Consider the following 72,089-nt stretch of genomic DNA (forward strand, 5'->3'; position numbering starts at 1 on the left):
GTCCACTGTGCGGTGTAAGGGACCGCTGCTATGGTGGGTGAAGAGTGAGCGGGTTGCTGCTAGCGATCGTCTGGAATGTCACAGACGATCTATGTACACCGGTCTGCCCTAACCCGTGTGGGTTGTATGGCAGGGATCACACGGCTCGGTGTACCTGTTGCACGGGGAAGCACAGAGGTGCCCACGCACGTGTGCCAGTGGAAGTCACGAGAATATGGCACGAGGGTAGCACAGAGGTGCCAACGCACGTGTGCTTTCAATAACCAGGTGAGTCCAGTGGAGACTCGAGGAGCTCACCTGGGACAGGAACACGGCCTGTAGAAGGAGCTACTGCCGGAGCAGCAAGGCAGGGACACGGCCTGCAAACCAGGTGCTGCCTAAGCAGCAAGGGCCAAGCCCACAGAAGAAGATAATGCCTGAGCAGTGGCGTGGCAGCACGCTGCCAGACATCCAAACATAGAAGGACGGTCGCGCGCCGCCATGATGGCAGGAGGAGCTTTTAAGGAGGTGTAGCTCCAGCCAAGGGCGGGCGCGAGGCAGAGATGACGGACTTGACCCAATCAGGATCCACGACATCCCAGCCTGGCCAGTCAGGATTCACCATGTCACCAGCCTTGTCATCAAGCCGTGTGACGTCAGTGGGCGAATCAGGATCCACCAAGCATAGCACATGCTTACCCTCCTGCCTCTGGGAAATAGAGGCGGGATCCTCGGTCTCACAATGTTTAGAGATAACGGGAGTCTCACTGCTTCCCTGAGCAGCAAATCTCTGCACATTGCGCAACCTCACAGACCTTCGAGGCTGCTGAGCAGGAGGAGCTGTGGTAGGCAAGGAATGGGAGACCGCCTCATTTCTTGCAACAGGAGTACCACTAGGTGTCACCCTTGTACTGCCTCTCTGAGGAGGTTTCTCCTGCACTCTGCGCAGTCTGGCAGACCTTCGGCGCTGCGGAGCAGGAGCGCTCGTGGCAGGCAAGGAGACTGTCTCATTCCTTGCCACAGGAGAGCCACGAGGTGTAACAGAGTACTATGGGGTGAATTATAATACGTGGAGAACTATGGGAAACGCATTATAATACATGGAGGACTATGGGGGTGCATTCTATTATATGAAGGGTTATGTGGGACCCTTTATACTATATGGAAGGCTATGTGGGGGCCATTACAGTATTTGGAGAACTATATACGAGGGGGGACAAAGATACAAGCATGGGATGTGAACGTTTTGTGCTGAGGGAAAAAGGCTCTTTCCCTCAGCACCCAGCTTTCTCATGCTCTGCTATATATCTTCTCTCAGCACCCAACTTTCCCATGCTCTGATATGGGAAAGCTGGGTGCTGAGGGAAAGATGTATAGCGAAGCATGGGGAAGCTGGGTGCCGATGACAAGATGCATATCAGAATATAGAAAAGCTGCTGGATGCTGATAGAGGGATTTTAGATCATGGGAAACCTGGGTGTTGAGGGTAAGAGCCAAGTGTCAGCGTCATTATCACGTACCCAGAGTGTCAGTGTCATTATCCCATATCCCAAGTGTAGGTGTATGTGGAGGGGAGGGCTCGGGTCCGAACTTTGCAACATGGCCCATCAAACTCTAGTTACGCCACTGCACTCGTCCATTGATTACAATGGGAGAATCGATTATCCTATTTTTCTTGTATGTTCTCCTCAGCAGATTCACAAGGATAATGAATCCTTTCACAAACTCACCCCAATGAGCAATGAATCAGTGCAAAAAAATCAGATGAACAATTTCCTGCCTGGAGTCTGAACTTTACTTGATACTTACTATTGCTATTTATAATAAATGTAATAAGCTGTCCTGTGTATTTGTAGATTTACTTAAAACGTAGCTGTTTTTAAAAGCTTAATCTGATACTTGGAGGACACAGCAGCTTGTAAAGGGTTAGTTGGAATCTCACTAAATAATGCACTGAAACAACAGCTGCCGAACCACCCAGAGAAGACTCCACTGCTGCTCCTATCCTTCTCCTTCTGTTACTGCTCCATAATATACAGAGATCAGTCATGTATAACTGCGTTCAGGATTTCACTGTGTTGAGTGCTTTTGTTGGCTGCCCGCAGTGTTTTCTCTAGCTGGTCTCCCTGAGTTACATAGTTACATAGTTACTTAGCTTGAAAAAAAGACCTAGGTCCATCTATTTCAACCTTCGTCCATCAGTTCTACATTTGGTGACTAAGTCATTTATAACCAACAATGTTTTGTGTACTGAGGAAATCATCCAGCCCTTTTTTAAAAGCTGTTATAGTATCTGCCATTACTACCACTTGTGGTAGGGCATTCCACAGTCTGACTGCTCTAACTGTAAAGAACCCTTTCCTATTTAGCTGCCGGAATCGCTTTTCTTCCACTCGCAGTGAGTGTCCCCTGGTCCTTAGTATTGTCTTTGGAAGAAATAAGTCATTGCCAGTCCTTTATATTGACCACACATGTATTTATACATATAAATGAGATCTCCTCTGAGACATCTTTTTTCTAAGCTAAACAAATCTAACTTTTTCAACCTGTAATCATATGTGAGGCCTTCCATTCCTTGTCTAGTTGCCTGCCTTTGAACTGACTCTAACTTCTGAATGTCCTTTTTAAAATGTGGAGCCCAAAACTGGATCCCATATTCCAGATGTGGCCTTACAAGTGATTTATAGAGGGGTAACAATACGTTGGGATCACGGGATCTAATCTCTCTTTTTATACACTCTAAAATCTTGTTTGCTTTAGCAGCTGCTGCTTGACATTGAGTGCGGCTGCTCAGCTTATTTGTACTGAGAATACCCAAGTCCTTCTCCTGTTCTGTAGTCCCGAGTTTACTTCCATTTAATGTATATGCAGTTATAGGATTACTCTGTCCTAGGTGCATTACTTTACATTTATCAACATTAAATCTCATTTGCCAAGTATCTGCCCATTCTGACATCTTATCCAGATCTTTTTGCAATATTGGACTATAAAGATCAGTTTTTAATATCTTACATAGTTTGGTGTCATCAGCAAAGACTGACAATTTACTATCAATCCCATCCACAAGGTCATTAATAAAGAGATTAAAAAGAATCGGTCCTAGCACATATCCCTGCGGTACCCCACTGCTGACTATAGCCCATTTAGAGAGTATACCATTTATGACTACTCTTTGTTTCCTATCTTTTAGCCAATTCCTTACCCAGTTGCATATATTTTCCCCTAGTCCTTGCTTATGGAGCTTCAGTATAAGGCTATTATGTGGTACAGTATCAAATGCCTTTGCAAAGTCCAAACAAATCGCATCAGCTGCATTACCAATATCCGGGTTTGCACTTACCCCCTCATAGAACTCCAACAGGTTGGTTAGACCCGACTTATCTTTCATGAATCCATTCTGTTTGTGAGTTACTATATTATTTTCTGCAATATAGTTTTGTATGTCATCACTTAAAATGCCCTCAAAAATGTTGCATACTACTGATGTCAGGCTTACTGGACGGTGGTTCCCTGGATCTACCCTCTTACTTTTCTTAAATATCGGTACCACATCAGCAATCCTCCATTCCTAAGGCACCACCCCTGTTACAAGCGAGTCTAAAAAGATGAGATACAGCAGTCTGTCGATTACGAAGTTCAATTCCCTCAATATTCGTGGATGAATGCCATCTGGCCCTGGGGATTTGTCAATGTTTAATTTACTCAGAAGCAGGCGTACTTCTTCTTAAATTAATTATATCGGGTGATGAACTTTGATTTTTCACTTGTTGAATGATCCCTGGTACAGTCAGTTCCTTGGAGAACACAGATGAGAAATGCCTATTTAATATCTCAGTCTTTTGTTTGTCCTCTATAACTAACATGTTATTATATTTTAAGGGGCTGATACTATCCTTTGTTTTCCTTTTGGCATTAATGTATTTATAAAGATTTTGGAATTTATTTTAATATCATTGGCGATTTTTGTTTCAGTAGCTAGTTTTGCTTGTTTGATTTCTTTTTTACATTTCTTATTGAAATCTTTATACTTCTGAAATGCTATTTCTGGATTCTCAGCCTTGAAAATTTTAAACGCCCTTTGTTTTTGTTTTATGATACTTTGTACAGTATTATTTATCCATAGTGGTTTCTTTTTATTCCTGGACATTTTATTACCAGAGAGTATAAGTTTTTTACAGGACTCTAGCAGTATATCCTTAAACTTACCCCATTTATGTTCAGTTTCCCCAGTTACCATGACTTTGTCCCAATCTACACATTTAAGCCCTTCCCTTAATTTGTTGAAATTAGCTTTCCTCAATTCTTGGTTTTAGCATTTCCTCTTTTAAATGTTCTATTGAATATTACTTTGAAGCTTACCATATTATGATCGCTGGTGCCCAAGTGCTCCCGGACCTGTAGATCTGAAATTGTATCCGGTCTATTTGACAGGTTCATCTATCATCTGAGAGAGGAAATTGTCTTGAATAGTAGATAAGAACTTACAGCTTTTAGCACAACCAGAAGATTCTATGTCCCACTGTATGTCTGGATAGTTGAAATTCCCCATAATAAGAACCCGATTATTATTATTAGCTGCCTTTTCAATGTGTTCCTGCATTTCATCCTCTATTTGTTCAGGTATGTTAGGAGGCTTATAGCAGACTCCAATTAGCATTTTTCCGTTATTTCCCTCCCCATGTACATTTACCCATACTGACTCTACATTGTTGCAGATCCCCCCAATGTCATCATTCAACACAGGTTTTAGGTTAGATTTGATAAATATACACACCCCACCACATTTTTTGTCTTTCCTGTCCTTCCTGAATGTAGTATAACCCTGTATGTTTGTCACCCAGTCATGGCTTTCATCCAGCCAGGTTTCCGAAATGCCCACCACATCATAATCCATGGTTGACACAAGAGTCTCTAATTCATTCATTTTGTTTGCAAGACTTCTTGCATTTGCCAGTAGATATTTAGTACTATTAACACATTTATTACTCCTAGCCTCCCTACCTTCCTTGCATGTCCCATCTCCCCCAATCCTTCATTGACCCCTACCATCTCACTGTCTCTATCTGCTCTATCTATCCCCTTTTTTGCTCCACTACCCTCCCTCCCCCCAGATCCTAGTTTAAAAGCTCCTCCATCTGTCTGGCCATTTTCTCCCCCAGCACAGCTGCACCCTCCCCATTGAGGTGCAGCCCGTCCCTACCGTAGAGCCTGTAGCCAACTGAGAAGTCGGCCCAGTTCTCCATGAACCCGAACACTTCCTTCCTGCATTAATTTCTAAGCCATGTATTTATCTCCCTAAGCTCCCGCTGTCTTTCTAGTGACGCTTGTGGCACCAGTAGTATTTCTGAAAACACCACCTTGGAGGTCCTGGACTTCAGCTTCTCCTTCCTAGTTCCCTGTAATCATTTTTAAGGACCTTCCACCTGCCTCTAACTTTGTCATTAGTACCAATGTGCACCATGACCGCTGGGTCTTCCCCAGCCCCACCCAGCAATCTGTCTATCCGATCCGCAATATGCCGAACCCGAGCACCCGGCAGACAACACACTGTTCGGCATTCCCGGTCTCGGCGACAGGTGACCCTGTCTGTCCGCCTAATTATAGAGTCCCCTACCACCAACATCTGTCTGGGCTTTGCTGCACTCCTATTTCCCTCCTTCCTATAGCAGTCATTTTCCTGGTTGCTAGTAGCAACGTCCTGCTGTAGTGACCCTAGTCCTGGCCCTTCATTCCTAATATCAGCCAAACAGGCATATTTACTAGGTTGTGCCAGGTCAGGACTAGGCTCCCTGACACTTTTCCCCCTACCTCTTCTTCTAACTGTTACCCAGCTACCTACCTCTGGGTCCTGATCCTCCCCACCTCCACCCTCCTCCATAGCACTGGCCCCAGCCAGAGAAAGCTCAGTGAGCTCTAAACTCCTCTCCAGGTTTGCAATGCCCCTGAGTGTTGCAAGCTGCTTATTTAGGTCAGTTATCTTGGCTTCCAAATACGCAACATGCTTGCATCGAGTGCAGACATATTCACCCTCGAACGGCTGCTCAAGTCATGCATACATCTGACAAGATACACACCTGATAGCATTGTCCATGGAGCACCTATTAATGGGGATAAACAGTAAAGTAGAAAAACAAAGAAAAAGAAAACAATGGGACTGTAGAAGGATAAAGTCAAACTATGTTCTTGTGTCAAACTATGAGATTGTGTTTAAACTATGAAGCACTTATCTGCAATCCCAGCACTTTGCTGCAGAACCTCTAACGCACAGAACCTCGCTGTTCTGGCTGGTCTATATAGTTCCACAAGGACTACCAGAAGCTGCCAAAAGCATCTAGCTTCAGTTCAGTGATTGTTTTGTCTTGCTGGTCTACTAGGCATTGCTCCCACCTAGTCAGAATCTTACTCCACACTGATGCGGGGCAATACCCCAAAACAGCTGTCTGTGGATGGATACCTGGCCTTGGTATTTCCATTGTCATATCTTTAAACTTTTTCAAAGAGTTGGATATTGACTAAAAGGGACACTTAATATGGTGGTTTTGGTGGTCTCTTAAAAAAGAGCCACTCCTTGGCTAGCTCCTTCCCGGAGGGATATCTGGCTATTTTCTGTGTCGAGACTCCCAGCAGAAGCTCCACGTACCTTTTTTGATTTGCATACTTCCCAGGCGGCAATGCACCTAGGATATCACTGTGTTGAGTGCCTTTGTTGGCTGCCAGCAGTGTTTTCTCTGGCTGGTCTCCCCGAGATCAGTTATTGTTTTGTCTTGCTTTCAGCATGAAGTAAAAAGACTCTCATCATCATTACAGGCAGGATGGTAGTGGAAGGTAAGATTTCTACAGTGGATATCAAAGGATCCTCCATTCACAATAGAATATTGTCACAAATGACCAGTATCTCATGAATATGGTCAGGATAAAGCTTTATCTACATGGTAGTAAGACAATATCACTGCAACATGATGGTGCATTATAGCCTTTCTTTAGTGTTCCTTCATATTACGGATCAAAGAAGTAAAAACAGCAAGTAGTTGTCGCGGGCGGAGGAGGGCACGCTGTGCTCTCCCACTGCTCGGGTCCGGCTGCTGCTGCTGCTGCTCGGTGGTGGCTCGAGCGGTGGGCCGGATCCCGGGGACTCGAGCGGCGCTCCTCGCCCGTGAGTGAAAAGGGGATTTTGATTGTGGGGATTTGATTATTGTCCGTGACGCCACCCACGGTTGTGGTGATATTGGTGACACCACCGCTGCTCTAGACAGTGATACCGGGAGCGGTGACAGGGAGCAGCCTTGTTGTTAGTTCTCCCCTCCGTGGGTAGGGGGTTGGTTGTCCTGGGGCCCGGTGATGGGGGTAGGGATGGATGACAGGCGGGTTACAAGGCCTGGTGAGGTGCAGGGTCGCGGGGGCAGCGCTGTGCCACACGGCACGGTGGTACTCACTCAGCCAATGATGAGGACACAGTTCTCGGTAAAACACACGGCTGGATGGACGGGTCCCACAGATGGCTGTGGTGTTGTTTCTCCCGGCAGGTTGATGATGACTGCCTTTCCCTGCACCTATGTACGGTAGATGGATCCAATGGGTTCCCACCGGTAACCCGCTCCCCAGCTTGCATATGGGCTGGAGGAGCCCCTTTTGCCCGCAGGCTCTGGCCCTGGGAAACGGTTGCTTTGGCGGTGGCGGTGTCTCCCTCTCTTGGTTGGACTGTTGCCTTCTGTCGGGACTTGGCTGCTGGGAAACCCAGTAGGTTCCCTTCACTAACAAATTCGGCAAATTCACGGCGACTCCTAGCCTTGCCGGGGTCCGTAAGCCCCTGCCAGATGGTGCTGGCTTCTCTTTGCGTACCGGTCCGGTACCGCCGGGCCACCGCCCGTCCATGGTCGTTACGGTAAGCTCTGATAGGCCACTCCTGCAGACAGTCACCACCGTCTGCCAACCTTGCTGCTCCGTCCACACCACACACCCGGACCAACTTTAGTCTGCTCAGCTGCCACTTTCCTTCCTTCCACTTTCACTTCATTGGCTGAACTCCTTACTTTTCCCGCCTCCAGGACTGTGAACTCCTCGGTGGGCGGGACCAACCGCCTGGCCCACCCCCTGGTGTGGACATCAGCCCCTTGAGGAAGGCAACAAGGGTTTTGTGTCTGACATCGGTGTGCCTGACCGGGAGTGTGGGGTGTGTGGGTGTTGTGCTCTGTGGCCCCTGGCTTGTCCAGGGCGCCACATTCCCCCTTAGTTAAACGCAGACCATCCGCGGGCTGCCTGTCCATCACCGGTTTTATTTTCACAAACTGAAAAATAGAAAAACGGTAACACATTACAATTAAAATAACATCTTCCCACATCGGGAGGTACTCTTACTTAAACGCTACGGTTACGGCTTCTGCTCTCTCCCACCCAAGCAACCTGGCCCTGATGCTGCCCCTAAGCAAACAGGCAGCACTCCTTGACCCCAGTCCTGCACAAGTTGCCCGAGCGGGTTCTGTCCTTTTCAGGGGACCCATGTCCATGGGGAACCCCTGAAACCCCCAGAGGATCGCCACCGTACCGGTGGTGGCTGGGCCCCAGCCTGCTCCACTGTGGGCCCTTCCTCCAATCTGCCTTTCCGGAGGCGGTAACGATGGAAGCCACAACAACATTATTATTTACATGCCACAAGTTTGTGGTTGCCCTGCTAGTTCTCGGGCTTGTCCGTAGTAGTTTCTACGCATAAAGGGGGTCCCAACGGGGACCAGTTGCCGGCAACGACCGGTTTTAAGCAGGCTGTAAATCAGGTGACTCTTCAGTAAATCATTCACTTATCATTCATTTAAACGGTACTTTTAACACACACACTTTCTCCCCCTTTTTAAAGAACAGTTTCCCTGTACCTAAGTGGGGGTCTACCTAGGTTGGGACGAGTGGACCTCCGGGGTCCAGTGTCAGTGGGGACAGGCAGTGGGGCAGAGGGAACAATCAGTTCCTCTTCCCTACTATCGTGTGGGGCAGGCGGAGGCATAAGGCAGCTGGGTACAGGTTCATCCCTGGGCACTGGCTCATGGTCGACCACTTCCATCACTTCCTCATCCACGGGTTGTGGGAACAGTATCACTGGAAGAATCACCGCGCCATTCTGTGTAGGCCAGTCCGCTGGGAAGTCACCCATCACGGTGTGGAATATCTCTTTTGCCTCAATGCTGGTGGGCACCTCTTCAGATGGTCCCGGGAAACCGTGGCCAAAGTGCCCCCTTGGTCACGACTGATCTGGTAGGCCTTCCCACCTTCCCATCCTGTGGGTTGTATGACATATGGGGTTTGCTCCCATTGATCATCCAGCTTGTGGGTCCTCCTCTTTCGCTTCAGCACTACATCCCCAGGCTGGAAAGGGCCAGCAGACGCCTTCTGGTTGAAGCGCTGCTCCTGTTGTTCCCGACTCCGACTCAAGTTCTTCTCAACATATTCCTGAATCTGTCGGTACTGCACCCTCCACCAAGTGTCCCATTCAGCTGTCGAAGGGAGTGCTTCTGGGGCTTCCAATCCCATGTCCAGATCCACCGGTAGCCGGCCGGGGCGAGCCTTCATCAGGTATGCTGGGGTGCATTTCGTTGAGCTGGAAGGGATATTGTTGTACATATCGACCAAGTCAGGTAGCTTCTCCGGCCACAGGTTCCGCTCTTCTAGCGGTAACGTCTTGAGGAGGCCCAGGACCAGGTGGTTCATCTTTTCACACATGCCGTTGGTTTGGGCATGGTAAGGCGTGGTCCGGATCTTCTTGCAGCCGGACAGCTGACAAAATTCATGGAACACCTCTGCTTCAAAGGCCGGGCCTTGGTCAGTAAGCACCTTCTCAGGGTATCCATGTGGTTGGCAAAAATAAGCCTGGAACGCTCTAGCGGCGGTACGGCCAGTTAGGTCTTTGACTGGGACAACCACCATAAACCTTGAATAGTGGTCTACAATGGTTAGAGCGTAGGTGTACCCACTTCGGCTGGGGGTGAGCTTTACATGGTCCAGGGCGACCAGCTCCAGCGGTTGATGTGTAACGATCGGGTGTAGGGGCGCCTTCTGGCTGGCCTCATCCTTTCTTCTCAGTGTGCAAGGGCCGCACTCTTGGCACCAGGCCTCTACAGATTCCCGCATTCCACTCCAATAGAACCGCTCTCTCAACAGCATTTCCAGTTTCTTCCATCCGGAGTGTCCAGCACCATCATGGTACGCTTGCAGGACGGTAGGCACGTTAGCTTGGGGAATCACCAACTGGCGGATTTTCTCATGAGTCTTCGGGTTAATCAGCTCACGGTACAACTTCCCCTCGTGTAGATACAGCTGGGTCCATTCTCGCCACAGGCGTTGGGCTTCAGCTGGGGCGGCAGGGTCTATTCTAGCAGCACCTTGTTCCACCAAGATCTTGACTAAGCGAACAGCGGGTGCCTGGTCCTGAGCTTCTTGCCACTCCTGGCTGGGCAGCGGGTCCAGGTTTACCCATTGTTGATAGACATGCACCTTCTCAGTCGGTGGTTGATGAAATGCGGGCAGTTCAATCTCTTCGAGGTCGTCATCCTCAGGCCCTTCTTCCAACAAGTGGGGCATCCGTGAGAGTGCATCGGCATTAACGTTGGCACGGCCGGCCCTGTACTTGATGGTGAAATCGTAGTTGGCTAGCCTAGCCACCCACCGCTGTTCCAACGCGCCCAGCTTGGCGGTATCCAGATGGGTCAGCGGGTTATTATCCGTGAAAGTGGTGAACTTAGCCGCTGCCAGGTAATGGCGGAACCGTGATAGCCCACACCAGTGCCAGGAGTTCAAGCTTGAAAGAGCTGTAGTTCTCGGGGTTCCTCTCAGTCGGTCGAAGCCTTCGGCTAGCATAAGCAATCACTTTTTCTTTTCCGTCCTGGACCTGGGATAGAACCGCCCCTAAGCCTACATTGCTGGCATCGGTGTAAAGGATGGAGGGGTGGTTGTAATCAGGGTATGCTAGGATTTCTTCTCCGGTCAGGGCCGCTCTCAGCTGACGGAAGGATTCCTCATGCCTTTCTTCCCACACCAATGGGGCTTCTAGGGGTCTACCACCTTTGGTCTGTCCCACGAGGAGGTCTTGCATGGGGGCAGCCATCTTCGTGTACCCCTTGATGAAGCGACGGTAATACCCCACCAAGCCAGAAACTGCCTCTCCTCCTTCACCGTGGTCGGCCTCGGCCAGTCCTGAATGGCGGTGATTTTATCAGGGTCAGGGGCGACACCCTCTGCACCGACCACATGCCCTAGGTACTGCACTTTGGGTTTCAGCAGATGACACTTTGAGGGCTTCAACTTCATCCCATATTTGGCAAGGGACGCGAACACCTCGGCTAGGTGCTGCAGGTGGGCTTCATATGTCTGGGAGTACACAATCACATCATCCAGGTACAGCAGGACGGTCTCAAAGTTTAGATGCCCCAGACAGTATTCCATCAGCCGTTGGAAGGTTCCAGGGGCATTGCACAGCCCAAACGGCATGCTATTAAACTCACAGAGTCCCATAGGGGTAGCAAATGCAGTCTTCTCTCGGTCTTCTGGTGCCACAGCCACCTGCCAGTACCCACTGGTGAGGTCAAGGGTGGAAAAGTAATTAGCGGTTCTCAGCGCAGCCAGAGATTCCTCAATGCAGGGCAGAGGGTAAGCGTCCTTATGTGTTATCTGCTTAATTTTTCGGTAATCCACACACATCCGCATGGTGCCATCCTTCTTCTTAACCAGTACCAACGGGGCGGCCCAGGGACTACAGCTGTCCCTAATAACCCCTGCCTCCTTCATGTTCCTCAACATGAACTTGGCACATTGGTAGTGTGCAGGGGGAATAGGCCTGTACCTCTCTTTGATAGGGGGATGCTCACCGGTGGGGATATGGTGTTGGACCCCTTTAATCTGCCCGAAGTCTAGAGGATGTTTGCTAAAAACTCGCTCATACTCCCGTACCACCCGGTATACCCCTTCTTTGTGATGTGTATGGGTATCGTCAGTGCCTACGTGTAATTGTAGACACCACTCGTCTAACTCCCCTTGGGATGGGTGAGTGCTGGCAGTAGGTGGTGAGGTTGGGGGAATGGCTTCGTGGATGGTGTGGGGATCCAGGGGGAACAACTTGGCAAGGGTAGCGTACCGGGGAAGCCTGACTTCTTCTTCCCCGCAGTTCAGCACCCTCACGGGCACTCTCCCCTTCTTTACATCCAACACCCATTACTGTGGGCCAGTGTTCAGAGGGCATGGGCTCTATCATGGCGGGGTAGTCACGCCCCTGGGGCCCTACACCAAATCATCATCTCTTCTCCTGGGAGGCACAATCAAAGGGGCAACATCCATCACTCTCACCCCACAAATCTCTCCTCCTGTCGAGTTCACATGTTGGCAGTACATCAAGGCTCGGATCTCACGCTGCACAGCTCTCTGTCGGCTCCCCGCCGCCGTGGCGGTCAGCTGCTGCAGTAGGGTTAGCACGTCACTCATACAGTGCTTCATCACATTGGTCCCTAGCACTATCTTCGGGTTATGATCACTGGGTTCATTCATTATCACAATCATACCCTGGTGTTGCAGTTCAGCTCGCCCCACAGTCATGGCCACTTGTTTGTATCCCACTTGGGTCAATGGGAGTCCATCAGCAGCAATCAGTGTTATACTGGCATCTGGGGGAGCCAGCTCGTCTTTTCCCCAATACCGTTGATACAGTGTGTATGGTATGGTGGTTACCTGTGATCCAGTGTCCAGGAGAGCCATCACCGGTATGCCATCCACAGCCACGGGGATGATGGGCCGGGCCCCGATGTACCGGTCCCGCCAGTCTGGGGGGCCATGGGGTTCTACTCCTGAGGATTGCCCCGTGGCCCCAGGGGTTGCTTGTTTAACGGACACCATCGGGAGTAGTGGCCAGGTTTGCTGCACCTGTAACAGATCGGGGGTCCATTCCGTGAGTCATTAGCCCTTCTCCGCTGCATCCAGGGGACGTCCTCAGGGCTGTCGGCGAGCTGCATCTTCACCGGGGCCTGGGATCTGGTCGGAGGCTGGAGTGCGGCGAGGATCTTAGCGAGGTCCCCATCCATGCGGCGAACTTGAGCAGCGAGCTCTTCCATCGTTCCACTTGGGGCTGCAGGCACTGGACGTGCTGATGGGGTAGGGGCCACCACGACGGGAGCAGTCTCAACCGGCCACGGGGCTGGCTCAGGAGCTTCAAATGTGGGGGGTTGCAGAGCTTTGATGGCCCTTTCCTTTAATACGGCAAAGTCCACATCAGGATGTTCTAGGGCCCACAGCCGAAGCTGTTTGCGGTCCTCGGAGGACCTCATCCCCTGCACAAACTGCTCACTTAACATTTTGTTACTGTCCACACTGTTGATGGTGTCCACCCGCTTCAGTTTGCGGAGTGCGGTTTGCAGGCACAGGGCATAGTCCCGAATGCTGTCTGCGGGCCGTTGCTGGCATTGATAGAACTGTATCCGCAACTCGGCCTCGGTACAGGTCTCAAATGCAGTCTGCAGCTTTTCAAATATGGTGGCTATGGTCGTTCCAGGTCTCCGCCTCTTGCTCAGCCGCGCCGGTTAGCTGCCCCAGCACTAGCGCTGCACACTGCTTATCAGTCAGGGGGTACAGTTCTAGTAGCGGACTAAGTTTCTTCCGGAAAACCTGCAAGGCATCAGGTTTCCCATCATACTGCGGTAGCCAGGCAGCTCCGGGCACATAAGGCAAAGAGAACGGCATCACCTGAGCGAGAGCTGGGACCGCGGCGCCCCCCGCCAGCGCGGCCGGGACCTGGGCAGGCCCATTCCCATCTACGGGTGCTCCCGCGGCTGCCTCCGCCGCTCTTCCAGCGGCTCCGTCGGGTGCAGACATCTTGTTTCCATCCCCCTTAGTCTCTTTCCGGCTCCTCCTCTACAGGGGCGGTGTTTTGGCCTTCGCACCTCCACTACTCGAGGAGACGCTCGAGCGGGAATTCTTCGCGCCCAAGATGGCGGCTTCACAAATTTTTCGGCCGGACACCTCCGGCGGTCACACAAGGCGCACTTCCACCAGTTAGTAGAATGGTAGGATCCTGTTCATGACGCCAAGTTGTCGCGGGCGGAGGAGGGGATGCTGCGCTCTCCCACTGCTCGTGTCCGGCTGCTGCCGCTGCTCGGTGGTGGCTCGAGCGGTGGGCCGGATCCCGGGGACTCGAGCGGCGCTCCTCGCCCGTGAGTGAAAAGGGGATTGTATTATTGTCCGTGACGCCACCCACGGTTGTGGTGATATTGGTGACACCACCGCTGCTCTAGACGGGGATCCCGGGAGCGGTGACAGGGAGCAGCCTTGTTGTTAGTTCTCCCCTCCGTGGGTAGGGGGTTGGTTGTCCCGAGGCCCAGTGATGGGGGTAGAGATGGATGACAGGCAGGTTACAGGGCCTGGTGAGGTGCAGGGTCGCGGGGGCAGCGCTGTGCCATACGGCACGGTGGTACTCACTCAGCAATGATGAGGACACAGTTCTCGGTAAAACACACGGCTGGATGGACGGGTCCCACAGACGGCTGCGGTGTTGTTTCTCCCGGCAGGTTGATGGTGACTGCCTTTCCTGCACCTATGTACGGTAGATGGTTCCAATGGGTTCCCACCCTTAACCCGCTCCCCAGCTTGGATATGGGCTGGAGGAGCCCCTTTTGCCCGCAGGCTCTGGCCCTGGGAAACGGTTGCCTTGGCGGTGGCGGTGTCTCCCTCTCTTGGTTGGACTGTTGCCTTCTGTTGGGACTTGGCTGCTGGGAAACCCAGGAGGTTCCCTTCACTAACGAATTTGGCAAATTCACGGCGACTCCTAGCCTTGCCGGGGTCTGTAAGCCCCTGCCAGATGGTGCTGGCTTCTCTTTGCGTACCGGTCCGGTACCGCTGGGCCACCGCCCGTCCACGGTCGTTACGGTAAGCTCTGATAGGCCACTCCTGCAGACGGTCACCACCGTCTGCCAACCTTGCTGCTCCGTCCGGACCACACACCCGGACCAACTTTAGTCTGCTCAGCTGCCACTTTCCTTCCTTCCACTTTCACTTCCCTAGCTGAACTCCTTACTTTTCCCGCCTCCAGGACTGTGAACTCCTCGGTGGGCGGGACCAACCGCCTGGCCCACCCCCTGGTGTGGACATCAGCCCCTGGAGGAAGGCAACAAGGGTTTTGTGTCTGACTTCGGTGTGCCTGACCGGGAGTGTGGGGTGTGTGGGTGTTGTGCTCTGTGGCCCCTGGCTTGTCCAGGGCGCCACATAGTCTCTTCCTTGAGCTGTAGGTGGTTAATTTCTCTATATACCCATAGCTGAGTAAAAGCTGTCACCCACTATCTATGCTGACATTGCACCCATGACACCCTGCTAGAATGCTTTATATCAGTGCTTCCCAAAATTCTTCAGGCCAGGGAACCCTAAACCTGCTCAATTCTACTCTGAGGAATGCCAACACAAGATTTGTCACAAAACTGCAAGAAATCCTGATGCCAGCAAAGTCAATGACAATCCTGAAGTTTATTGCACTCATTCAGGATTTTCTCCTTGCAGATTTGATGCAGAAAATAATTTACAGCATGCCATTCTTTTATGCGTTTTTGGCTGGGGTTTTCCCATTCAAAGCAATGAATAAAGGCTTGCCAAAAGTGCATTAAATACTAACAAAAACGCATTGAAAAATGTGGCACAATGCACTTTTTTGCCTTTGCGTTTTTCCTGCCAAGAGATACGGAAGTAGTTTAGAAATTTCTGCAACCGAATCTGCAATGCAGGCACTCTGCGAGGAGTTGTTCATTGTCACCTTCTGCATGAAAAATTGGAAGAAATGTAGTCTTTTTGTAAAGGTAATCATTTGTTGGCATAAATATTTTGGTTTACATATCAGGTTGGGACCCTAAAACCTTTCTTACTTTGAGAGCCATATTAAACTATAAGCGAGGGCTGTGAGCCACATCCAAAGCATCCCCTCATAGTGCCAGTTGCAATCCCCTATTACAATCATAACAGCCAACGTCACCCGAGATCTTGTGCCACCCTTTTTTTATAGCCAGGATACTTACATCCAGGGGTATCAATTTTACCCAAATTCAGTATTCTTGCATCAAGCATATTCATGACAATATTGCATCCAGCATCAAGCATCCGTTTAACTTGCAGTTCTCTCCAATCTCCAGCTTACCATGTATATCCTCTCCCACCGAGTATATGCACATCCAGATCTGTTCTTCTGTTTGGGGCTACACAAAGAAAGTCATCATCTGGAAAACTGCTCTTTATAGCAGTTTGCTAGATCAGGTGCCAATGCACCAAGATGACAGACAGCCTTGAACCGCACATCGAGGACCTGCGAGCCACACATCGAGGACCTGCGAGCCACACATCGTGGACCTGCGAGCCACATATCGTGGACCTGCGAGCCACACATCGTGGACCTGCGAGCCACATATCGTGGACCTGCGAGCCGCACATCGTGGACCTGTGAGCCGCACATCGTGGACCTGAGAGCCGCACATCATGGACCTGCAAGTTGCACATCATGGATCTGTGAATCGCACATCATGGATCTGAGAGCCGCACATCATGGACCTGTGAGCCACACATTAAGGACCTCAGAGCCTCACATCGTGGACTTGAGAGCCTCACATCATGGACCTGCGAGCCGCACATAATAAACCTGTGAGCCCCACATCGTGGACCTGTGAGCCCCACATCATGGACCTGTGAGCCGCACATCGTGGCCCTATGAGCCCAAAATCATGGACCTGTGAGCCGCACATCGTGGACCTGTGAGCCATACTTCTTGGACCTGCAAGTCGCACATCATGGACCTGCGATCTACAGGTTGAGGACCCCAGCTTTAGGAATAACCCTTGTATGGCAAGTGTGACCTAACAGTATCACATATTTTTCTTGAAGAGAACCTGCCACTAGATTCATGTTGCTTAGTATATATGCTGCATCGTTATAAAGAAGACATGTTTGAAGCTCTGGCTAGGAAAATAGAGATCGGCAGGACTAGTCCAGGGTGATCTCGACCCGCTTCTCCCGCTCCAGTTGATTGATAAGTCTCTCCCATGTATGTACATTGGGAGAGAGCTGTCAATCACCTAGATCTGGCTTGGGAGGAGCCACTCAGGGGCCTGTGACCAACTCGAGGGTCCCTGGCTGACTTTTCATTGAGAGGAGTGGATGAGAATCTAGTTGACACGTGACCACATCTATGCCCATTGTAATCATGTAGTCACGTGACTGCACATCACATTGCGAATACAGGAGCATTATAATAGTGTGCACATTGCACACTGTCATGATCCCGTAATGTACAGCCACATAGAGTAATGGCAGAAATGTATCTAGAGCCTGGAATCAGGGCCACAAACATAATTATTGCCAAATTATAACCCACCCCCCACCCCTCGCCAAAAAAAAATAAAAAATGGAAACTGTTTTCTGAGAAGTGTATCACTACTATTTTCATGATACTTTGCTTTAGAAATTAACTTCCTATTATCAGAAAAAGAGGTGAGAAATGTGCTGGGGACGTTAATAAGTAGTTGTAATGAAATGACAGAAGAGACAGTTGTATTACATTTAGTAATTGTATTTCAGTCTATGAATCCATATAATATTGTATCAAAATATTTACAATTAGTGCAAAAACTACAGGTTTATTACATTCCACATGAAAGCAATAGTTCCATTGTATATAAGGAGTAGTGGCGAATTAAATACAGAAACTCCAGGCTATTTAGATAGTATGTAGCAAGAAAGCCGACCTTGCCAATAAATAGATTCTGACCACCGAAGATATGTTTGTAAGACAAGACAGCCTGAACTAACAGAACCGATAGCAAAGTATTCTGAAAAATTGGCATGAACGGCACCTCTGTGGCTGATCAATAAATTTTAAGGGGAATCTATCAGGTGATTTTGTAATACAATACTAATGTTATCTTTAAATAGGCCTTAAGGTCCAGTCACACTAAACAACTTACCAGCGATCCCAACAACGATAGGGATCACTGGTAAGTTGCTAGGAGGTTGCTGGTGAGATGTCACACTGCGACGCTCCAGCGATCCCACCAGCAACCTGACCTGGCAGGGATCGCTGGAGCGTCGCTACACGAGTTGCTGGTGAGCTCACCAGCAACCAGTGACCAGCCCCCAGCGCCGCGTGGAAGATGCTGCGCTTGGTAACTAAGGTAAATATCGGGTAACCAACCCGATATTTATCTTGGTTACCAGCGCACGCAGCTACACGTGCAGAGAGCAGAGAGCATCGCACACTGAGCGCTGGCTCCCTGCTCTCCTAGTTACAGCACACATCGGGTTAATTACCCGATGTGTGCTGCAGCTAAATGTGCACAGAGCAGGGAGCAGCGCACAATGCTTAGCGCTGGCTCCCTGCTCTCCTAGCTACAGCACACATCGGGTTAATTAACCCGATGTGTCCTGCAGCTACATGTGCACAGAGCAGGAGCCGGCACTGACAGTGAGAGCGGAGGAGGCTGGTAACAAAGGTAAATATCGGGTAACCAAGGACAGGGCTTCTTGGTTACCCGATGTTTACATTGGTTACCAGCCTCCGCAGAAGCCGGCTCCTGCTGCCTGCACATTTAGTTGTTGCTGTCTCGCTGTCACACACAGCAATCTGTGCTTCACAGCGGGACAGCAACAACTAAAAAATGGCCCAGGACATTCAGCAACAACCAACGACCTCACAGCAGGAGCCAGGTTGTTGCTGGATGTCACACACAGCGACATCACTAGCAACATCTCTGCTACATCACAAAAGTTGTTCGTTAGCAGCGATGTTGCTAGCGATGTTGCTTAGTGTGACGGGGCCTTAAAGGAGACCTTTCAGGATCAGTAGGTTTTATAGCTCTACCTCATCCTGTTATCTTGTTGTAAGCTCCATACATTTTAAAGCTCTACCTTATCCAGTTATCTTGTTGTAAACTCCATAGAATTCAGTGTCTTGTGCACACTAGTCAAGAATATGTGAATACAATTTGCATATTCACTGCTCCCCCCTACCCACCTCTCAGTGCATTCACTATCACTGCTGACAGGTGAGAGGGAGTATGGGTGGGGACAGCAGTGCAAATTCAGTTCAGATTTACTATCACTGATGCCAGTATTGAGAGGTTGGAGGGGGAACAGTGAATATACAGTTTGTAATAACATATCCTTGACTAGTTACTACATCACACTGAATTCTACAGAGCTGACAGCAAGATAACAGGATAAGGTAGAGCTACAAATATTACTGATCCTGAAAGGTCTCCTTAAGACCTATTTAAAGATAATATTAGTATTGTACCACAAAATCCCCTGAAAGACTTTCTTTAATAAGGATATGACCCTTCTGCTCACAAGTCTATGAAAGTAAAACATTGTATTCTCCATGATATTACACTTCTGGAACGCCTCTTCTAGGCACTCAGAATTGGGCCGTTCCTCTTTTTATCCTCCTGGAAATATATAAAAAGGTGACAACTGGTGGGGGAGGGGGATTACCATTCCTCTTCTCAATAGGGTGTATCCAAACAGTCTGACAAATATGTGCCGACATTGTCACACTGAATGGTGTTTGTGGATTCATACATACATTTTCAGATGGAATAACAGAGGAGCTGCGGGACACAGGTCAAAGGAAAGATGCTATAGAATGATGTGTTATGGTACACAAGTATTTAGTATAGCTGACAAGCCGGGACATTAGACAGATCTTCATTAATTGCAGGGGGTACATATTCAGAAACACAAAGATGATGTTTTTCATTATGGCCTCCCTGGAATAGGCAGTATAATGTGCTAGTTTCTCTACGTTTTCCATCTGAATCGCTGTAAGGTTTCTTTCACGCCCCATCGCCACTTGTTTTTGGCCTCATCAGACTGTACATGATTTTTTTTTAGGAATTTATTCATTTTTATTAACCCTATATGACAATATATTCCTTTAATAAGCATCAATAACCATTTTAATACAAATTTAAATATAAAGATATACTTTATTTTCGCATGATACATTATTATATAGGACATCTTTGTGTGATGATACTTTATTCCATAAGGCATCTTGTGCAAATACAGTATATCCTTAAAAAGCAAGAATACTTTTCTCTGAATGGCTAAATATATCAGGTGTATTACCCACCATCACACATATTCTTGTCTGACCTGGGAAAAGCGATACTTTACACATGGGTAAAATTAACATTCTACATGTTTTCAGATATATAATCACAGGTAATCATTTTTCTTGACTTTGAGGGTAAGAAAGGTTTTTCCCTTTGTACACTCGTCTGATTCATGGGCCTCTGTAGCCCAATACCTTGGAATTCTATTTTCCGGTTAACCAATAAAGATATCAGTTTTATAATACTTTTGGGGTTTTGTACACAAAGATATTTAACATTTAGAAAGGTAAAACAGAAAAAAAAATAAAGTTTAATTGTCAAAATGGATCAACCCCCTTTCTCACAAATACATTGAGCTGTTCTATTGTAGTACCATATTGTTACCACAGGGTGTCCTCAGAGCACAACCTAGCACAAAGATCTGGCCCCTTAGATACAGTATAAACTAGAAATAAATAATAAAAGATGGTACATTATTTGCAGGTCGCACCTCATTTCCAATTTGTGCCAATTTATGATTTTAGTTATGACTTAAAATTTGTAAATGAAAAAAAAAATAACATTTTCAGCAAAATAATGCTTAGAACGGTGATGGATTCCCCACTGCCATTTGTTTCCTTTCAATTGAGTCAGTTATATTCTAAGCAGTGTGACCTTTTGTGAGCTCTTCATCTCTTGGTTGTGATATCATGATGGAGCAGTCCTCATATTGGCAAATTGTGGGATTTTGCTGAAATTACGGTTCACGGGCTGTGGGGTTGGTACAGACCTAAAGGACAATTACTTCTTCCGCAGAACCATATAGAGGATGGCAAGTATAAAGCTCAGGCAGAAGCAGATCCATGTTAAAATGAAGCAATATGCATGGTACCAGCCTGTGGTGTGTCCAAATCTGGCCGTGTAGATGGAAATCCCAATAAGAATACAAATGACTGCAAAGAAAAAAAAGAAAGATGGCTGTCAGATGACTCTAGTTATATTGCACGTCAACATTTTATTTGTAAGATGTTTAAAAGATGCAAGTAGAATAGTTATTTCTAGCTCAGAACAATAATGATTACCAAAGATATGTCACATAACAGGGGAAACACAATGTCTGGTGGTGACAATGCACAAACACTCCCCTGGATATAATGAATGGATAGGCTGTAGCCAAAACCATATAAACCTATAAAAATACAGCCAATACACGAATAATCATAATAAAATTCAGGTTTTATTAATGAATAAAAATATTAAAAGTGCAAAAGCACAAGGACAGCACGACAGAGGACAAGAAATTAGAAACATAGGCATATATGAGTATAAATATAAATATCTCCACAGAATATATAATAAATGGTAAAAAATTTTTTAGAGGAGCCCAAGATCAAAATTTCTGTATATACCAAGTGGCAAAAAGTAGCACAATTTTTTGTACAAAAGTTGATGTTCATGATATGGAAAAATATATATTATAAAAAAATATATTATATAAAAGTGTATAAAGGGTATAAATATGTAGAAAAAAGAAGCTGTCGCACAGCGAATAAAGTGCATGGCAAGTGCAAAAAACATGTGAAAATTACACTTATCAGGGGAATATATAAATAGTGAATCCAAGTGGAATTTCCATAATCAAACGCTTGCACAGGTGCTAAGATATGGGGCTACCATAGACATTAATGTCCAATCATTAATACATACCAAATATAGTGGAGGTAGAGAGCCGGATACATCGGCACATAAAGTCAAATGACAAAAGGAGATGGTAAGGAGGGGTTACCTGCGGTCATGTCCTGCTGCCGTGCCGACGCCAGACACACCTCCCTGACGAAGGCCACGTGCCGAAACACGTGTTGGTCTGGCGTCGGCACGGCAGCAGGACATGACCGCAGGTAACCCCTCCTTACCATCTCCTTTTGTCATTTGACTTTATGTGCCGATATATCCGGCTCTCTACCTCCACTATATTTGGTATGTATTAATGATTGGACATTAATGTCTATGGTAGCCCCATATCTTAGCACCTGTGCAAGCGTTTGATTATAGAAATTCCACTTGGATTCACTATTTATATATTCCACTGATAAGTGTAATTTTCACATTTTTATTGCACTTGCCTTGCACTTTATTCGCTGTGCGATAGCTTCTTTTTTCTACATATTTATACCCTTTATACACTTTTATATAATATATTTTTTTATAATATATATTTTTCCATATCATGAACATCAACTTTTGTACAAAAAATCGTGCTACTTTTTGCCACTTGGTATATACATAACTTTTGATCTTGGGCTCCTCTAAAATTTTTTTTACCCTTTATTATATATTCTGTGTTATGATATTTATATTTATACTCATATATGCCTATGTTTCTAATTTCTTGTCCTCTGTGGTGCTGTCCTTGTGCTTTTGCACTTTTAATATTTTTATTCATTAATAAAACCTGAATTTTATTATGATTATTTGTGTATTGGCTGTATTTTTTATAGGTTTATAACTAGCTCAGAACAAGCACATTTGTCACAAATAACACAACATGGTACTTAAAGCGCTTCTCTGGGACTTTTGTGCTTTTTTTCTATGGTGCCAAGAAATTAAAGGCAGATAGTTACTAATTACCTACAGGTTCTACCCAGCACCGATCTTTCTTGGCTTAGGGCAGTCACAAACACCTCCTGACGTTGATTCTACTCTTTCATCTGTACCTTATATCAACAAAGCAGCTCTTCCTCTTAAGCTCTGCACTGTCACTCAGTACGACATCTGCAGTGATGCCCTATCGACAGGGAAAATACCAAGAGAAGGAGCTGCCCTGTTGATTGGGCGTCACTGCCGATGTCATGCTGATTGATAGCAGGCAATTAGGCAGTGGGGAATCAGCTGTCACTCAGTATGACATTGACAGTGATGCCCCATTGACAGAGCAGTGATAAAGAGAAGGAGCTGCCCTGTTGGTGGGGTGTCACTGCCAATGTCATGCTGATTGATAGCAGGTAGTTAGGCAGTGGGGAACCAGCTGTCACTCAATACAACATTGGCAGTGATGCCCCATCGACAGAGCAGTGATCAAGAGAAGGAGCTACTCTGTCAACATGATGTCAATAAAAGCTGCAGAATCACCGGGAAGAGGGGTCTGTGGCTGCTCTGAACCAGCAGAGATGAGCGCTGCACAGAACAGGCAGTTCTTCAGCTCTGCTCTGTTGACAGGGCATCACTGCTGATGTCATGCAAAATGGAGACCCATCTGTTACTGAGTATGTCGCGGGCGGGGGACAGATCACAACCGGGGGGCGCTCGAGGCACTCAGATCCGGGCGGTGGCTGTGGCTCGAGTGGCAGCCGGATACGGGGCTCGCGCAGTCGTCCGTCGCCCACGAGTGAAAAGGAGTTATTTACAGGGGATAAAGTCTTTGTCGGTGACGCCACCCGTGGGTTGCGGTGAGGGATGGTGACACCGCCACTTCCTTGTATGTGGGTGCCCGGGGCTGATGGAGCAGGGCAGCAAGGTGGGATCCCCTCCATGGGTAGGGGAGGTGTAGTCCCGGGGCCCAGGGTATTATGAAGGATTACAAGGAGCAGGAAACACAGTTTGGTTGTCGTGGTGCTGGATGAGCTGCTGATGATTTGGATGGTCAGTAACCACACACAGTCTGTATTGTAAACCAAATTGCCAATGGCCGGTCACCTTTGGCAGGTGTCTTCAGGTCCCACACCCAGATATACAGCCAGGGGCCCTTTCTTCCACACTCTCTGTCTGTCTCTTTCTTGTCTGGACTAGTCCGCTTGAACGGCCTCTGGACTTGATCCCCTCTCTCGGCACCGGTGGGCTACAACCCTGCCCCGGTCGGCCTCAGGTTCCGCGCGACCGGATCTCCGTGCCTGTGGCCCTCACTGCCACCTAGTCTGGTAGTCCAGGGCTCCAACCCCGACTACCAACCTCTCCAGGGAGCTCCAACTCCCTCCTGTCAGCTCTTCACTAACTACAGCTCAAACTCAAATTAAAACTCTGCTCTGACACTTCCTAAGCTCTTTCGATCCCTCCCATTTTCGGGGGAGTGGGGGGGGGGTGGTGGTGAGTAGGGCCTGATTGTCTGGTGTATATCTGTGTGGGGACTGTGTTAGTGCCAAGGAGGAAAATGGCCTGCACTTTGGTGGATTTGTGCAGGCTCTCTGACAACCTGGTTTTGCCAGGGCGTCACAAGTACAACATCGGTAGTGACGTCCCATAGACAAAGGGAACAGCAAGACAAGAAGCTGCCATATCAACGTGATGTTAGTGAAAGAAGCTGAATTGCTGGCAAGAGGGGCCCGTGACTGCTCTGAGCCAGCAGAAATCAGCGCTTTGCAGAACAGGCAGTTTTTCAGCTCTGCTCTATTGATGGGGCGTCACTGCCAATGTCATACCAATTGATAACCAGCAGTTTGGCAGTGGGAACCGGCAGTCACTCAGAACGACATTGGCAGTGACGCCCTTTCGACAGAGTAAAGAGCAAGAGAAGGAGCTGCTCTGTCGACAAGGTGTAAATGGAAGCCTCAGAATCATCGGCAGTAGGGGTCCCTAACTGCTCTGAGCAGAACAGGCAGGTAGTTAGGAACTATCTAACTGTAAGTTCTTTGACCCATAATAAAACATACAACACGGATATCCCTTTTAAGTACCCCAATTACTGGAAAATGTTCGCCTTTTGACTTATGCAAGCCATTCTTCTTATTATTATTGTTACTTTATTTTATTTCTATTTTAAATTCATGAAAAGAAAAGTAAAGAAAATGTTCAGTTTGTCCCCTGAAAGGGTGTATGCACACTTTGAGTATTTGCAGCAATTTTATTGCACCAAAAACCAGAGTATTGGCTGGAGAAACAATGCAGATTTATGTACATTTTTTTTATGTGTTTTTACTTGTGTTTTTTTCCTATTCAGTTAAAGAGGTGAAAAAAGCTGCAAAAACGTGGAAGGAATTGACATGCTGCAGATTTCAATGAACGCTGGGATGGCTCACATTCCATAAGGAAAAAATAAGCAGCGTCTGAGCGAGAGCTCAGGAATCATATTCACTTTTGTTCTTACTGTAAATGCAGTATTTCTTAAAAACATGTAGAAAAAAAGAAAAACCGAGTGCGAACAAGGCCAAAAAGGGACAATCAGCAAAGTTATTGGATACAATATTCTTTAGCTACATATATAATCACCCTGCAACCTTTTAAGAAACCTCTAGTAAAAGCTCCTACTGGAGAGTATCAGTGCTGATGTTAAAAAAGACAGTATGACATTCATGAAATGAGCAGCTCCTATAGGTATCGTTAGTGTATAAATATAGACGTGCCTGTGTGATTATAATTAGACTCTAAATCAGGGGTGCACAATCTTTGGTGGTCCAATGACCATATTGCCCTAATGAGCGTCTTCCAAGGGTCACAATTAAACTGATTAAGGGTGTTACCTTTTTAAAAGGTTTCTGGCATTTCAAAAATATATGCGATAAATGCATAGGAGATGCAGGCTCCATTATCAGGACTCATATCATTATCATGATATTGGGGTGTTCTTCTCCCCCAATCAGTAGTAGAGAGGAGGAGACCCTACACGCATGGAACGCTCCCATTGGTGACTATGGGTGCTGTAGTATACGGTTGCATTTTACAATTCCCATACACTAGAATAGTGAAAGCTGCATACATAAGCCACCACCTCTCTGTCTCCCATAAGCTGCCATCTCTCTTTCTCCTATAGGTCACCACCTCTCTGTCTCCCATAGGCCACCACCTCTCTGTCTCCCATTGGCCGCCACCTCTTTGTCTCTCATAGGTCGCCACCTCTCTGTCTCTCATAGGCCGCCACCTCTCTGTCTCTCATAAACCGCCACCTCTCTGTCTCCCATAGGCCTCCAACTCTCTGTCTTCCATAAGCCGTCATCTCTCTGTCTTCCATAGGCTGCCACCTCTCTGTCTCCAATAGGTAGTCCCTCTCTGTCTCCCATAGGCTGCCACCTCTCTGTCTCCCATAGGCCACCATCTCTCTGTCTCCAATAGGCTACCACCTCTCTGTCTCCAATAGGCCCCCACCTCTCTGTCTCCCATAAGCCGCTACCTCTGTTTCCAAGAGGCCACCACCTCTCTGTCTCCCATAGACCACTACTTCTCTATCTCCTGTAGGTCGCCACCTCTCTGTCTCCCATAGGCTACACCTCTCTGTCTCCCATACTCCACCTCTCTGTCTCTCATAGACCGCCACCTCTCTGTCTCCCATAGACCTCCACCTCTCTGTCTCTCATAGACCGCCACCTCTCTGTCTCTCATAAACCGCCACCTCTCTGTCTCTCATAGGCTGCCACCTCTCTGTCTCCCATAGGCCGCCACCTCTCTGTTTCCCATATTCTGCCACCTTTGTGTCTCCTATTGGCCACCACATTTGTTTCCCATAGGCTGCCACCTCTGTCTCCCATGTGCCTTTCTTTAGTGTTAAACAAGGGTGATGAAATCCCCCTAGTCTCTTGATGTAGTGGTGGGCCTAGATCTGGTTATCCAGTGCTGTCTCTATTTTCCCTTGTTCATTCCTGCTCCTGAGAGATTACTGTTCCCCTACTCTATGCAGAAGTTTGGGAGCCTCAAAAAACATCCATGGTTTGCTGCATGTGGACTATAGGCTGCAGGTTGTACACCCCTGCTCTAAAGCAATGAAGGATTACATTCATGGTTACTCAGAAATCTGGTTACAGTATGCATACTCACAGCAGACAAACATCAAAGCTCCTGTAATGTAAAAACGACATCCTTTCTCCAGTGTGAAGAGCTGTGCGATGAATGACATCAATGCAAAACAGCAGAAGATAATGGACAGGATCATGAAAGCTTCCACTGCCCTCATAGAAGGGTCTGAAAGAGAGAAAGAAATAGTGGTGGGCGAACATGATACCAGACGAGAAGTCGCGGCTCTACACTTTGGGCCATAAGATTTCCATGGAGAAGTTGTATAATATGTGCAGCTAATGATATATCATTATTTCGCACTATGTGAGATATTCTCATAGTATTCTACCTGATATATACTGATGTAGAAATGTAATTTCTTTTTTCACTGTGAATCTTACAGAAATTACATTTTCAATATATTTGGAAATAGATTTTTTTGAAAACACAAATAAAGTGTGGAACAGGAATCCCAAAATCTAAAAGATGATTTACAATAAATAATATATCTTTGACATTTTGGGATTACTGCTCCACGCTGGATTTGATTTTTCATTGATACTGTTGGTTGCTAAAGCTTTTTCCATGCGATGATTTCGGGACAACACCCAACGCTGCTTTTCAAGGACTACAAATTGGTGAGCTGACTTTGCATTTATGTTCACTTTTGTTCAGATTTTTCTGAGGTATGTTCAGAAAATTGAATGTAAAAAATCATTATTGTAATATGTGTGATACAATAATAAAATGGGCTAGGCACGAATTGTTATAGTGAAGGTTCTCCTGTATAAAACACCCAGCTACCCTATTGCTCCTCCTAAATCCACTACTTGTTTCCTTGAAAATAAGCCCTAGCATGATTTTACAGGATTATGGAGTATGCTTGCGCTACTCAAAAAATAAGTCCTAGTTACAATAAGGGCCGGCATTAGGGGGAGTCAAATTTTGCAATTTCTCAGGGCCGCCACTCTCTTAAGGACCCCAGTATTCTGATATTCGGATTGTTTAAGGACCTTTGATGACCTCACAGTCATGTGACCAAAGGTCCCTTAATCGCAAGAGTATATTAGATTTGCACAGGAGACAGGCTGGTATGCAGGACTGGCACTAGGGAGAAGGAAGCGCAAACTGATCAATTTTACAGGGCCCCCATTCTGCTAGGGGACCCAGTTTTTACATCCTGATGATAGCACTGCTTCAGGACCTTTGTGACATCACGTCATGTGACTAGGTTGTCACCAAAAGGTTTCCTAATTGCAGGAATCTGAAGCTGAAGAGGAGACAGGCTGGTGTGTCTGTGCAGCGTGTATAGATAGATTAGATAGATACACACGTGTTACACACAGGGTTTCGGGTTTGGGGAGTAATGTTGATCTTCCAGAATGTAATAAGACTATATCTGAATAAATATTGATTTATGTGTTGAAGAATAAATGTGGATTGTTGTTCATGGAAAAAAATAGGAGATTCCCTGAAAATAAACCCTAGCATATCCTTTGGAGAAAAAAATAATAATATTAGACTGTCATATTTTTGTTGAAACGTGGTATTAACAATAAGTGCTACTCCCAGAAACCACTAATCAGAGAAGTCTTCTGACATTTCTTATTGTCACAATGAGAAAAAAATATTCTTAATAATCAATAGCAACTTACGATTGTCCGGATGAATTTGGTTAAATATAGTTGAACAGTTCCCAGCCTGGCAAAACAGCCATAGACCCTGGGACACTAATCCTGTGCCTTCTTCCTTTAGCCAAACCTGAAACACAGTAATCACGATGAGTGAAGGTCTTTGCACAGATTTATGTACTTTTCACATAAGAAACATTATATGTTTTGGTTGTAAATACAGAAATGTATCCATATAAAGTATTTTCCTCTTTGGCAATATTCCGATACAAACTTGTAACATATTTTTCAATGACATTACAAGTAATACATTTACTTTTATTATTCTAATACATACATTGGAAATTGTGGCCACGTAGAGCATGATAGTGACGGCAATGTGAACCACGAACACGGCAGCGAGGATGACCAACATCTTGATTTTCTTGTTTTAGCACAGCAGTTCCTAGAAAAGAACAGGACAATACAAAGGATTATAGAAGCAAAAGGAAGAATCATTATATATTGTCACATAATCCACAGCGTAGATATTAATACACAGCAGGAAGATGTCTTGAAGACGGCACTAATGACCGCGCTGAAGACACCACTGCATTGGCCATTTATAAAGAAGACACTGTTGTTTTTTTCGTGCTTTCAGCTGTAATACAAGACTTTGATTTTGCTTTCTTTTGAAATAATGAACTATCAGAATTGCAAATATACAAAATGCCTAAAAGCTGAACTGCAATTAATACAAGTTTTTTGGGGAATTTTATTTAGACACAGAATGGTAATAAATGAACAATCTGTCAGTTCAGTGGATTATCCAGGTACGACAACCTTTTTTTTTCCTGTAGTGCTGTTAACCTTCCAAATTTTCATAGCATTCTGAATATATTAATAACAAAATTCCACTTGCGATGTATTTGGTACAGAAATATCCCCTCATTGCTGAGAATGCAAATCATTTAGGGTACAGAATTGCTCTGACTGTTGGGGGACTAACGGCTAGGACCTCGGACACACTAGCTCCAAAACATTTTTCCCTGCGTAACAGGTGCATTACTGTGCAGGAAAAATGCTGAAAAGGCCATTTAGTCTCTTCACTTTCAGGATCAGTCGGGTTCCCAAAGGTCATACACCTAGCTATTCTAATCTAACGATATAACATTACGTAACACTGTCCATCTCGCGCCCTCATGGTGGATAATATCTGGGGAGACAACATTTGGGTTGTCAAAATGTAAATACCAATCTCAGAGGAAATGAGCTGCTGTCAGAGGCCTCTGGTGGTGGCTTTCTCTGCTCTCTGCCCTGAAAGTTCTTGAGCACTCAGCTGTGCTGAGCATTCATCTGTAGTGGGGACATTGGAGAGGTGAATGTTGGCCAAGCAAAAACACCTGAAGAAGACCAACAAAAGAAAAGCTATGGGTGAGATATAGGGGATGGGCAGGGGATGGACAGGACAAGACAAGGTTAAGCTTTGGAGCACTATAACGAAATTGGTAAAGAAAATATAAATCTGAAATATATGAAGGACGTAAGTTAAGCGAGGGCAGCATGAAGTCTTAGCACATATTGACAGGTAAAATTGAACTGCTAGGTGAGATCTCGATTGCTCATTAAAAACCTGAACTTGCAACCTCAAGGAGTGTCCTTATGGGTGAGGTAGTATCACTTCATCACTGGTATGTGTGGTTTACAGACCCACCTCCTACACTGACAGACTACTTATTTATGTGACTCAGTCTATGTTTTCTTCACATGGAAGCCAGGCCCTAGTAAGATTTCATACAAAGTGATGTGTCCAACAGTTAACACAAGGTAGAGAAAACTGGGTGTGGGGAAAAGGGCAAGGCAACGCATTATTTTACTATCTGTGAGACTACAAACTTCCACTTGTCCTGCATATTCCTCACAGTTTTCTATAGAATGTATTGTATATCTGTGACTATCCTAATCAGATACTTAACATTTGGAATAATTTATCTTCATAGAATGAAGGCAAACACCACAGGTTTTCTCGGTGATTACATTGCTGCATTATGTCTTGTTTATAGGGATCAATATTTTAATGAACCCAATTTGATGGACATGGGGTTGTCATGTAATGTAATTTTTTATCTAGTTCATCCCAAAGGTGCTCAATGGGGTTGACTTCATAGCTTTGTGTCAAATTCTTCCATGCTAAACTCAACCAGCTATGCCTTTATGGACCTTTCTTTGTGCATTGAGGCACAGTCACCTTGGTACGCTGAAGCATTCAAATTTCCATCCACTGGAACGGAAGTCTCTAGACCAGGAGTCATCAAAGTGTGGCTCAGGTGCAATGTGTGGCTAGTAAACCATTACTGTATGGCTTGCACCTGTCTGTCACCTTGGCACATTAGCACCAGGTCTAGCAAATAGCTAAGAAGAGCAAATTTACAGGTGGTAACTTTTGTGAGTAGATCTAGAGCAGATCTAGATGATTAGCCTATATTGACCTTAGTATAGGTGAATACAGCTAGTTAAAGGAGGCATTTGAAGCTGGATGTGACAGTGTGGTGGGATTATGTGGCGCAAGAATACTGAAGGTAGGTAAGTTGGGAACTCCTGGCCATTTCAATAGGGAAGCTTTGGCTGTTATTATATTGGTAATGGGAGCTTTGGGTGTCACTACTGTGGAGGGAGCGGCAGCAGAAGCTCTGCATGTCACTACTCAGGTGGTTCTGAATGTGGCTTACAACCCTCTATCTGAGATGAATGTGTCACTCAAGGTAAGAAATATGGTGTATACGAACCCCTGAAGAACAACCCCATCCAACCCAACATTATAGCTGGCACGATGCAGTCCGGCACATAATGTTCTACTGGCATTTACCAAAACCATCTGCCTGACAGATAGAGAGGTGTGATTTGTCTCTTTTCAGAACACCCCTCCACTTCAGGGCTGGGATGCTGTTGTTACTAAACATTTTCACTTTTCAATAATATTAAAGTCAATTATGGAATATGTAGGAGGGAAGAAATGTAATGAATTGACTTGTTACAATGCTCCCATCCTTAAAATTAGTGAGCTCTCTAGGACGTCTCTTTGACAAATATTTGTAAAGATAGATGGCAAGGCTAGGTGCTGGATTATACACATGTGGCAACGAGATTGGATGAAGAACCCCCATGCAAATATAATACACAAACTGTCTGACTGACAGAGCAGAAGGTCCAGAGTCCAGACACCGATGGGGGACCTGGTATGGGTCAGCATACATGCTCAGTAGATAGGTAAGATGAGTATTGCTTTTTTTGCTATTTTATACACGTTACATTTTTTTTAGTTTATTGATTTTTTTTTAATTTAACATGATAGCGATAACCCTTGAAACATTGATGCATGAGAAGTTAATCTGGGTTTCTATAACAATCATTTCACAATAGAACTATTCATTAAACCACAATAGTATGATGAGTAAATAGATTTATCCCCTTCTACACAAAAGCCTCGATTAGCTCTAAGTTTGGTTCACTGGAGTATATAAGAATTTGTTCCAAAGCCAAGTCAAACACACATCTTGGGTCTTCCTGCTCACTGGGAGAGTAAATGTCTGGTATGCTCACTATTGTTCTGCTCAGGTTTGCTGTTGTTTGCAGAGCAACAAATAGTTTCATTTTCAACTATTGGCAAAGCAGAGATCTAAAAAAGTTGTAGTTATTGATGAGCGAGCACTACCATGCTCAGGTGCTCGGTACTCGTAACTATTGATGACTGGGCACTACAATGCTCGGGTGCTCAGTGCTTGTAACTAGTCATGAGCAGGCACTACCATTCTCGAGTCCTCGGTACTCGTAACTAGTGATGACTGGGCACTACAATGCTCGGGTACTCAGTACTCGTAACTAGTCATGAGCGGGCACTACCATGGTCGGATGCTCGGTACTCGGAACTAGTGATGAGCGAACACTACTGTGCTCGGGTGCTCGGTACTGGTAACTAGTGATGAATGAGTACTACCATACTTGGGTGCTCGGTACTCGTAATTAGTGATGAGTGAGCTCTACCATGCTCGGGTGATCTGTACTCGTAACTAGTGATAAGCAAGCACTACCATTCTCGGGTGTTTGGTACTCATAACAAGCAGTTGGATGCTCAGATGTGCACGACTGAAGTACCCAAGTATACTGGAAGTCACTGGGGGACTCGAGCATTTTTCCAGAAGATTTCCTGGAAAAATGCTTGAGTTCCCCATTAACTTCCATTATACTTGGTGCTCGAGTCAAGCTCATCCAAGCACCTAACTCCTAACTGTTCGTTACGAGTACCAAAACATCCGAGCATGGTAGTGCCCACTCATCACTAGTTACGAGTACTAAACACCCGAGCATGGTAGAGCTCACTCATCACTAGTTACGAGTACAGATCACCCGAGCATGGTAGTGCTCGCTCATCACTAGTTACGAGTACCGAGCACCCGAGCATGATAGTGTCCGATCATCACTAGTTACAAGTACTGAGCACCCGAGCATGGTAGTGCCCGCTCATCACTAGTTATAATACGTTTACAACCTGCAAAATATAAAAAAAATGTCATGTTCATATAATAGAAAAGGGATAAAGGAGCTATTAACAGCTTCAATGTATGTTCCTCAGTAACCCCTGCTAAATTCTCCGTACAGGCGTGAAGCTGTGACAATTTCCCATAACAACAAGAAGAAAACAATACAATCAGTGCATGCAAAAAAAATCTCATAAAAGACTATTCAGGATTGACATAAAAAAGATTATTATACCCGTATGAACGTTATATATTTTTTGTGAAAATGTCAGATTTATGTGGACCTGGACTCTCTTTTAGTATGACGAAATTAAGAATTTACAAGAGTTTTAGTTATTCTTCATGTCACACCTCAGCCTGAATCTGTTCTGGGTCACCGCCAGCAGTTTCTGCAATAACTTGCCAAAGGGTGTGGCCTGGCACATAGAAAAAGTGGAGAATATTATGGATGTAATAAAAGACAGAAGAAAAGAACCATTTGCTGCTGTCATTGATGCAAATATAATAGTTCACATATTGAGGACGGTAAATAATGACTATTAGTAATGAGCGAATAATAAAATATTCGTGTTTGAATTATTCGTACTGAATACCTAGTACTTTTCTGGTATTCATCATGAATAAAGAACCTAATGCAAGTTAATGGGGGACCTGAGCATTTTTCTAGAAAATCTTCAGCTTGGATTCCACATTGACTCGAATTAGGTTGGTTATTGGTGATGAATACTGCCATAGTACGGTACTAGATATTCGGTATGAATAATCCAACCTGAATATCTTACTATTCGCCCATCACTAATAACTACACTGTCGACAATATGAAATGTCAGAGTGGGGTTCATATAGTCCCCCAGAGGAAATAGCAGTGTAATGTCCAACAGAGAATATGATTTACTGGGCTGCTTGCTGCAGTTTTGATAAAATCACTGTTTTCTCTGCTGCAGATCTGGCAGTTCTATGAATGTTGAACACTGATTGGCAGCTGTCTGTGTACGCTGTGCAAAATCAGTAATCAATAGGGGTTACTTAGAGCAGAATGACTACATAGCATGAGACAACAAGTCATCTACTGATTATGTCCAGCTGGTAAAACATTGATTTTATTGAAGCTATGACAAGCAGTCCAGTAAGGGTACCTTCACACTTAGCGATGCAGCAGCGATCCGACCAGCGATCTGACCTGGTCAGGATCGCTGCTGCATCGCTATATGGTCGCTGGTGAGCTGTCAAACAGGCAGATCTCACCAGCGACCAGTGAACAGCCCCCAGCCAGCAGCGACGTGCAAGCGACGCTGCGCTTGCACGGAGCCGCCGTCTGGAAGCTGCGGAGACTGGTAACTAAGGTAAACATCGGGTATGGTTACCCGATGTTTACATTAGTTACCAGCGCACACCGCTTAGCTGTGTGTGCAGGGAGCAGGGAGCCGCGCACACTGAGCGCTGGCTCCTTGCTCTCCTAGCTACAGTACACATCGGGTTAATTAACCCGATGTGTAATGCAGCTACATGTGCAGAGAGCAGGGAGCCGCGCACACTGCTTAGCGCTGGCTCCTTGCTCTCCTAGCTGCTGTACACATCGGGTTAATGAACCCGATGTGTACAGCAGCTACATGTGCAGAGAGCCGGAGCCGGCAGCACAGGCAGCGTGAGAGCTGCAGAGGCTGGTAACTAAGGTAAATATCGGGTAACCACTTTGGTTACCCGATGTTTATCTTGGTTACAAGCTTACCTCAGCTGTCAGACGCCGGCTCCTGCTCCCTGCTCGCTTCATTTGTCGCTCTCTCGCTGTCACACACAGCGATCTGTGTGTCACAGCGGGAGAGCGCCTTTGAAGAAAACGAACCAGGGCTGTGTGTAACGAGCAGCGATCTCGCAGCAGGGGCCAGATCGCTGCTCATTGTCACACACAGCGAGATCGCTAATGAGGTCACTGCTGCGTCACAAAAAGCGTGACTCAGCAGCGATCTCGGCAGTGAGCTCGCTGTGTGTGAAGCACCCCTAAGTGACACATAGCTGGAATCAAGGTCTGTGAGCCTACACTATGTTGCTTTTCAGATTAAATTGCAAAGAATTGCCAGAATCCCTTTAAAGGTTCATTATTGTGTCAGAGGCTGTTCCCATCCAAGGAGTCTTTAGTTTTTCTTGTCCTCTTCTTCCCAGGGCTTCTGTAGCTCTCTAATTGTTAATGTAGTGTTATTCAAGTGAAGTCACGGCTGATCACTCCAAGTATTGCTGCTACAGAGAATATACATGCACATACACAGATACAGAACCTGGCACACATCCTCACCTGAGAACTCAAAGCTACACGAAGCCAGAGAAGTCTATCACTTCTGCGCTTTTAGCCGTACTTAGCAACATGTATGATTACTTGGTTATTAATTTCTTAGCAGTCTATCATTGCTTTGGTGAGACTACAAATCATGTTCACAGATGTGGGTGTTGCTGACAATTTGTCACATTTTAGGATTACCCATTTTGCACGTGTGATTCCCATGTGCATTGTCAGACAAGTTTCAACACTGATTTGTCATCTTCTCATTAAATTGAAACAATCCTACAGAATATATTTGACTGTTCACCTGGCGCTCCTTCCCGTGCTAACAGTAAGGCTGGGTTCACACATCCGTACAACACAAACCTTGCTTGGATTGCAATGTCTGGCCTAACCGCTGACCTGCGTGAGCAGCCTCACAGGCACATATGAAGATGTTAGATCAGGCCAGGAGACCTGGCGGTCGGGGGTCTCAGCACCCACCATGTTTCATAAATGCATTTTACTGACCTAAACTGAAATATAATTAAGCTGAAGCTCCTATTTATTGACTATATGAATGAATTTTTGTAGCTATTTGTTTATTTCTCCATCTCACTTCTAATTTTTCTGTACATTAGCAACAATAGGGGTGAAAATACATATTATTCCAGTATAAGACTACACAGGGCTTGATCAAAATGTGCAATTATGGGTAGAATATGTAATCATTACGAGTTTCAGATTACTTTATTCTTCATTTCAGATGTACTAGGGCAATTATAAAAACAAAAAAAAAAATATTGAATAAATTCAGTTTCTAATTTTAGAAATAATTCTTCAAGATATGGCATTCTTGGCTTACTGAACCTTCTGGACATATAGCAGCCAATCCCCTCAAAGTCTGTCCTGCACCCTGGAAAAAACCTCTGTAATCTCTTCACGGACATTGCTCTTTTCCTATTCAGATTTATTTATAGTCCTTCTCCAGGTTTGAACTGGCCCACAGTGAAACCAGAGATTCTCCTGGTGGGCTGGGTGCAGTAGTGGGCCTCCCATTCTCCTAATTGGGTAGTATAAGGCACAATATACTTGAGTCAGCATCTCATCATTCAAATAACGAACTACCCAGTGTATAATTTTATAGGGGCAGAGGGAGATTTCTGAATGAGGGGTTATATAATAATGTAATGCAGCTGAACAGTAGGCTTCCAAATGAATGTTACTCGTGGGTGGGCCTCAGTCTACTCCAGCCACACTTACAATTTTTGGAGGAGGTGGGACTCTAGACTAGAGATGAGTGGACATGTTCAAATTTGAGTTCGGCGGGTTCAACCGGACATTAGATAAACTTCAACTCGGGTTCCGAACGTGACCTAAACCACAATAGAAGTCACTGATTGGGCAGTTCAGCTCTCCACCCACATACAGTCAGCCATAAACAGATCAGTTCCGGGGGACAGAGGGCGGGGGGGGGGTTTGTATGCAGCCCCAGTATGAGCCAATCAGAGATTGCAAGCGGCTCGCACTGGGCCGAGCATCGAGCGTACCCAAGCACAGCAATGCTCAATAAAGTGGTCAGCATACTTAAAGCACCTGAACTTTGAACTCGAACACTGATTTTTGTATAAAGCGTGTCTACAGTACGAATATCGACTTTTACTGTTCGGGTTCGCTTATCTCTACTCTAGACGAAAGCTCAATTGCGGGTTCGGTACAAACACCGACCTTTACTATTTGGGTTTGCTCATCTCTCTCTACTCTAGACGGAAGTTGAATATTGAAGAATTCTTTAGTAAAGTCCTGCTTCATTACACCATGATCAGGTACACGCGAGATGCCACCTACTCTACAGCAAACCAGCCTGACGTCTATCCACCTCAGCCATGAACACTTACAAACATTCAAACACAGTTCTAGAAAATGATTTTGATTCTGAATGTATCGGTAATTAAAAAATACATTTAGTAATCTACAAATGTTTAGTTTGTGATGTAAACGATCGCTGATTACGTCCTTTAATATGTCCTAATGAAGTGATCTAAATACCAAGCATTTAAAAAAGTATGTATGGATATGTATATAAAGGTACAAGACTGTAAATGATCCGTCATGCTCACGTCACGTCATCTCCCCGGTGGCACACCTTGGGTTCTATTTTTGTAGTGGTTGGCGTGATTGACTCATATACAGAGTATATTAGTGAGTACTTGGTATTGTGTGGGAAACTGCGCTACAGTATCATTTTTTTAAAAATCATGCTTGTATATGCACATTACTGAGCCTTTGCACTGACATGTTACCATTGCCCCAGGTAATCTGTCAATGAACACAAGTCTTCACCAAGCTGCTATACAGCTTCTGTTGAGACAGAAAATGGAGTAAACAGTAATTTAATAGAATCTAACTGCTTAGGAAAACATTGCGACAAACTGTATTGAGACTCAGAGCCCTCACAAAGTTCTCATGAAAACTATTCCAGCAGAGAGTTGTGCCACTTTCCAAGCCATCCCGTTCAGATGGATCAGACGACATAAGTGATGTACACTAACCATCACCATGTAATTCCCATTCTGGTGACGAGACGTAACGTGACACATTTCACTTGTCATTTACTGTTTTATGGCTGTGAACGTTTCTCTAATTGTAGTGTATGAAATGTATTATTATGATTATTATGCTCCTTACATATAGTGAAGGGGTTATTTTCCCTTTTAGTCTTTGCCATGATGATGGTCATCTCGTAAATCATCCTACGCAGAGAATTATATCCACTGAGGAGGCCAGTTATAGTCGCTGTACAATGGCCCCGAGCTTTCAGCCTTTCATCTTTAAAATGACAGAAATGCACCTGAGGCTGTAAGAGAGGAAGACTTATTTTAGCAAACACGTGGCCATCTTCTTTTTTTTACTGAATATTATAGAATTCCCTCTCATTTCAGCAGGTAAAACGCTCCGGGCATCACTCACATCTCAGGGTCCTTTGTTGATTTCCAAAACTATACTTGTCACAGACATTTTTAGTTAAAGAGAGAAATTTTCTCCCTGACTAACGGACTGACAAATTTGCGTACAAGAACATAGTGTTTGTTATTCGCAATTGAAGAGTCCTGTAGCGACTGCAGCGAAGATTTGTACAACCGTCAGCAAAAGTCAATCGCGCCAACCGAATTTATGAGGCCTCTTTTCAATCCAAGGAGCCCACGGAGGCTTTGTATCCAATATTCCTCCATTGTACTTGTTATACCTCATTGGGTATGATTCTTTTTATTCACCCTTTACCAATATTTATTAGTTTTTAATTATTGGATTATGTAGTATTTAATCCTTCTCTGGTACCATGGGGTCAATGCGACCCCATGCAATTTGGTACAACTGTCAACTAGTGATCTTTTTTCATGGTACCAGATAAGGGTTAAAGAGTTCATATTACAAGGCAGAAAGTGGCCATATTTTGCTCTTGGTTTTTTTGCGCTGCTCTTCTAAGTATTCAGTTTTGTTTCTTTTTTTAATCCACCATACTGAGATATGTTCTCTGCCAAGTGGGCGTGGCTCACAGGATCCTCTGGGGGCATGTCTGTGAGCCACGCCCCCTTGTAACCAACAGAAAATATAGATCCAAATAAAGAGGCCGATATTGCTGGAACCGTGTGGTGTATTTAAAAAAAAAAAAATACATTAAAAAAATAAAAAAATAATAATAAAAAAAAGATAAAAATATGTATATATATATACATATATATATATATATATATATATATATATATATAAAATACTGAGGGAAGCAACGGGAATGTAATAAGAGCAAAAACTGTCTACTTTTGACCTAGAGGGGTCCTCTTTAAGCATCTATGAATAGGGGATTTTAATGGTTAATTTCTGAAAGTCCTTGTATCTGCCTTGGTCTGTGAAGCCGGATGGTGGGATCACTGGTGACTCCATGACTGTACCTTTGCTTGATAAATAACTACTCCATTTGCTGAGTGTTGGCCATTACAGATGAGCTGTATGTTTTTGCTCTGCCTAAATTGATTAGCTTGCGTAACAAAACAATATATGTTAATCATCTCATTGAATATATTGAGCTGCCTAATCTGGTTTTACTGCCTCTGCCCATATGTGATTTAATGAGGACCTGACACCCACACACAGTGGAGAAGGTTGAGGCGTGCATGCAATATATGAAAAAGCAAACCCGCCCAGTCCCTGCAATCCTGAGTATTGGGGTGAGTGATATTTTGGAAGTATTAGATTATTTTTTCAGTTTACACTTACTGATGTTTGGCAAATTCCATAATGTTAGGGAATGAATCGTAGATGAAGGGATGAAGGGGTTAACACCACGCCGTCGTTGCAGTGGATCAGACAGGAGAATGATAAAGGATCTTTATTCTACGCTTTTCGGAGGCTATGCCTCTTTCTTCAGGATATGTACCAATAATGTTAGGGAATGTAAGACCTTATGCATATACTTTAATATGGCACCAATAATTTTAGTTGGGGCTTTACTGAATCGGCGGTTGAGGCCAAGTTTCTAACAATAACACCCCCTATAGAGGTATGGAAGTCTGAACGGTGACTTCCTTTTTAGGCGTTTTCCCTCCATTTAGTTGGATGTTACAATGCTTGTCAGGGGTATGGGTTACATTTACTGAGAATATGAAAAGAGAGGACATTTATGTTTCTCTGTCATCTAGTAAGAGTAATATTGTTAGCTCCAGTATCCATTTCTCGTAGCTATAGATTGTCAGGCTGTATATTTAGTTTATTAGGTCATTCCAGGACCACAGACAGACTAATCTTTTTGTTCCAGTTGTCAGTGATAATTAGACTGACTATTACTTTTTATTGAATTGTCGCCTGTTTCGGAGCAAAGAATGGTGCTGGAGCCACCACAATGTACTGTATAAGGACAAGTACTGGCACCATCCCGACTTACCATCACACCGTAACTCAACGCCCTGAATGTGTTTGCTCAGCTAGATCTCACTATTGTGCAGAACACTTACTAATAACTTTAGTCTGAGCCAACACCCAACCCAAAAGGGTTTGGTCACGCATGTCATCTCTCATTCTCTGCTGTTTTTCCTTCTTTCTTCCTTATGTACCACGAAAAGGATTTATCTTGGCTTTTCTACTCATGAAACCCTTTGAGAACCCATACTACAACCTTTCGTTAGCCATGCTTCAACCACGTCTTCTCTAGCATTAAAGGGAACCTGTCAACAGAAATTTTGCACTAAACCTAAAAGATTCCCCCTCTGCAGCTCCTGGGCTGCATTCTAGCAATGTTCCTGTTGTTTATGTGCCCCTTTTCTGACCAAAATAAAGACTTTGTAAAGTGGTACCTTTTTGTATTCAGATCTTGATAATGGTACACGGGGGCGGGCTCTCTGGTGTCCGCTGGCCAGCTTACCCACGTCACCTCTTTTAAATTGCGCGATGGGGGACGGCCTAAAGCGACACGGAGGCCAACTAACGGACACCAGAGAGCCCGCCCCCGTGTACCATTATCAAGATCTGAATACAAAAAGGTACCACTTTACAAAGTCTTTATTTTGGTCAGAAAGGGGGCACATAAACAACAGGAACATTGCTAGAATGCAGCCCAGGAGCTGCAGAGGGGGAATCTTTTATGTTTAGTGCAAAATGTCTGATGACAGGTTCCCTTTAATTCATTACTTTTCGTGTATTTCAAAATGGATGCATCCAAATGCCAATCATTCTTCCACCATATGGATTCCTCTATATATATATATATATATATATATATATATATATTGTCTGAGTAAAAATAGATTTATATTAAAATATACAATTTAGAAAAACAGCTATGGAGAGGAAAAAATCCATATTGAGGCTATTCAGTCAATAGACATTCTCTGGTACTATGGGGTAAATGTGACCCTATGCAGATTGGTACCAGACAAGGGTTAAACACATCTGATCCTGTTACACCACAGCTTATACGTATCTCCATTGCCCATCTACCTTACCATAATCATCATATTTACATACAAGCTTGGTTTACTGATGGTTGCCAAAACACAGTACATGAGATTTACATTTACACCTCAAGAGTCATTTAGTAATTGATGGTTTGGTAAATAAACCGTGTAAATGACAGAAATCAGGAACACAGAGTCATTGTTGGCAGAGAGTCATTCCAGATTATATTTCAGGAAACATTACTCCGTGCCAACAATGGCAATAATTCCTTAATAGCAAAATAGATGATACCAATCATCGTGTGTGAACAAGTACATAAAACCTTGAGTCTGCCTTTATGTAGGAAGGCGGAGGAGCTTCTGTAACTGATAGAAAGTTCAGCAAAGTAGAATAAAATAATACTGGATTGGATTACCAGTAGTCATAATTATTTATTGTCCTTAATACAACAATCTATTCATGTAGTCCATGACCACAGCTGAACTTTGATGTGGTCATCAATTAATGAAGAATAGTCCAAAAGAAAGATAGGTGTTATACACTGCAGTCAGAGCCAGCTCCCGGACGGACTCTGAGCAGACGCTTGTCTCGTCAACTATGGTATGGGGCTAACATCTCACAGGTAGGTAATGCCTAATTACCTGGCTGTTCTGCCCAGCATCGATCGCTCCCAGCTCAGAACGGTCATGGACAGCTCCTGCCCACGATTCTGCTGCTCCTTTTGACCTCACACCAACAGAGCAGCTGTTTCTCTTCTGTTCTGCTCTGCCGATGGGCGTTACTGTCAACCTAATGCTTATTGACAGCCAGTGAAGAGCCGGCTGTCAATCTGCATGATATCGTCAGAGAAGTCTTGTCAACAAACCATATCGGAAAAGATGAAGGTGTTCTGTACATGTGAGCTGTAGATTCAGTCTGAGATTGGCCCTGTGCAGAGCAGGCAGGTACCAGCTACCTGCCTGTAAGATCTAAGCCTCATCACAAAAAATAAGGAAAGTACCAAGGACATTCAGAAGTTAGAGTCAGTTCAAAGGCGGATAACTAGATTATTGCAAGGAATGGAAGGCCCCCCGTATAATGAGAGGTTGGAAAAGTTAGATTTGTTTAGCCTAGAAAAAAGACATCTTAGAGGAGATCTCATTTATATGTATAAATACATGTGTGGTCAATACAAAGGACTGGCACATGATTTCTTCTTTCCAAAGACAATACTAAGGTCCAGGGGGCATACACTACCAGTGCCTTTAAGAAAAAAAAACAAAAAATGCAATCCTGTAAGGGCACAGTGTAGACAGTACTAAACGACATACAACAAAAATGAAAAATAAGGCAGAGAGTCGATATCGTGGGCCATATGCGACTTCATGCAACAGCTAAAGATCTACATGTAAGTTTTACCTAATAGGCCAAGGATATGCAAACAGCTGTATACATCACTCTACACACCTCCGGGGATTTATGGAGCCAGGATACAGCTTAGTTCAGATAATTGTGTATTTTACTAATCAGACCACATTATAATGAAGGATAGCCACATACTGTATATGAAGGAAGAGCTGACATTGTGCTCTTTGTAATAGCTCACACCTTCACATGTGGTCACAACATTTCCGTCTATTGCTAACCGGTGGTATATAAGAAAAGATAACAATATATGATCCTTTGCTTTTGGAATTTGAAAGCTCAGATTTTCTTAAATAGAGAAGTGGAGTTAAGCCGTTAAGTTATGCAGGCGATGTGTGAGCATTGTGTGATAACAGGCATGAAGGATCACACCAGCACCACGCCCGATTTACACTACTCTGACTCACTGTGTATTGAAAAACAAAATCCTAAGCAACCCAACCTATCTTCTGAGATATGTCGAGGACAGCGACGTTGGGAAACCACATCAGTTACGTAGCAAAAATATGTTTGTAAAGGGCAACGTCGTAGCGATGGAATGCTCATCTCCTCCACACCCGGAGCTGGATTGTGCCAGGGCCATGGCCATTGAGGAATACAACACAGAATATAACAGTAGCCTGGATTTTATTCTGCATGTAAAGGAGTCAGATGCATGTTCTTGCCTGCTATAATATCAGTGCACTGAGAAGAGCACTCGTAATGAGATTGCTGTAGCCCCGAGGTTATAGAGTCATCATTGTACACTTAAGGCTTCAGCGCATACCTGCCATGAATAACACTGCAGCGCCTGGGGCCATCAGCCACATTATGCAGTCAATTAAATGGCAGAGCTGACATCTAAGTCCTATCACCCAGTCTGTCTGGTTATTCATGATTAAATAATGTATGTACAGATAGATTAGGTCAAAATGACCAAGGATTTTCTTTTTTTGTTTTTTGACTTTTTGGTAAATTTGTCTTCTTTATTCTAAGTTATAAGACAGTATCTGATCACTCCCTATATTGCTATGGAAACTGCCGGTATCTACGCTTCTCCCTATTTACTGCTAAGGTAAATAACTAATTCATTAATTAGGTAATTATAGATGACTAACAGGGGTGTAATTAAAGTAGGTGCAGAGGATGCAATCACACCCAAGCCCTGGAGCCTATAGGAGCCAAAAATGTCTCTTTGGCCAATATGAGAAGACCATCGCTATTAAAGATCCATGAGTCCTATTGATGATTTTGCATTGGGGTCTATTAGGTTGCACCATTGATGACTAAGACTATGGAACATATATTGCCATGACTGAATATACAATCTATAACAGCTATGGAAGACATCTCACCAAGGGCGGACATATCATTGGTGCAGCCTGTGCAGTCATACAGGGACCCAAGAGGTTGGGGGGCCCATATTCACCTCCATAACAGGGGAAATTGTGAATTTTGAGGCATTGTTGGACTAGAAAGGGCCCATATATTGTTCTGGCACAGGGGCTATTTTCTGTCTGTGTCCGCCAGTGCATCTCACTAAGGCCTCATTCACACTTGGTATTTTTGATTAGTATTTCATCAGAATTCCCAAAACCAGAAGAGTCTGCAAAACACAGAACAGGTGTCAGTCCTTCAATTATAGTTTATCTGTAGTTTCTCTGGTTTTGGCAAACAAACACTGATGGAATAGTACTGCCATGTGAATGAGGCCTAAGGATGATGACACAAACTTTATATCACATGGTTGATATATTAACATCTGTAATTCAGATATTGGATGCTCAATAGTCTACACGGGGAGGATGAGATCTATTGTTTTAATTCTGTAGTTGCTAACAACCATGATAAAAAACAACCATTATTATACAGAAGAGATGTGACGAGAGTAAAGTTCTACTCCCCTGGTAAAACCTCTTCTGCGGTGGTCCCACCAATATTGTTGACTTGCCCTGCAGTGATGATGAGCCAATTATGCACAAGTCATCACCACAGCTGATCACTGATCTCAGTGATCTTCTACCATATCTGCAGAAACCATCAGTAGGCCAATGACTGGCAGCAGCACTAACAACGTCAACAGCATCAACAACAAGCGGGCACTGGAGGGCAGAGTTTTTACCAGGTATGTAACAATATTTTTGCCTTTTTAACCACCCTTTCAGCTTTTAGATGTTATTGTAATCATGTTGTGTAGCAGTGTAATCTACTCAGAACCAGTCAGTGATCTACAGGTAGATGCCAAAGCACAGGCTGGTAATCAAGGTTCTATATTGTTTGTGGTTTTCCTAGTTAGGCAAGTTTCATTAAAGTTTCCAAGACATAAGAAGTGCTTTTTTAGTTCAAGGTGTCTCATTTTCTCACATTTATTCTTTTTTTATGTTATTTAGTCACTTCTTTAATGTAATCTTCTCCATTAAACATAATTTACCAGTCAGTAAATCCTCCTCTACTTATACTACACAGAACTATGAACCAATATAGGAAATCAGTGCAGCATTAGTACAAGCAAAATAGGGAAAGTGGAATTGATAGGAAATTGTTGGCTGATTTGGAAGAACCAAGGTCACTAGTCTCTAATATGATGTATTGACCAATTTCCGTTAGTAGTGGAAGATCTGCCTGGTGTAAGAAAAGACAAGCATATGAATATGAAATTCTCAATGAATCCGGTGTAAGATATATAATAGAAGGGAAGCAGACTATTGTCTACTATATTGTATTATTAACCCTGCTGTCACATTAGGCTTAAAGTTAAAGAGGTAGTCCCATCTCCAAAATTCTATCCCAATATGTAATAATAATAATATTAGCAAATACCTCTAATTAGAAATGTAGTATAGTTCTCTTAACACTAGAAGTCCCAGAAATTTTGAGCTCCCCCTGAAGTCCTGAAAGAGGGTCAAATGACTGATGATACAACTGAATAGAACTAACTAAAACTAAATGGCTAAACTCAATGGAAAACAACAACTTCATGTGATGCGACAGTAATGGCCTTAATTACAGAACAAAAGACGGTGATTATAGGATGTTAGCTAAAATCCTTCAGGTCATTCGACCCCTCTCTGGGTTCCAAAGGTAGAAATGTTAAATGACCCCTCTCTGGGACTTCTAGTGTTAATATAGCCATGTCTCTTACATCATGTGCAGGGCATTGCAGTAGCTTACGTATCCATGGCTACGACAAGAAGCAACTAACTGTCAGTATATGAATGGACATAACCATGGATACCTAAGCTGCAATGCCCTGCACATGAGGTAAGAGACAGGGCTATATCAGGAGACTCATGGATACCTAAGGTCCTGCAATTCCCTGAACCTGAGGTAAGTTACAGCTAATCAGAAGAACGAAACTACGTTTCTAATTGGAGATATTTTCTAATATTATTATCACACCTACTACATATTGGAATAGGATCTTGGAGATGGGAATAACCCTTTAAGTCCTTAAGTGTTTTCCTTTCTCTTCAGAGAGCTACTGAACTAAAATTAGTCTTTAAATCACATCTTATCACAGAATTGCTAAAACATAGATGCCCTACTAGAAGGTGTGAAAAGTGACAATCTAACCTGAGCAACACCCAGTATGGAGTAAGCCTTAGCTACATTCGGAACAAGGGTTACTCTTCTGTTCTTGCACAATAGTCCCATTTAATAGGTTGTGAACTGACTATTAAAAGCTTACATTCCTCCAGAAACAATCATAAAATATCTGCATTTCTGTTAGAAGAATGATACATAATCCATCAAAAGGGACTCAGGTAACGAAAATTCTAAAGTTTGGAAATTAGTCTGCCAACCCGAATTCTTAAAAGGACGTGTTAAATATGTAATATTATTTATTATGATACTTAACAAGTGATACAGGTAAAATATATCTTTGTACCTTGTTAGCCAGTAGAGATAAAACATTTTTTTAAAGGAACTGAGAGTCCTCAGTGGTTGATATCTTTTAATGGCTAACTGAAAAGATGGTAATAAATAGCAAGCTTTCGAGACTGCTCAGGTCTCTTCATCAAGTTCAGCATACTGAGCCTGATGAAGAGACCTGAGTAGTATCGAAAGCTTCTCAGTTTCTTTTCTTTTCAATTAGCCATTAACAGGTATAAACCACTGATGACTCTCAGTTCCTTTAAACAATTTTTTTAATAAGTGATACATACTTAGATAATGCTCTATAGATTTCCAAAAATAAATGCTCCCCCAAATTCCTAATGATATTTTTGATAATTTAATTTGTATTTTATACTTCCGCTATTGACGGCAGCAGCTGGATGAAGAATCTCCATCCTAAACCCTGGCCGAAGTCAGGCGTTCAGTGCCCAGAAGACAGAGACAACAATGTCTGCCCCAGACCTGCTTTCCGAATAGGACACAATATTATAGATAGTGGCCTTGATGTTACGACAGATAAGTATATAGCTTTGCTGTATCTGTATCCTCTAAAGTCTTGCCTTGGGCTGTCAGGTCTGATACATACTTAGTGTTGTGTATGCAGAAATGCTACTTCACTTCTTGGCTTGATAACAAAAACACAGAAGTACAAAGAAATAAAAGAAGACAAGAAGTCACAAATATTCAAACAATAAATGTCAAGGTTTAGGGCCAGGGTGTAAGCTACAAAATATTGTATCACTACTGATAACCATCTGTCTGAAGACCTCAGAAGTTGTGTTGAATTTCCAGTTCTGCTCATAGAAACCTTAACGTTGCCAACAAGCCTGAAAGCAATGTGTCAAAGAAATCTTACCGAGGAGAGCGGTGTGTCCAGACGTCCTTGCTCACTTTTGATGTGAATGGCAATACTTGGATAGAGATATTTCACAAGCAGTTATAGGTTCTGTGTGATGCAATTAGGGTGGTGCCCCGTGCGAGTTTTATAGGAACATGTATGCAGAGAGCTACCAGGGGAAGAATTCAGCTACACCCAGGTTTTGGCAGCTGTATAGTGCAAGGTATGGGAGGAGGCAGAAAGTTGTACTACGTTCTGTGCAGCGTGAGTCACAGTTACATTTTTAGGTGGAAAGAAAATGAATGACTAAAGCTCACACAATGGTGCACGGAGGATCCTTAGGAAACAGATTTGTTTACAAAAACAAAGACTTATAAAAGGAAAAAAATGAGGCGCGGGTAACTATGTGGTGACCAAGCGAGCAGATTGTGGTTGTGACGCCTCACGTTGTAGAAATAAAAGGGTTTTCCAGGATTAGGGCATATTTAGTACTGCATGGGCACTGGTTAATACAATGACAGTGTGCCACCCCAGCAGCAGATCGAACAGCTCAGATCCGGGGGTGGTGATCGTTCATGGCTCGAGGGTCTCCGGACCCGGGGGCTTTGGGGCACACTCAAATGAAAAGGGAGTATTTACAGGGGAATTCGTATAGTTTGTGACACTACCTGTGGTGTGCGGTAATTGGGAGTACCGCTGCTGCCGTTGGGAGTACCCGGGGTGATGGAGTGGGGAAGCTAGGTGACGTTGCCCTCCACGGGTAGGGGTAGGCCCCGGGACTCTGGTTGATGATTCGGGGACGCAGTGCAGGGGTCAGTCGGGTACTCACTTAGCAATGAAGCAGACGCAGACAACAGGGTAAACCAAGTCTCTGAATGCCGTTGCCTCTCTAGGGGAACTCATCCAGGTCCCGTCCCCTGCAGTACTGCCGGTGGTCCGTAACCAGCCTCCTGGCACTAAGTTTTGGATTGTCCATTGTGGCCCGGTAGCTTGGAGCTGTCCGGGCCCCGCTCCCGGTGGCTTAGTGGAGGAGCCTGCTCTCAGGAGCTCATGCTTGGGATTTCAGTGGGATGCTTGCTAGGAAAGCCCTATCCCCCTCGTTGCGCTAGTGCCCACGATCTCTGAGCTGGTGGGAACAGTCTATAAAGGCCCTGTCCTCCGCAGGTTAATTGCCAGGTCGCCTGAAGCTTCTCCCTGACCTAGAGTCCATGTACCCCGTCGTGCCTTTGGTCCCGGACCGGTGATAAGACCAGGCTGCTGATTGTCCTCCTTGATGGGTCCCAGGAACCTAGCCTCAATCCTCTGCGACCAGGGGTCCAACTCCTCTAGGTCCAGATCACCATCTGCGACCTAGTTTTCTTCTCCCCTGGGAGCTCCAACTCCCAGCTTCCTCACAGCTCGAGGGCTACCACTCAATAGACTTGACACTTCCCACCTCCCTGTCTGACCCTAGTTGGGCGGCCCTATTCCTGCTTAAGCAGCCCACTGGTGTGCCTGACAGGTGTGGTGCAAGGTGTATCTAGGATTTGTGAATGCTGGTGGAGGCAGTACTGCACGATGGAGATCCTGCATGATAGGGCAGATTGTGCAGAATCCTGTGACGACCTGAATAGTCCAGGGGCATCACAATAGCACCACTCCAGCGTTTTTCTTTTTTTTCAGCACTTTAATAAGTCCCGGTCTTATACTCACCCTCTGGCGTTTTCATTCTTTTTCAATGCCATTCTGGTTCCACAATGCAATCTGGTGCCCATAACGTCTGATTAGTCAGAACTCAGAATTTACGTCATAAGCACTCTATTCAAGTCTATGAGAGCCAGAACAAGACCAGAACAATGCTCTCATAGAGATGTAATGAGTAGTGATGAAACGCCGGAGCTGCCAGCAGGTCACAGATCATAGGGGACTGATAGAAGCAATGCTGGAAAAAGATGAAGACAGCTGCAGCTGAGTATAAGACAGGGGATTTATATTTAAAGCAACACTCCAGTGCTGAAATAAAAAAAATACTGCTGGAGTGGTGCTTTAAATGAACCTTCTTATTGGCTTGTGTTATATATTATTATCTCTTTCTGATCTCACCCTTGTTGGCTGCAGCCATATGTAAACTGTAATGGTACCATTGGATCAAGACATGTTCCCAGTTCTTGTGCCAGCTAGAGTTGAGCGAGTATCTAACTATTCGTACTCACTATACTCATAACGAGTACTGTCTAATACTCGCGTATTCATTCCGAATAGTGTGTGCAATGCAAGTCAATGGGGAATACTCGCATAGTAACGTGTAACCCGAATGCCGTACTATTCGTGCAAGTAGCGAATAGTGCGGCATTCGGGTTACTCGTTACATTGCGATTTTTTCCCCATTGACTTGCATTGCACACGCTATTCGGAATGAGTATGCGAGTATTAGACAGTACTCGTTATGAGCATAGTGAGTATGAATAGTTACTCGCTCAACTCTAGTGTCAGCCACTCTGGCAACATGTAGGAAACTCTCTGGTAATCATTGTTTAATTTTAAAGCTGTTGTCCAGGCTGAAATAAAAAAGTGAGCAAACACTCCATGTGACTACAGGCTGCCAAATACACTGTGTGCAGAATTATTAGACAAATGAGTATTTTGATCACATGATAATTTTTATACATGTTGTCCTACTCCAAGCTGTATAGGCTTCAGAGCCAACTACCAATTAAGTAAATCAGGTGATGTGCATCTCTGTAATGAGGAGGGGTGTGGTGTAATGATGTACCGCCCCCGTGCAAGCAGTCGGGCTGCTGCCGCTGCTTGGTTGGATCCGGATCCGCGGTGGCTCGAGGGGTCTCCGGCCACTCAATTAAAAGAAGGGGGGAGCTATGTACAGGTTTTTTTTAGAAAGTTTGTGACGCCACCCACGGTGCGTGGTAATGTGAGGGACCACCGCTGCCGTTGGGAAGCCCGGTGACGATGGTGTGGCAGCCTGGTGTTTACCCCTCCGTGGGTAGGGGGTTTGTGTCCCGGGGCCCGTTGATGATGGATGGTGGTTGGGTTCCGTTTGGGGATAGGAACAGGGGTTTCCAATATACTCAGTCCCAAAATAACCACACCGATAGCTCGTAAACCAAAGTTCTGAGCACCACTGTAGCCTGCAGGGAGCACGCTTGGATCCATGCCCTTCGTGTTGTTGTTGGTCTGTGGCCCTATCCCTGGCACCTTAGTCTCGATTGGACCCGTTGGTAGGAAACTCTCCGGGTCCCGCTCACCCATATGGCTAATGGAGTGAGCTTGCTCTCAGGGTTCACGCATAGGATTTCTCTGGACTGTAGTGGGACAGTCCTATCCCATCGGTGCGCTAGTACCCCAATTTTGGAGCGGGTTGGGGATGACACTGGATGACACTTGAAGTCTTCACCCCCGTCGGGTAAATTACTGGAACACGTGAAGCTACTTTCCGGCCTGGGGTCCACGTACCCCGTCGTGCCCTGGCCCTTGCCCGGTGATAGCTCAAGGCCGCTGGCTGCCCTCCTCGGCAGTCCATGCCCCTTGACACTGTCCCCTGCGACCGGGTTCCAGCTCCTACCAGGCCCAGACCAACGTCTGCCACCTAGTATACAGGAGCTCTCCTCCGTGGCCTCTCCTCACGAGAGCCCCTTTCTCCTCTCTCCTTCACTCTCAACTCTCAACTGTCACTGTCCTCACTTTCTCCTCATCAACCCCCCATGTGGGACGGCCCTATTCCCTTCAGGCCCCCTAATGGTGTGTCTGGTAGGTTCAAGTGGGAAGTGTTCCTAGGATTTTGATTGGCCAAGCTGTTAGCAACACCAAAGGACCAGGATCCGTAACCAAGGAGGGTGGATACTGTGCAGAAGGGCAGATTGCACAATACCCTGTGACGACCTGATAGGCCAGGGCGTCACATTCCCCCTTGGTTAAACGTAGCTCGTCCGTGAGCTACAGGATGGCAGAGGTTTATTTTGTTTTGCTGGAACTGGAAAGAAAAACATAAGTTAACATACTTTGATTTAACGGCTCCATCCCACACAGGGGAGGTAATGCACTTAACGTTACTAAAATACTACTTTACTTAGAGTTCGTCGCCCAACGGTAGGACGCTACCGGTTTTTATGATAACGTAGGCTCAACCTACTCCGTTGCAGCTTCTTTCTGCGACAGTCCAGTCCCAACGTCCCCGATCCCAATAACCCGCCACCCAAACAACCTGTTCCCCCTGGAAACCTAAAGTGTGTCCGTGACCAGGTTAAGGTACCAAGTGTTGTGATGTTGACGACTCTGGCTGGCACAGGAGGTGCAACTATTATACAAGACACAAGTTTGTGTTGGTCACGCCAGTCCTGTGACCGTGGTCTATTTTTAAATATATATAAACTGAACAGAGTCCATGTACCAGTGTACACATTTTGACAATTTTTCTAGAAAATCTGGTAACTTTCACTCTTTTCATTAAAACTGGTTGATTCACTAACATTCTCTATATAAAAAATAACAAACTGTGGAAAATAACAAACGAAAGCACCGATATCTAACATTCTATGGCATCGCAACTGTTAGTACTGTAACATTTAACACTCTAGTAATAGATTGTCGGGATGAACCCCCATCCTTGCTCGGGGTCAAACCGCTCCACATGGCCACGGCACTGTGGCCCTTTTACTCAGGAAGCAGCGCTCCTTATCTGCACCTTCTCTTCTCTATCATGGGCGGCAAGCTCCCGTCATCGCCGGTCTCGGGTTGCAACTTTGGATTGTAATTGGTACTGCTGTCATTCCCAGTATGGGGCATCAGAGTCCGGCCTCAGCTCCCTATCTGGCTCTGGCTTGATTTGAACTCTGGCGGCCCCAACAGCCGTTGGGATGCCGCGCGGTAGCGGAACAGGCAGACATCTTGGTTCCGCTGCCGCTGGTGTAGACAGATGAACCGACTGCTCCGCAGCCGGGGTTGCAGGGTTCGGCTGTTCCGCCTCGGAGGACGGGCCCGGTGATGCGTCCGGGTCTGGTCTGGCCGGTGTCTGGGGGACCGCTGCCATGGCTGGAATGAGGGCCTTGCTCTGGATCTCTGCAGCTGGAGACTCTGGTAAACATACTGAAGGTTCCGCTGCCGGGGTTGGTGGGAGCAGCTCGGCGTCCGACGAAGACGGGGTAGTTGGCTGTGGAGTGCTCACCGCGAGCGGGAACGGTCCGGATCCCTCAGCCACTTTGGCCAGATTTGTGCAATCAACAGGGACTGGGTAACCGCTTACCCTCTCTTCATGTGGGATTTCAATCTCACAGGCTCACACCGCCACCGCCAGGCTCCTCATCTCTTCCCTCCAGTGGTTCAGAATGAAGAGGAATTGTGTCCGCATCCTCTGGCACAGCTGCTCTGTTTCCTCCTCTATCCATGCTGCGATCCCGGGGACAGCACGCTCCGGGGACCAGTCTCGTTCAGCCATCTTGCCACTGCGTCTTCCAGGAATGTTGTGATAGAGTCCTGGCGTCCCTGCTCCACTTCCGCTAGTAACACATTCTGGCCTGCCCCCTCAGTCTTTGCGTAACACTCTCTCGCTGACCGTGGCCCTCTGGGAACTTCCGGTTCCGGCCTCTTCAGGAAGACGAGGCGCGGGGCTTACTCTTTGTGCGCTTTCTCGGAGAAGACGGGTTTTGGCAAGAAAAAAATGGCGGAAAATGGCGTAATTGACGGGAAACAGAATTTTGACTTGCGGTCTTCGGCTTTCAAGGCGCACGTTACCCAGGTAAGTGGGTTCTGCTTGTATCCTGTTCGTGACGCCAGGTTTTTCGAGGTGTACCGCCCCCGTGTGAGCAGCCGGGCTGCTGCCGCTGCTCGGATCCGGATCCGCGGTGGCTCGAGAGGTCTCCAGACGGGGGTCGCGCGGCCACTCGATTAAAAGATGGGGGGGAGATATGTACAGGGGGTTTTGGGAAAGTTTGTGACGCCACCCACGGTGTAAGGTAATGTGAGGGACCACCGCTGCTGTTGGGGAGCTTGGTGACGATGGTGTGGCAGCCTGGTGTTTAATTCCTCCGTGGGTAGGGGGTTTGTGTCCCGGGGCCCGTTGATTATGGATGGTGGTTGGGTGCCATTGGGGGATAGGAACAGGGGTTTCCAATGTACTCACTCAGTCCCAGAATAACCACACTGACAGCTTGTAAACCAAAGTTCTGAGCACCACAGTAGCCTGCGGGGAGCACGCCTGGATCCATGCCCTTTGTGTTGTGGTTGGTCTGTGGCCCTATCCCTGGCACCTTAGTTTCGATTGGACCCGTTGGTATGAAACTCTCCGGGTCCCGCTCACCCGTATGGCTAACGGAGTGAGCTTGCTCTCAGGGTTCACGCGTAGGATTTCTTTGGACTGTAGTGGGAAAGTCCTATCCCATCGGTGCGCTAGTACCCCGATTTTGGAGCGGGTTGGGGATGACACTTGAAGTCTTCACCCCGTCGGGTAAATTACCGGAACGCGTGAAGTTACTTTCCGGCCTGGGGTCCATGTACCCCGTCGTGCCCTGGCCCCTGCCCGGTGATAGCTGAAGGCCGCCAGCTGCCCTCCTCGGCAGTCCGTGCCCCTTGACACTGTCCCCTGCGACCGGGTTCCAGCTCCTACCAGGCCCAGACGAACGTCTGCCACCTAGTATACAGGAGCTCTCCTCCGTGGCCTCTCCTCACGAGAGCCACTTCCTCCTCTCTCAACTCTCAACTGTCACTGTCCTCACTTTCTCCTCACCAACCCCCCATGTGGGCGGCCCTATTCCCTTCAGGCCCCCCAAAGGTGTGTCTGGTAGGTTCAAGTGGGAAGTGTTCCTAGGATTTTGATTGGCCAAGCTGTTAGCAACACCAAAGGACCAGGATCCGTAACAAGAAGGGTGGATACTGTGCAGAAGGGTAGATTGCACAATAGCCTGTCACGACCTGATAAGCCAGGGCGTCACAATGACATCAACACCATATACAAGGGGTGCATACTTATTAGGCAACTTCCTTTCCTTTGGCAAAATGGGTCAGAAAAGAGATTTGACGGGCTCTGAAAAGTCCAAAAATTGTGAGATGTCTTGCAGAGGGATGCAGCAGTCTTGAAATTGCCAAACTTTTGAAGCGTGAACACCGAACAATCAAGCGTTTCATGGCAAATAGCCAACAGGGTCGCAAGAAGCATGCTGGGCAGAAAAGGCGCAAAATAATCGCCCATGAATTGAGGAAAATCAAGCGTGAAGCTTCCAAGATGCCATTTGCCACCAGTTTGGCCATATTTCAGAGCTGCAACGTTACTGGAGTATCAAAAAGCACAAGGTGTGCCATACTGTCATGCTGAAAAAACGACCACCTTTGAACAAGAAACATAAGATAAAACGTCAAGACTGGGCCAAGAAATTTCTTAAGGCTATGTGCCCACGTTGCATTCTGTCCCTGCAGAAATTTCTGCAGCGATTTGAACAGCACACGTGCACTTCAAATCGCTGCAGAAACAGTCCGTAATGAAAAGCCGATTTCATGCACTCTGGATGCAGCCTCTCCCATAGACAGAGCGGGACCTGCATCCAAAGCGCATGAAAGAAGTGACATGTTGCTTTTTAGAATGCAGCGCTTCGACAGTAGACGAAGCGCTGCGTTCTAATTCACCACATGGGCATGGATTAGGCACAATCTTCATAGATTGTGCTGGGGACGCAGGACGCATGCAGTTACACTGCAGTGCAGAATGCAGCGTAACTGCATGAAAATACGCTACGTGGGCACATAGCCTAAGACTGATTTTTCAAAGGTTTTATGGACAGATGAAATGAGAGTGACTCTTGATGGGCCAGATGGATGGGCCAGAGGCTGATCAGTAAAGGACAGAGAGCTCAACTCCGACTCAGACGCCAGCAAGGTGGAGGTGGGGTACTGGTATGGGCTGGTATCATTAAAGATGAACTTCTGGGACCTTTTCGGGTTGAGGATGGAGTGAAGCTCAACTCCCAGACCTACTGCCAGTTTCTGGAAGACGACTTCTTCAAGCAGTGGTACAGGAAGAAGTCGGTTAAAAAAAAAATGATTATCATGCAAGACAATGCTCCATCACATGCATCTCTGCCGCCCCCGCGCCAGCAGCCGGGCTGCTCGGATCCGGATCCGCGGCTGCTCGAGGGGTCTCCGGACCCGGGGTTCGTGCAGCTCCCTAAACGAAGGGGGGTTATGCACAGGAGATGGTGTGGAAAGTTTGTGACACCACCCGTTGTATGTGGTAAGGGTGAAGTACCACCGCTGCAGCTGGGAGTACCCGGTGGTGGTGGTGTGGGCAGCCAGGTGTTTAACCCCTCCACAGGTAGGAGGGATACCCCGGGACTCGGTGATGGTGGCGGGGTGGTGCCGTCGTACCGGCAGGGGTTAATTGCGTACTCACTCAGTCCAATAACGCTGATGCTGACAACTGTGGTAAACCAAAGTTCTTGATGCCACTGCAACAGGGAGGGAGCACGCCTGGATCCCGTGCCTGTTGGTGTTGCTTGTTAGCCTGTGACCTTGACCTTGGCACCTCTCTTCTGTAGTTGTTCCTTTTTAGCTTAAAACTAAACGGGTCTCGCTCACCCCTATGGCTAACGGAGTGCGCTTGCTCTCAGGGTTCGCGCTTGGGATTTTTTGGACTATGCAGTGGAAAAGTCCTATCCCCCTCGTTGCGCTAGTACCCTGATTTTGGAGCCAGTGTAGAACAGATCTTGAAGGCTCCGTCCTCGTTGGGTGAATTACTAGGACGCCTGAAGCTACTTCCTGGCCTAGGGTCCACGTACCCCGTCGTGCCCTGGCCCCTGCCCGTGTATAGCACAAGGCTGCCGGCTGTCCTCCTCGACAGTCCACGCCCCTTGTCACGATCCCCTGCAACCGGGGTCCAGCTCCTACCAGGCCCAGACCAACGTCTGCCACCTAGTAGTTCACGGAGCCCAGCTCCTGACCTCTCCTCTCGAGAGTCACTTCACAACTGTCTCCTGATACTCCTGACCTCCCCTTAACCAACCACCCAAGTGGCCGGCCCTATTCCCTTCAGACTTTCCACTAGTGTGTCTGGTGGCTGTGGTGCAGAGTGTTCCTAGGGTTTTTATTAGCTTCTTCTTAGCAACACCAAAGGTCAGGGACCCGTAACCAAGGAGGAGGTGGATACCATGCAGAAGGGCAGATTGCACAATACCCTGTGACGACCTGATAGGCCAGGGCATCACACATCCAACTACTCCCCAGCGTGGCTGGCCAGTAAAGGTCTAAAAGATGAAAAAATAATGACATGGCCCCCTTGTTCACCTGATCTGAACCCCATAGAGAGCCTGTGGCCCCTCATAAAATGTAAGATCTACAGGCAGGGAAAACAGTACACCTCTTGGAACAGAGTCTGGAGTCTGTGGTGCCTGCTGCATGCAATCTTGATCGTAAACAGATCAAGCAACTGACAGAATCTATGGATGGTAGGCTGTTGAGTGTCATCATTAGAGATGAGCCACCCTCTAGAGGCTCGAGTTTGCTTCGTCGAACGGAGGTCGCGTTCGAGTTCGGTTCGGCGAGCCGTTCGACGAACCTCTCGAGCCCCATTGAAACCAATGGCAAGCAAACACAAACACATAAAAACACATTATAAATGTACACATACAGTTAATAAACATTGCCATAACACTTACCTGTCCCCGCGATGCGTCCTGGACTCTGTCTCCCTCCGCTTTTCCTTCCGATATTCGCTGAGTCCTCCCGGTAACCAGCACTGATGATAGGACCTTCTGTGACGTCAAGAAAAGCATGTGACCAGTCACGTGTCTATTATCAAATTGGCTACAGACTGGTCACATGGCTTTGATGTCATGCTAGGTCCTGTCAGTGCATCTCTCCAGTATGCGGTGATAGTTTGTGTATCTCCGTGTACCGGCGACATGCTCTGGCAAACGGTCGACTCCCCGTTCTGCTTCCCCGTTCCGTTATTCACCGGCTGCCACTGCCGGTCAATAATGGAGATCACCGTTGCTATAGCAACGTGTCTGTCTGCGGTGACGTCACCGCTTATAGACAGCAGCTTCTGGTCACTCACGGAGTGAAAAGACTGCATGGGAACAGCAGCGTCTTCCTCCCATGCAGCGCTGCTGATGTAGCAGTGCTGCATGGGTTGAAGGAGAGAGGGGAGCCAGCACGATCTGAAAATGGCATGCGGCCTCCTAGATAAAGTTAAAAGCAGAACCATACCTGTAACCTGTATATATAGAGAGGGGAGCCAGCACGATCTGAAAATGGCATGCATCATATAGAAAGTGCAAATTCACAGATTTATTCCAACTGTACTGTAATATAAATGAGATTTTTAGCAAATAATTGATCAATTCTTTGAGCCACCCCTGCCAACGTCACGGCAAATCTCAATAGGGGGGTCCTACTCTATATTCTGTATTTCATGTGCCATGCGGCCTCCTAGATAAAGTTAAAAGCAGAACCATAATGGAGCACACATACCTGTAACCTGTATATATAACCGCTTCTATGTTGCAAAAGAGGCAATTGTGGATAGAGGCCAGCCCAGGTCTCAGCATGTGGAGCAAGCTCTACACATACCAGGACTATATCAGAACTGACCCTCCCAGTGCCAGACAGCAACCATTGATAAAGGCGGACCAGATCCAAGTATGGTGCTTAATTAGCAATGCCTGTGGAAAGGGTGAGGCAACTGAATGTGTACAGCTACCAACAGGAGGAATATATTGCAAACCAAGATCAGGCGTGCATAGCATGGTGGTGACCAGCCACCAGACATTTGTAGCATAACTACAACCAAACAGAGAGAGAGGGGAGCCAGCACGATCTGAAAATGGCATGCATCATATAGAAAGTGCAAATTCACAGATTTATTCCAACTGTACTGTAATATAAATGAGATTTTTAGCAAATAATTGATCAATTCTTTGAGCCACCCCTGCCAACGTCACGGCAAATCTCAATAGGGGGGTCCTACTCTATATTCTGTATTTCATGTGCCATGCGGCCTCCTAGATAAAGTTAAAAGCAGAACCATAATGGAGCACACATACCTGTAACCTGTATATATAACCGCTTCTATGTTGCAAAAGAGGCAATTGTGGATAGAGGCCAGCCCAGGTCCCAGCATGTGGAGCAAGCTCTACACATACCAGGACTATATCAGAACTGACCCTCCCAGTGCCAGACAGCAACCATTGATAAAGGCGGACCAGATCCAAGTATGGTGCTTAATTAGCAATGCCTGTGGAATGGGTTGAAGGAGAAAGAAGACAGAAGAGCAGGATCATGGAGGGATTAGAGGGAGTAATAAACATCGAGTCTCTAAGTGTGTCTGTGTATTTATTTCTATTAACCCCATTACGACCGCGTTACGTTTTAAAACGGCACTAAAAAAGGGTACTTATTCCTTTCTGCCGTTTTAAAACGGCGGTCGGAAAAAAGGGTCTAGCGCCCCCCAGAGTCAGAAAATTTCCGGGGTCTCAGCTGCCGGGGGTAGCTGAGACCCTGGAGATCATGATTCGGGCCGGTTTTTCCGGTCCCCGCTCACCTGATGACCGGTATACACCGTATACCGATCATCAAGTTATAGTAAATGACCGCGCCGGTAAAAAATCATTTATCTCCCATCTGGCATGATCAAACATGCCAGATGGGAGATAAATCTTTTTCCCGGTTCACTCCGGTCCCCTCGGTATCCCCAAAGTGCCCCCCCCGACCCCCAACCCCCTCCCGAAAATCCAAGATGGCCGCGCGCATCGGAGAGCACAGCAGCGCGCCGGCCGCATTTACACTGTTCCTATGGTTTCTGTCGTATGTGCCATAACACATACGACAGAAACCTGCTCCCTAGGCCCTGCCGGGTCCCCCCCTACCCCCCCCCCTGGTGTCCCCCGGTGTCATACATACCGGAGCGCTGATCCCCCGCGGCCCCCTCCTCCGGCTCCTTCTCTGCAGACTCCGGTCACATGTGCAGAGCGCAGCTGTCAGCTTCCTGTGTTCAGGACGCTGGCTGCTGCTGCTGCTCAGCACTGTGCAGCTGTGACCCGGGGAGGGTGGGTGCAGATTCTTTGCACCCACTCTCCTCAAATGGAGGGTCTGCCCTCCTAGAAAATGGGGGATACGTTCCCTGAACGTGTCCCCCATATTCTAGAAGGTCCAGAGTCGACGTGGGACGTCCAAATGGATTATAGTGGATTTTTTTTTTCTTTTCAATAAATTGGTCAATCAGGGAATGTTTTGGGGAGTGTTTTTTCAAATAAATTTTTTTTTGTTGTCAATTTTTTTTCTTATTACTGTCAATTAGTTATGTCGGGTATCTGATAGACGCCGTGACATAACTAATTGCTGGGCTTGATGCCAGGTGACATTACACACCTGGTATCAACCCCATTCATTACCCCGTTAGCCAACGCACCAGGGCGCGGGATGAGCTGGGGCGAAGCGCCAGAATTGGCGCATCTAATGGAAGCGCCACTTCTGGGGCGGCTGCGGCCTGCTATTTTTAGGCTGGGAAGAGTCCAATAACCATGGCTCTTCCCATCCTGAAAATACCAGACCCCAGCTGTCAGCTTCACCTTGGCTGGTGATCTAATTTGGGGGGACCCCACGTTTGTTTGTTTTTTTTAATTATTTATTTATAAATAATTAAAAAAAAAAAAAACAGCTTGGGGAGCCCTCCAAATTGATCACCAGACAAGATGAAGCTGTCAGCTGTGGTTTGCAGGCTACAGCTGTCTGCTTTACCCTAGCTGGCTATCAAAAATAGGGGGGACCCCACGTCATTTATTTTAATTATTTTTTTTTTTTTGGGCTAAATACAAGGCTAGGCATCCTTTAGTGTCACATGAAAGGCACTAAAGGGCGCCAGCTTAGAATATGCAGGGGGGTGGGACGTTATATATGTTTGACATCTATCCATTCATCCATTGTAGCATTTTAGGCTGTGTGCCCACAATCAGGGTTTGCAGCGTTTTGGGCGCAGAGTGTTTTCCCTGCGTCCATAACGCTGCGTTGTGCAGTAAAAGCACAGTGGCAGGATTTTTAGAAATCCCGTGCCCACTGTGTTTCTTTTCTCCGCAGCATAAACCGACCTGTGGCGCAGCTTCCCGAGCCTCAGCATGTCAATTTATGCTGCAGAGATGAGTGTTCTTTGCAGGTAGAATAGAACTAAAGTCCACAGCAGCCTGAACCCAAATCGTGGGCATGGGCAGCTGCGTTCTCCCGTGGACAACACTCACATTTCTGCAGGAGGCTGACACTGGGTACTAGACGCCGTGTCGCTGGATCATGGCCACATAGCCTAAAGGCTACTTTACACGCTGCGATATCGGTCCCGATATCGCTAGTGTGGGTACCCGCCCCCATCTGTTGTGCGACACGGGCAAATCGCTGCCCGTGCCGCACAACATCGCGCAGACGCATCACACATACTTACCTGCCCGGCGACGTCGCTGTGACCGGCGAACCGCCTCCTTTCTAAGGGGGCGGTCCGTGTGGCGTCACAGTGACGTCACTGAGCGGCCGCCCAATAGAAGCGGAGGAGCGGAGATGAGTGGCCGGAACATCCCGCCCACCTCCTTCCTTCCTCATAGCGGCCGGGAGGCAGGTAAGGAGAGGTTCCTCGTTCCTGCGGCGTCACACGGAGCGATGTGTGCTGCCGCAGGAGCGACGAACTACATCGTTACTGCTGCAGTAACGATAATCGAGAATGGACCCCCATGTCACCGATGAGCGATTTTGCACGTTTTTGCAACGATGAAAAATCGCTCATCGGTGTCACACGCAGCAACATCGCTAATGCGGCCGGATGTGCGTCACCAATTCCGTGACCCTAATGACTCCGCATTAGCGATGTCGCAGCGTGTAAAGCCCCCTTAACAGTGAGAAATTTGTTGCTACAGCAACATTTTTGTGAAGTACCTGTGGATTCAAAATGCTTACTATACTCCTGAATAAAATCCTTGAGGGGTCCAGTTTCCAAAATGAGGTCACTTGTGGGGGGTTTCTGATGTATAGGTACCCAAGGGGCCCTGCTAATGTGACATGGTGCGCGCAATTTACTTCAACTTTTCCAAAATTCAAATGGTGCTCCTTCCATTCCAAGCCCTCCCATTTATCCAAACAAAGGTTTTTGGCCACATGTGGGGTATCCCTGCGCTCACAAGAAATTAGATAACAACCTGTGGGGTACACGTTTTGTTGTTGCCTCTTGAAAAAGTGAAAAATGTGTCGCTAAATCAACATTTTTGTGAAAAAAATGAAAATTTCAATATGGCAACCTAAGCTTATCAAATTCTGTGAAGTATTCGTGGATTCAAAATGCTCAATATACACCTAGATTAAAGCCTTGAGGGGTCTTATTTCCAGAATGGGGTCACTTGTGGGGGACCTCCACTGCTTAGGCACCTCAGGGGCTCTCCTAATGCAACATGGCGTCCGCTATTGATTCCAGCCAATTTTGCAGTCAAACTGCACTCCTTCTCTTCTGAGCCCTGTAGTGTGCCCAAACAGTTGATTTCCACCACATACAAGATATCAACAAACTCAGGAGAAATTGCGCAATAAATTTCATGGTGATTTATTTCCTGTTACCCTTGTGAAAAAAAAAGCTACCTGGTTGAAGTAACAATTTTGTGGTAAAATTTTATTTTTTTATTTTCATGGCTCAACGTTATAAACTTCTGTAAAGCACCTGGAGGTTCAGGGTACTCACCAAACATCAAGATAAATTCCTTGAGGGGCCTAGTTTCCAATATGGGGTCACTTGTGGTGTTTTTTTGCTGTTTACGTACCTTAGGGGTCCTCCAAATGCGACATGGTGCCTGCAATCTTTTTCAGCCAAATTTCCTTTCCAAAATTCAAATATTGCTCCTTCCGTTCCAAGCCCTCCCATTTCTCCAAACAAAGGTTTCAGACCACAAGTGAGGTATCACCGCGCTCATAAAAAAGTGGGTAACAAACGTTGGGGTCAAATTTTTGGAATTACCTCTTGAAAAAGTGAAAAAATTGATGCTAAAGCAACATTTTTGAGAAAAAAATGAAAATTTTCAATGTGACAACGTAACGTTATCAAAATCTGTGAAGTACTTGTGGATCCAAAATGCTCACTATACCCCTAGATAGAAGCCTTAAGGGGTCTAGTTTCCAAAATGGTGTCACTTGTGAGGGGTTTCTGCTGTTTAGGTACCTTAGCGGACATGTAAATGCAACATGGTGCCCGCAATCTATTTCAGCCAAATTTGCTTTCCAAAATTCAAATATTGCTCCTTCTGTTCCGAGCCCTCCCATTTGTCCAAACAAAGGTTTCTGACCACATGTGGGGTATTGGCGCGTTCATAAGAAAGTGGGTAACAAGTTTTGGGGTTCATTTTGTTGTGTTATTTCTTCTAAAAGTGAATAAATTTGGGGTAGAGCAACATATTAGGTAAAATTTTATTTTTTGCTTTTTTCATTCCACTTTGCTTTAGTTCCTGTGAAGCACCTGAAGGGTTAATAAACTTCTTGGATATGGTTTTGAGTACTTTGAGGGGTGCTGTTTTGAGAATGGTGTCACTTTTAGGTATTTTCTGTCACTTAGGCCTCTCAAAGTCACTTCAAATGTGATATGGTCCCTAAAAAAATGGTTTTGTGAATTTTGTTGAAAAAATGGGAAATTGCAGATGAACTTTGACCCCTTCTAACTTCCTAACCCCAAAACATTTTGTTTCAGAAATTGCGCTAATGTAAAGTAGACATGTGGGAAATGTTATTTATTAACTGTTTTGTGTGACATAACTCTCTGGGTTAAGGGCATAAAAATTAAAAGTTTGAAAATTGCAAAATTTTCAAAATTTTCATCAAATTTCCGATTTTTTCACAAATAAAAGCAAAAAATATCGTTCTAAATTTATAACTATCATGAAGTACAATTTGTCACGAAAAAACAATGTCAGAATCACCGGGATCCGTTGAAGCGTTCCAGAGTTATGACCTCATAAAGTGACACTGGTCAGAATTGCAAAAAATGGCCTGGGCATTAAGGACAAAACTGGCTTCGTCCTTAAGGGGTTAAAGTATTTTTTCTCTGTGTGGTGTCTTTTTTTTAACCCTTTATTGGAGATTCTTAATGGCTGGGTGACAATCTCTGGCTTAATACTAGCTAGTAAAACAAAGCTAGTATTAACTCATAATTACCCAGCAAGCCACCCAGCTTCAGGGCTGTTGGAAGAGTTGGATACAGCGCCAGATGATGGCACTTCTATGAAAGCGCCATTTTCTGGGGCGGCTGCAGATTGCAATTCTCAGCAGAGGGGCCCAGAAAGCTCTGGCTAACCTGTGCTGAGGAATCCAATCCCCAGCTGCCTAGCTGTACCTGGCTGGACACAAAAATGGGGCGAAGCCGACATCATTTGTTTTTTAATTATTTCATGAAATTCGTGAAATAATTAAAAAAAACGGGCTTCCCTATATTTTTTGTTCCCAGCCGGGTTCAAATAGGCAGCTTGGGGTTGGGGGCAGCCGTACCTGCCTGCTGTACCTGGCTAGCATACAAAAATATGCGTAATTTTTTTGGTGGGCAAAAAACTCCTCCATACAGTCCTGGATGGAAAAAGAGAGGGGAGCCAGCACTGCTTATGAATGGCATGCAACAATGAAGAAATAAAAAGTGTAATATTCACAAATTCATTCCTACTGTAACAATTCAATGAGATTTTTTGCAAATGATTGATCAATGATTTGAGCCCCCCTGCCCCGTCACGGCAAATCTCTATAGGGGGGTTTAACGAAAAAAGGAGGGGAGCCAGCACTGCTTATGAATGGCATGCAACAATGAAGAAATAAAAAGTGTAATATTCACAAATACATTCCTACTGTAACAATTCAATGAGATTTTTTGCAAATGATTGATCAATGATTTGAGCCCCCCTGTCCCGTCACGGCAAATCCCTATAGGGGGGTTTTAACGAAAAAAGGAGGGGAGCCCGCACTGCTTATGAATGGCATGCAACAATGAAGAAATAAAAAGTGTAATATTCACAAATTCATTCCTACTGTAACAATTCAATGAGATTTTTTGCAAATGATTGATCGATGATTTGAGCCCCCCTGCCCCGTCATGGCAAATCTCTTTCGTTTACTGGTCAGGTGGTTGACCGCCACCATGCCGTGCACGCCCAGTGTGGTTTGCAAATTTCTTCTGTCGCCATCAAAATTCAGTTTGGTGCTTGTTCACACACAGCCACCGCCTCCTGCTCCAAGGCATCATTATTTAAACACCACCTGCCTGAACCTTGTTCCGCCCTCATCCATGTTTGCTGGTCTGGCACTGTGAGGGCCAGTCCTGACATTGTGCTGGTGTGTGTGGTTCTGCCACACACACTGGCACCTGGGCTGCCTTTATTCACGGTTGTCAGTCCTGGCAGCATGGAGGCGGTTCGGACATGTCTCAGGTAAGTGGTGTTTTCATATGGTCCTGCTCATTATATGAGATCTTATGGTACATAATAATTTATAATATAGCGTTAGGGACCCCCCTATAGAGATTTGCTGTGACGGGGCAGGGGGGCTCAAATCATTGATCAATCATTTGCAAAAAATCTCATTGAATTGTTACAGTAGGAATGAATTTGTGAATATTACACTTTTTATTTCTTCATTGTTGCATGCCATTCATAAGCAGTGCTGGCTCCCCTCCTTTTTTAGTCCTGGATGGAGTATGCTGAGCCTTGTAGTTCTGCAGCTACTGTCTGCTCTCCTGCATACACTAGTGAATGGAGCATGCTGAGCCTTGTCGTTCTGCAGCTGCTCTCCTCCATACAGACAGACAGCAGCTGCAGAACTACAAGGCTCAGCATACTCCATCCAGGACTGTATGCAGGAGTTTTTCGCCCTCCAAAAAAATTATGTGGGCTTCGCCATGTTTTTGTATGCTAGCCAGGTACAGCAGGCAGGTACGGGCTGCCCCCCAACCCCCAGCTGCCTATTTGTTCCCGGCTGGGAACAAAAAATATAGGGAAGCCCTTTTTTTATGAATTATTTCATGAATTTCATGAAATAATTAAAAAACAAATGACGTGGGCTTTGCCATATTTTTGTGTCCAGCCAGGTACAACTAGGCAGCTGGGGATTGGAATCCACAGCACAGGTTTGCCTGAGCTTTCTGGGCCCCTCTGCTGCGAATTGCAGTCCGCAGCCACCCCAGAAAAGGGCGCTTTCATAGAAGCGCCGTCTTCTGGAGCTGTATCCAACTCTTCCAGCTGCCCTGGTGATGGGTGGCTCGCTGGGTAATAATGGGGTTGGGGCTAGCTGTATATTATCAACTGGCACTAAGCCCGAAATTCATGGTGTCACGCCAATATTAGTCATGGCCACCATGAATTTCTAGTACCGATAAAAAACTCCATCTTTATTGAAATAAAGAACCCCCCTCCGCAGTAATCCTGGGTCAAGGGTCCCGCGCCGTCCAATCCGGATCCAATATCATCTGATCGATTTTCTGGAAGGCAAAGTGATCAGATGATGTGTTAGGTTCAAGGGCCTGAATCACATGACACAGCAGCTGATTGTATAAACGGCTTTTATACAATCAGCTGATGCAACAGTGCAAAAAAACCCAAAACAAACTACACACTTCAGTGCAGACTCCTGTCTGATGGCATCAGCTGATAGTTTAGCCGGCTGGGCGGTAAAAAGCCGGCCTCACCGCTCGACTTATAGTGTCAGCTGATTCCGTAAGGTGACCGCATCAGCTGATCATCACCAGGTCTGAGAAAAAGAGAGAGAGAGAAAGAAGAGAGAGAGAAAGAAAGAAGAGAGAGAGAGAAAGAGAGAAAGAAGAGAGAGAGAAAGAGAGAGAGAAAGAGAGAAAGAAGAGAGAGAGAAAAAGAAGAGAGAGAAAAAGGAGAGAGAAAGAAAGGAGAGAGAGAAAGGAGAGAAAGAAAAGAGAGAGAAAGGAGAGAGAGAAAGGAGAGAGAGAGAAAGGAGAGAGAGAGAAAGGAGAGAAAGAAAGGAGAGAAAGAAAGGAGAGAGAGAAAGGAGATCGAGAAAGGAGAGAGAGAGAGCTCACAGCTGATGTCCAGCTCCTCCCCTCTGTGCATAATTAAATTATAATTATAAATATATTATAAATATATTATAAATATAATGTAAAAGAAAAAAATTCTTTACCGGGCGTAGAACTCGCAACCTAATGCTTCATATGTGAGTGCGCTATCCACTCAGCTACTGCTTCTAATGATAAAGATAGGCAGATTTGGTAATCTTGACTTCTGCATTGCTGAAGTCTCTGCTGAACGCACGATTCACTTGATTGCTATGTGGAGCTGATACAGAGCACTCGTGTTCTATAGCAGAGCTGACAGTGTCGTGTGGATTACGTCGGACCTGGAGGGGTGGTTGAGGATTAATAAAGGGGTGAAACAGGGTGTTTTTTTGTCTTTTATTCCAAATAAAGGATTTTTTGTGGTGTGTTTTTCTTTACTTTCACTTTCAGTTTAATCATGAAAGGTGTCTCGGGGAGACGCCTGGCATGATTAAACTCATTATTACCCTGATTGCCACCGCACCAGGGCAATTCGGGATGAGCTGGGTAGAGTTCCGTGACTGTCGCTTCTAATGGATGCGGCTATTCCGGGTGGCTGCTGGGTGATATTGTTAGGGTGGTGGGCTCCCCATACCGTGGCGCTCCCCATCCTGACAATACCAGCCTCCAGCTGTGCGTCTTTATCCTTGCTGGTATCAAATATGGGGGGAACCGCATTTTTTTTTTAAATTTATTTATTTATTTTACTGCACGATATAATTAAAAATAAAAAAATATATATAAAAAAAATTCTTCACCGGGACTAGAACTCACAACCTAATGCTTCATAGGGAAGCTCTCTATCCACTGAGCTATCGCGTCTATTGATAAAGATGGGCAGATTTTGTAATCTTGAAGCCTGGAGTGCTGACTGAAGTCTCTGCTGACAGCGTGATTCACTTCATTGCTACGTGGACCTGATACAGCACGATGGTGTTCTACGGTGCTGCTACATCTTCAGGGAGCAGAGCTGACAGTGTCATGTGGATTACGTCGGACCTGGAGAGGTATTTGGTGATTAATAAAGGGGTGAAACAGGGTGTTTTTTTGTCTTTTATTCCAAATCAAGGATTTTTCGCGGTGTGTTTATTTACTTTTACTTTCCGGTTGATCATAGAAGGTGTCTCGGGGAGACGCCTGGCATGATCAATCCCATTATTACATAGATTGCCACCGCGCCAGGGAAATTCGGGATGAGCTGGGTAGAGTCGGGGACAATCGCATCTAATGGATGCGCCTATTCCGGCCGGCTGCTGGGTGATATTGTTATTGCTCCCCATCCTGACAATACCAGCCTCCAGCCGTGCGGCTTTATCCCTGCTGGTATCAAATATGGGGGAACCGCATTTTTTTTTTTTATTATTTATTTATTTTACTGCACGATATAGACCTGCCCGCCGGCGGCTGTGATTGGTTGCAGTGAGACAGCTGTCACTCAGCTTGCGGACGTGTCTGACTGCAACCAATCATAGGCGCCGGTGGGCGGGGAAAGCACGAATTAACTAATTGACTAATGAAGTGGCAGCCATTTTCTAAAGAGGAAAAGACACCGCAGATTTGTGACAGACGTGCAGCGAGACGCCCGTGATTGGTGAGTAGGAAACGGAGAGGGATTGTGCTGGGGATGCAGGACGCATGCAGATAGCAACATGTGCACATAGCCTTACTGTGAAAAGCCACGTTTATGGTGATCCAACGTAACTTGAACTGTCAAGCTTTTAGCAAAAAGCTTGAGTTCGAGTTCGATCTCGAGCACCTCCCAAAATCACTCGAACATGCAATTGGCGAACCTCGAACCTCGAACATCGCTCAACTCTAGTCATCATAAAGAAAGGTGGCTTTATTGGTCACTAATGTTTGGGGGTTTTGTTTTTGTATGTCAGAAATGTTTATTTCTAAATTATGTGCCGTTATATTGGTTTACCTTATGAAAATAAACACGTGAGATGGGAATATATTTGGTTTTTATTAAGCTGCCTAATACGTCTGCACAGTAATAATTACCTGCATAAACAGGTATCCTCCTAAGATAGCCAAATCTAAAAAAAACCCCACTCCAACTTCCAAATATATTAAGCTTTGATATTTTTGAGTCTTTTGGATTGATTGAGAACATAGTTGTTGACCAATAACAAAAAAATCCACTAAAATACAACTTGCCTAATAATTCTGCACGCGGTGTATAGATAATGTGTAATATGCACAATGTCATGATTTCCCAGTATGTCTGTGGCTGGGTGGTCATATTACCGGATGTATCTGATGTGTGATTTATAGTTGTATGTGATGTGTGATTTATAATTGCGGTCACTTGCCAACTAGTCTCACCGAAGAGAAACTCAAGAGTCTAGTCGGTATGTGACAGTAAGTATGTAAATCAGATATATGTGGCCATATGACTACCCACTAGCGGGAATACTGGGAAATTTTGTCACAAAGTCATGATTTGGCAGCCTGCAGTCACAGAGAGTAACATTTCATTTCAGCCAACCCCTTTAACCCATCCTAAAGTTGTGTTTGCACAGTAATCACTGACCGAATGGAGTGAAGTGAGAGGCCGAATAAAAAAAGGAAAATTTAGGAAGAGTGTCAGTGTGACTGGGTAGTTGAGCACAGCAAGCATTGCTCAACATATTTTTCAGTACTGACGTGGCGGCGAGTAGCAGAAAAAAGAATCTGAAGAGTGCAGGCGGCTGGGTACAATACATAAGCATTGCAGCAGAAGCTACTATTACTATCATGAGTAGAGATGAGCGATGTTCGAATCGAACCGTTCACCAATTTCAAATTCGAGTTGTTTTGGGCGGTGTTCGAGTCGTTCAACGAACTCGAACGATTTGCCTCATGTTCGACAGTTCGAGTTACCGTTCGATAACAGTTCGATCACCAAAAGCATAGCTTGTTACTAGCTCGCTTTTCACTGTAATACTGTCAGTCACTGTTACTAATGATATTATCAAAATTCAGCGTATAGTGTGCGGGGGGGGGGGACGGGGTTTAGATCAGTGCTGCTGAGTGCTGAAAGAATGGCGATCGCCATTTTTTTTTTTCCTAACCGCACGTACAGTGGGGAGGGCCAGGCTGTCAGCCAATTACAGACACACACACAGCAAAGTGGATTTTTGCTAGACAAGCAAGGGCATGTGTCATTGGCTGTGCATGTCACATGTCCTTGCCCTATAAGACCCGGCCATTTTCCCCATCGCCGCCATTATCTCACTGCTGCAGGTGTGTGACAGTCACCACTCCCGTTGCCGCTGCTGTGGGCGCTATACACTTATACAGTGCAATCTACACATTGGTTTGAGGATTAGGGACTACTTGTAATTTCAAACCTTTTCAGGGCTACATTAGAACAGCCATTTTTGCTAGGCAGGTCTGTGCCAGCGTTGTGCAAGGGTCTATCACAGTGTCTGTCTAAATCAGCTTTGGCAGTTCCTTGGGACATAGTTTCATTGTCTGGGATAGTCAGTGAGGGTTCCTCTGCTGACAAGAAAGCTATACCACCTCTGCATTCTACACCAACTCTCCATTTTTGCTACGCAATTTTAAGTGCAAAAAGTACTGGCAGCTCCTTGGGGCATAGTTTCATTGCCTGGGACAGTCAGTGAGGGTTCCTCTTTTGGCTTGCACTCATAATATATATATTAGTGCTCACTTCAGTTATCCTATTCAGTTATATGTAGTCTTTATATGAATGTGAACACAGCTCCGCCCCTTTCGGCCATGTTTTTTCCATCTCCTATATAAGAAAGTCCTTAGTTACCCCTCTCCACCCATAGCAGTTTTTAATTGCAATGAGATGACACACAGTTAGGGTCACAGAGCTAGGGACCCCAATATAGAGATATGCCTTGACGAGGCCTTGGGGCTCAGTTACATTGATCAATGCGATTGCTAAATATCTCCTTTTTCCTAATATTCATGGCAGGTATGCAATTCATTATTCACATGTTCAAATTAGCAAGTAGCATTTTTCATTGTATATTCCAATATTTTTCCATATGCTTGAGGCATTATACTATTATCTAAGTTTGATGTGCAGCCTTATCTGTATATAGTATGTAATTTTTGGCTTGCACTCATAATATATATATTAGTGCTCACTTCAGTTATCCTATTCAGTTATATGTAGTTTTTTTCTGAATGTGAACACAGCTCCGCCCCTTTCGGCCATGTTTTTTCCATCTCCTATATAAGAAAGTCCTTAGTTACCCCTCTCCACCCATAGCAGTTTTTAATTGCAATGAGATGACACACAGTTAGGGTCACAGAGCTAGGGACCCCAATATAGAGATATGCCTTGACGAGGCCTTGGGGCTCAGTTACATTGATCAATGCGATTGCTAAATATCTCCTTTTTCCTAATATTCATGGCAGGTATGCAATTCATTATTCACATGTTCAAATTAGCAAGTAGCATTTTTCATTGTATATTCCAATATTTTTCCATATGCTTGAGGCATTATTCTATTATCTAAGTTTGATGTGCAGCCTTATCTGTATATAGTATGTAATTTTTGGCTTGCACTCATAATATATATATTAGTGCTCACTTCAGTTATCCTATTCAGTTATATGTAGTTTTTTTCTGAATGTGAACACAGCTCCGCCCCTTTCGGCCATGTTTTTTCCATCTCCTATATAAGAAAGTCCTTAGTTACCCCTCTCCACCCATAGCAGTTTTTAATTGCAATGAGATGACACACAGTTAGGGTCACAGAGCTAGGGACCCCAATATAGAGATATGCCTTGACGAGGCCTTGGGGCTCAGTTACATTGATCAATGCGATTGCTAAATATCTCCTTTTTCCTAATATCCATGGCAGGTATGCAATTCATTATTCACATGTTCAAATTAGCAAGTAGCATTTTTCATTGTATATTCCAATATTTTTCCATATGCTTGAGGCATTATACTATTATCTAAGTTTGATGTGCAGCCTTATCTGTATATAGTATGTAATTTTTGGCTTGCACTCATAATATATATATTAGTGCTCACTTCAGTTATCCTATTCAGTTATATGTAGTTTTTTTCTGAATGTGAACACAGCTCCGCCCCTTTCGGCCATGTTTTTTCCATCTCCTATATAAGAAAGTCCTTAGTTACCCCTCTCCACCCATAGCAGTTTTTAATTGCAATGAGATGACACACAGTTAGGGTCACAGAGCTAGGGACCCCAATATAGAGATATGCCTTGACGAGGCCTTGGGGCTCAGTTACATTGATCAATGCGATTGCTAAATATCTCCTTTTTCCTAATATTCATGGCAGGTATGCAATTCATTATTCACATGTTCAAATTAGCAAGTAGCATTTTTCATTGTATATTCCAATATTTTTCCATATGCTTGAGGCATTATACTATTATCTAAGTTTGATGTGCAGCCTTATCTGTATATAGTATGTAATTTTTGGCTTGCACTCATAATATATATATTAGTGCTCACTTCAGTTATCCTATTCAGTTATATGTAGTTTTTTTCTGAATGTGAACACAGCTCCGCCCCTTTCGGCCATGTTTTTTCCATCTCCTATATAAGAAAGTCCTTAGTTACCCCTCTCCACCCATAGCAGTTTTTAATTGCAATGAGATGACACACAGTTAGGGTCACAGAGCTAGGGACCCCAATATAGAGATATGCCTTGACGAGGCCTTGGGGCTCAGTTACATTGATCAATGCGATTGCTAAATATCTCCTTTTTCCTAATATTCATGGCAGGTATGCAATTCATTATTCACATGTTCAAATTAGCAAGTAGCATTTTTCATTGTATATTCCAATATTTTTCCATATGCTTGAGGCATTATACTATTATCTAAGTTTGATGT

General features: G+C 45.4%; 1 protein-coding gene across 1 annotated transcript; it reads right to left on the reverse strand.

Annotated features, from left to right (window-relative positions):
• Positions 1-19,932: 19,932 nt before the first annotated feature.
• Positions 19,933-47,347, reverse strand: EMP1 (epithelial membrane protein 1). The gene is made up of 5 exons (XM_075321903.1): positions 47,241-47,347; positions 28,725-28,832; positions 28,412-28,517; positions 26,799-26,942; positions 19,933-21,013 (listed from the first exon to the last, which is right to left on the reverse strand). The coding sequence occupies exons 2-5, from the start codon at positions 28,800-28,802 to the stop codon at positions 20,862-20,864; spliced, it is 480 nt and encodes a 159-aa protein (XP_075178018.1). The 5' UTR covers positions 28,803-28,832; positions 47,241-47,347; the 3' UTR covers positions 19,933-20,861.
• Positions 47,348-72,089: the final 24,742 nt, after the last annotated feature.

Source organism: Anomaloglossus baeobatrachus, chromosome 8 (genome assembly GCF_048569485.1).
Source record: "Anomaloglossus baeobatrachus isolate aAnoBae1 chromosome 8, aAnoBae1.hap1, whole genome shotgun sequence".
NCBI classification, from domain to species: domain Eukaryota; kingdom Metazoa; phylum Chordata; class Amphibia; order Anura; family Aromobatidae; genus Anomaloglossus; species Anomaloglossus baeobatrachus.

Excerpts from the sequence above, each read along its gene's own strand:
- EMP1 (XM_075321903.1), bottom strand. The coding sequence starts at position 28,802 with ATGTTGGTCATCCTCGCTGCCGTGTTCGTGGTTCACATTGCCGTCACT. Across the intron at positions 26,943-28,411 it reads CCAAATTCATCCGGACAATC|ACCCTTCTATGAGGGCAGTG; the intron begins GTAAGTTGCTAT and ends TCTCTCTTTCAG. Across the intron at positions 21,014-26,798 it reads AGCTTTGATGTTTGTCTGCT|TCATTTGTATTCTTATTGGG; the intron begins GTGAGTATGCAT and ends TTTTCTTTGCAG.